The 70,222-nt window shown below is 49.7% G+C and overlaps 2 protein-coding genes across 3 annotated transcripts in view; both read right to left on the bottom strand.

The window, feature by feature from the left end:
* Positions 1-9,388, bottom strand: part of LOC116988865 (solute carrier family 13 member 5-like) — a 23,595-nt gene extending 14,207 nt beyond the window's left edge. The window contains exons 1-6 of one of the 2 annotated variants that reach the window (XM_033045856.1): positions 9,265-9,388; positions 5,923-6,051; positions 4,588-4,724; positions 2,883-3,097; positions 1,263-1,470; positions 17-139 (exon numbers count right to left, since the gene is read on the bottom strand). In XM_033045856.1, the coding sequence (XP_032901747.1) occupies positions 17-139; positions 1,263-1,470; positions 2,883-3,097; positions 4,588-4,724; positions 5,923-6,051; positions 9,265-9,366 (914 nt within the window). In that variant the 5' untranslated portion in view covers positions 9,367-9,388. The remainder of the gene's footprint in view (positions 1-16; positions 140-1,262; positions 1,471-2,882; positions 3,098-4,587; positions 4,725-5,922; positions 6,052-9,264) is intronic. The other variant, XM_033045857.1, reaches the window with a different exon arrangement.
* A 10,469-nt stretch (positions 9,389-19,857) lies between these two features.
* Positions 19,858-69,531, bottom strand: LOC116988866 (solute carrier family 13 member 5-like). Its single transcript, XM_033045858.1, has 12 exons — positions 69,419-69,531; positions 64,209-64,337; positions 60,348-60,484; positions 52,580-52,794; positions 51,686-51,893; positions 47,892-48,014; positions 47,223-47,426; positions 40,804-40,919; positions 39,950-40,080; positions 26,536-26,697; positions 23,006-23,143; positions 19,858-20,165 (listed from the first exon to the last, which is right to left on the bottom strand). The coding sequence occupies exons 1-12, from the start codon at positions 69,524-69,526 to the stop codon at positions 20,037-20,039; spliced, it is 1,800 nt and encodes a 599-aa protein (XP_032901749.1). The 5' UTR covers positions 69,527-69,531; the 3' UTR covers positions 19,858-20,036.
* Positions 69,532-70,222: the final 691 nt, after the last annotated feature.

The raw sequence follows: 70,222 nt of genomic DNA, 5'->3' as shown, positions 1-70,222 counted from the left end.
CCGTGGTGTCACTCACTTCACTCCCAGGAACAGCAGGTGCAGCCAGAGCCAGCAGCAGGTCAGCATGATCAGCATGTTCGGGAAGGAAAAGCCAAACCAGGAGGCAAAGTTGATCACATCTCCATTGTCGGGGAAGATCCTTCAAAACCACAAGCATCCAGTCAGGAGGGAATCATCGAGTTCCATCACCCCCTCTGTGGCAGAGATGGGAGACAGGAGAGAGAAGGGGGGGAGGGAGAGAGAGGGGGGATGGAGAAAGGTGGGGGAGAGGGGGGAGGGAGGAGGGGGGAGGGAGGGAGAGAGCGAGACGGGCTGACAGAGAAGGGGAGAGGAAGGAGAGAGGTGAGGGAGAGAGGAGTGGGGAGGGGAGAGGGGAGGGAGAGGGGAGGGAGGGAAAGAGATGAGAGGGAGGGGGAGGAGAGGGACGGAGAGAGAGATGGGAGAAAGGCAGGGTGGAGAGAGAGGAGGGGAGAGAGAGGAGTGCTCTCCCTCTGCTACTGATTAGACAAGATGACGCGGTCATTGTGGGAGTGGACTGGCGACAGGAGAGTTTGAGATATGACCGAGGCAACCTGAAAATGGTGTCACTGGTAGGAAAGATGGTGAGGAAGGCCTTTTCGCACGCTGACCTTCATCAGTCAGGACATTGAGTATAGAAGCTGGGACATTACGTTACAGCTGTACAAGATATTGGTGAGGCCGCACTTGGAACATTGCGTTCAGTTTTGGCCACCCTGTTGTAGGAAAGATGTCATTAAACTGGAAAGAGTGCAGAGAAGATTCACAAGGATGCGACAAGGACCCAGGGGCCTGAGTTATAGGGGGAGGTTGGGCAGACTGGGACTTAATTCCTTAAAACGCATGAGGCTAAGGGGTGAACGTATAGAGGTGTATAGGTTAATAGATAGTGTGAATGCACAGAGTCTTTTACCCAGCATTGGGGAATTATAAACCAGAGGACACAGGTTTACGGTGGGGGAAAGAGTAAATGGGAACCTGAGGGGAAACCTTTTAACACTGAGGGAGATGTGTATGTGGAACGATCTGCCAGAGGAGATAGTTGTGGCAGGTACTATGACATTATTAAAAAAGCATTTGGACAGGTTCATGGATAACAAAGGTTTAGAGGGATAAGGGCCAAACACAGGCAGCTGGGACTAGCAGCGATGGGGTAAGTTGGTCAGCAGGGACGAGTTGGGCCAAAGGGCCTGTGACTGAGGGCGGCTCGGGGTGACGGGGGGGGGGGGGGGGGGATCACTCACTGGCTGAACTGCCCCTTCAGCACCAGGTTGGGGCCGGTGCCGGTGAGAGTAGCCGTGCCCCCGATACTGGCAGAGTAGCAGACGGCCAGAGAGAGCATCTTCCGTAGCCGCTGCTGCTCTCTCTGCTCATCGCTGTGCGGGACCGCGGACACCTCCATCTCCCGCTCCACGTTAGCGTCCTGAGTCTGCATCACCGGAGAGATCAGAGCTACAGCAAGGAGGTACAAGACACCAGATCAGGTAGCAACACACAACATAGAACAGGAACAGGCCCTTCAGCCCACAGTGTCCATGCGAAACATGATGCCACGTTAGACTAATCTCATCGGTCTGCACATCATCCATATCCCTGCATTGTATCTGCCTCCACCACCACCCCCAGCAGAACATTCCAGGCACCCACAACTCTCAGTGGAAAACTTGCCCCGCGCATTTTCTTTAAAGTTTGCCCTCTCACCTGAAAGCTATGCCCTCCATGCTGACATAACAAGCAGTTGTATTGTCCTCAGCTGTGTTTGCTCACATGTTCAGATGGCGACTCCAAGTCCCCATCTCCAGCCTTTGTCACTTACTCTACATACATATCTGCAATCAAACCCTCTCACCTCCCCCTCTTGTTCTCCCACCATCCCTTATTTCGGTCCCCCCATGTCGGCCCCCATAGTCTCCCCCCCCCCCCCCCGCCCCACGCTCATCGACCGCTGATCACGGGTCGATCGCGAGGTTCTCGCTGCCGCCCGCCGAGGCCCCACCACCGCCGAGGCTCCTGTTGCAGCAGAAGCTCACGCTGCCGCCGTGGCCCCATCGCCTTCTACGTCGAAGCTCCCGCTGCCACCGCCGAGGCTCCCATCGCCACCGCCGCTGAGGTTCCTTTGGCCCAGGCAGGCCTCGCCGCCCGGCTTCACCGCGTTCCCCTGTGGGGCGAGTCGGGCCGAACGAGGCGCGTTCCGGTCTGCGGTGCGGTTGTTTGGGCCGGCGGGGCTCAGTCGTCTAAGTAACAAAGGCTGAACAGGCAGCATCTCTGGAGAGAAGGAATGGATGACGTTTCAGGTCGAGAACCTTCCTCAGAATAGAAGTCTGAAGAAGGGTCTCGACCCAAAACGTCACCCATTCCTACTCTTCAGAGATGCTGTCTGTCCCGCTGAGTTACTTCGGCTTTTTGTGTCTATCTTCGGTTTAAACAAGCACCTGCAGTTCCTTCCTACGCAGCTCATAACCCACCCTCAGCTGAGGAGGGGCTGGGTAGTGGTCCAGGCATGGTGGGACAGGGGAGCCCAGCATCTGCGGACCCACTGACCAAGCCCATCATGTGGTCAGAAGATCCAGGATCATCTGCTCTGGGCGGGGAGGACCCAAGCCTCTGAACCGAGAGTGGATGGCGGTGTCTGGCAGGAGAACCTGTGGTCCACATACCCCACAGAGAGTTCCTCACTCCTCACATACCCCACACCAAGGCCCTAATTCCCCACATACCCTTCGACCTCACATGGCGATCCACATTCCCCATATACCCCACAGGAAGCCCCCCCCCCCCCCTTGTTTCCCACACATCACAGAGAGGTCCTCACTTCTCACATATCACACTGAGTTCCTCATTCCCCACAGGGAGGTGCCACCCACCTGGTTGAATCCCTTCAACTGTGGCATCCTTCTCCTCCAGTTCCTGGCCTCTGGCGGTCTGTCCGTGTCCCGGCTCTGGAGCTCCCGGCTGTGGCGCGGTGGTGCTGAGCTGGTCCAGCACGGCCTGGGCGATGGGCACCATCATGGCGGTGGTGGCCGTGTTACTGATCCACATGGAGAGGAACGCCGTCACGCCCATGAAGCCCATCATCAACCTGGGCAGGACACAGATGACAAGGTGGGTTCATGAAGGCAACCCTCCCGCAGACACGTTCACCCCTTCTCACTACATCAATCCACCCTTCCGGGAATCAACGCAGGAGTCTGCTGGAAACACTCAGCGGGTCAGACAGCATCTGTGGAGAGAGACACGTTTAATGTTTCAGCTTCAAGAACCTGCATCACAACAGGCAAGGAAATGGTCTGGTTCAGAGGCATCATGGAAATAGGGCCTTCGGTCCACCGAATCCATGCTAACCATCGATGTGAAGGATAATGTTAGTGTGCGGGGATCGCTGGTCGATGTGGACTCAGTGAGCAAAAGGGTCAGTTTCCTCGCTGTGTCTCTAGTCTAAGCTAACGGGGGGAAAACTAAACCTATTCACACTAATTCGATGTTATCCCACTTCCTCATCCACTCCCTACACACGAGGAGCAATTTTACAGAGGCCAATTAATCTACAAACCTGCACGTCTTTGGGATGTGGGAGAAAACCGAAACACCCGGTGGAAACCCACGCAGTCACAGGGAGAGTGTGCAAAGGTGAAAGGAGTTCGGTGTACAGGAGATGAACAGAGAGTGGAGGGAGCCTGGAACGTGCTGCCAGGGGAGGAGAAGGAGGCAGTACGATTGTGGCTTTCAGATAGGCACACGGATACGCAGGGGATGGAGGGAAATGGACCATGTGCCCATGCTGTGCTGTTCTACGATCTATGTATATTCGCCCCACACCCCCATCATCTCCGCCCTGATTCTACCACACATCTCCACTAAGGACAATTTGCAGAGGCCAATTAACCTACCGACCTCAACAAAAGGTTTCTGATCTGAAACATTAACTCTGGTTCTTGCTCCACAGACACGGCCTGGCCTGCTGAGTCAGCATTCAATTTTAGATTTCCACTTTCACCAGCTCCACAGCGGTAACCATGAAGACTGGTGGACATTTCCTGGCCCATCACAGGTTCTGACCTCCTGACCATCGAAGGAATCTGCAGGAGGCAGTGCCTCAAATAGGCAACCAATATCTTCAAAGACCCACATCACCCTGGCCATGCTCTCATCTCGCTGCTACCATCGGGGAGAAGGTACAGGAGTCTGAGAACCGTGACCACCAGGTTCAAGAGCAGCTTCTTCTCAGCAAATATTAGGTTATTGTCCAACAGTGACCACAACCTACCTCAGCACTGACCTAACATGGACTTTGTTTTAGTTGCACTATATACTTTTACTTTGCACCATTATAGTCTGATTTCCTAGTAGAGCTGATCATTTATTGTATTGTTGTTTATTGTATATTTACTGATGTTATTATCTGAAAGAGGCCCTAAAGCTGCAGCAGGTGAGAATTTTGTAGTTTCGTTCCTGGTGAATATGACAATTAAAATTAAATTCTCTTGAGCATTGTATGTGCTGGGACATTTACTACACGTGCGATGCGGGGAACACTGACGCCCCCTTACAACCAAGCGGTCAGAGTCTTACAGAGCGGGCCGGACGCCAACAAAGAGGAGGGCCCGCAGTGCGATGCGCTTGTGGAGGTTGCAGGTCTCCACGGCCACTGCCACCATTAACCCGCCGAGGAAGAGCATGTTGGTGTCTTTCATGTACTGCTTGCACACCTGTAACGAGAGACACAGGCGGAATGAGCTTGGTTCTACCCGCACCCGCGGACAGGACAGCTCTACACTGCCACGGTGGCTCTGTGGACAGAGATGTCCATTGGCATCGAGAGTGGTGTGTGCAGTTACCTGTCTCACAGATAGCAGTGGGTGTGTGCAGAGTCACCTGTTACAGGGCCGTTCACAGACCACCCCACCAATGTCTGTATAACAGGTGTTAGCAGGTATAACATTGTCATGGCAGCGGGCAGTCGAGGGTTCTGCCCGATCAGACTGCCTGCCCCTCTTTCAGGCCTACGTCCATGTCCGCATGTCCCTGGAGAGGGAGCACGCAGTGTCCAAGGGAACCCTGCAGTCCTTCCGTGAACACTGGTTGCCGTGGGGAATTGAGGTCTGACAATGTTGTAATCTGAAAGCTGGTGTTTTCAAACTGCACGAATAGTGGTTTTGATCAATGTAAACATTATTGTAAACACTGTAAATATGTTATAAAAACTCATTGTTACGGAAAAGGAAAGTACTGTCTGTTATTTAGTCAGTGGTGGTCTGTGGGTGTTGCTGCCTGTTGTACAGACAGCCGGGGACTATTAGTGCCGAGAGCAGGCATTCCCACTGTTGCTGGTGATCTCCACACACAGAGTGGTAGACTGATGTTGGTCACCATGTCAGGAAGACTCCTCTGCTGGGTTGTGAACCAGTAATCACTGTATGAACAGGTTGAGCCAGGCTCCAATCACGAAAGCCCAGCTCACCTTCTCTCTGACCTGATTCAGACAAGGTCCACCCCAGCGCTCTACTGGACGGTACAGTGACGTGTAGAGTGTCGCTTCGGTAGAGTTGCAGCCTCACAGCGCCAGAGACCTGGGTTTGAACCTGACTATGGATGATGTCTTTATGGAGTTTGTACGTTCTCCACGTGACGGCGTGGGTTTCCTCCGGGTGCTCCGGTTTCCTCCCACACTCCAAAGATGTATTGGTTTGTTGGTTCAATGGCTTCTGTAAATTGTCCCTGGTGTATAGGATAGAACTAATGTACAGGGCATCGCTGGTCGGCATGGACTCGGTGGGCCGAGGGGCTGTTTCCACGCTGTATCTCTTAGCAAAACTAAACTAATACACTCTGAGATGAGGAAATGTACTGATCACATGACAGTTCTATTTGTGGGTTCTGGTCAAGTGAGATGAGAAACAACCTTACTTCTTTAGACGTCATGATTCCGAACATAGGGAAGAGGAGAACGGGAAGGATGGCAGTGATGGCTAGAGGGATGACCTCGGTGCACCAGTACACGGCCATCAGGAGCACGATGAATCCACAGTAGGCTTCCTGTAGGAAAGGAGAGGAAGGCAGTGGGAAAAGCACAGCCTGGATGGGAATTTCTGCTCCCTCCTCCCTTTTTCCGAGTTCCACCAGAAGGTGACGGCGACAGCAGACACATCCTTGCAGGGAAGTGTTGATAAGGCAAATGAAACCAAATGACTAAAGGTTCGAAAGGTCAATGGAAGCCAAGCAAGTTCCCATGAAAGCCGGGGACGGAGTTTGGGCTTTGTTCGATGTGTCATTTCCCATAGTGAAAGGCCTGAATGCAGTGAACGTGGAGAGGAGAGCCTAGGACCAGAGGCCACAGCCTCCGAATAAAAGGACTTAGCTTTAGAAAGGATATGAGAAGGAATTTAATTAGTCAAAGGGTGGTGAATCTGCGGGATTCATTGCCAGAGATGGCTGTGGAGGTCAATGGATATTTTTAAGGTAGAAATTTGCTAGGTTCTTGATTTGTACGTGTGGCAGGGGTTATGGGGAAGAAGGCAGGGGAATAGGGTTGAGAGGGAATGATAGATCAGCCATGATTGAATGGCGGAATAGATTAGTGGGCCGAATGGCCTAATTCCACTCTTAGTACATGTGCGCATGATCGCCAGGCTGGACTGACAGTGAAATTACCCGAACGCGCCCCTGATATCTTGCAGGAGCATCAACATCCTTCAGGTCAATCCCTCCTGCCCTCTCCATCTCATGGACACTTGCCGAGCGGGAATAGAAACGGGCGACAACCAGCCGGGGAATGCGAAGGAGAAGGCCATCGGGTGGGTTAAATATTATTTATGAGATCCCAATGTTGCTGGTAAGGCCAGCGTTTATTGCACATCCCTAGTTAGCCCCTTGAGGAGATGCTGGAGAGCTGCCATCTTGAACCGCTGGAGTCCTTCCAGTGAAGGGGTGCTCGTCTGCTGTTGGGGAGGATACTCTAGGATTTAGACCCAATGATGATGAACGAACGGTGATGGCGAACTAGTGGGAATGGAGGGGAACCTGGAAATGGTGAGTTGATTTGAGTTGGGTTTAGTTGAGTTGAGTTTATTGTCGCATGTACCGAGGTACAGTGAAAACATTTGTTGCGTGTTAAACAGTCATCGAAAAGAGAGTACATGATTACAATCGAGCCATCCACAGAGTATAGAGGCATGATGAAGGGAAGAGGTTGAATAACGTTTAGTGCAAGATAAAGCCAGTAAAGTCACATAGTCAGATGATATGAAGATAAGTGGAGGTGCAGGTAGTGTAGAGAAAGCAGGCACTCTGCAGAAGGACTTCACTAGGTTGGGAGAGTGGGCAAATAAGTGGCAAATGGAATAGAGCATAGCAAAGTGTGGAGTCATACATTTTGGTAGTAGGAATAAAGGCGTAGACTATTTTAAAATGGGGAAATAATTCAGAAATCGGAAAGGCAAAGGGACTTGGGAGTGCTGGTACAGGATTCCCAAAAGGTTAATTTGTAAGTCAAATCGGTAGTAAGGAAGGCAAATGCAATGCTAGCATTTATTTTAAAAGGACGAGAAGATAAAAACAGGGATGTCATGCTGAGGCTCTAGAAGGCGCTGGTAAGGCCGCATTTGGAATATGGTGAGCAATTTTGCGCCCCATATCTGAGGAAGGATGTGCTGGCGTTGAAGAGGGTCCAGAGGAGGTTTACGACAATGACCCCATGAATGAGTGGGTTAACATATGATGAGCGTTTGACGGCACTGGGCCTGTATTCGCTGGAGTTTAGAAGGATGAGGGGCCCCCTCGTTGAAACTTACCGAATGGTGAAGGGCATGGATAGAGTGGATGTGGAGAGGATGTTTCCAATAGTGGGAGATTCTAGGACCAGAGGTCATAGCCGCAGAATTAAAGGACATACCTTTCGAAAGGAGACGAGGAGGAATGTCTTTAGACCCGTTTCATTGCCACAGCCAGCTGTGGAGACCAAGTCAATGGATATTTTCAAGGTGGAGATGACAGATACTTGATTAGAATGGGGGTCTGGTGTTATGGGGCGAAGGCAGGAGAATGGGATTGAGAGGGAAAGATAGGTCAGCCACGATTGCATGGTGGAATAAACTTGATTGGCCGAATGGCCTAATTCTGCTCCTATGACATATGAACTGATGAGCTTTACGAGTATCTGGGGCAACTAAATGCACTGTTGTTTTTTCCTTCAGGCAACTGGAGAATATTCTATCAAACTCCTGACTTGTGCCTTTAGTTGAAGACACATGAGATTGCAGATGCTGGAATCTTCAGCCAAATACCCAGCGCTGATGGAGCCCAGTGGGTCAGGCAGCGTCTGGGGAGGGAAATGGACAGACAACGTTTCAGAACGGGACCCGTCATCAGACTGAAGAAAGATAACTTGTCATTGCCCTTCACCGATGCTGCCTGAGTTCTTCCAGCACTTTGTGTTTCGTGAGAAAATAAGAGGGAATGGTTTAAATCAGGCCAAAGCCCGTTTTACTGTGATTCAGAAAAAGTGAAATAAGTTGTGGGATAATTTGCCTGGCCAGGGGAAATATGTCCCAGATTGAGACAGACCAACATTTATATTCCTAGGAGTCAATATCACCAACCACTTCTCCAGGACCACACATATTGAAGCGACGAACAAGAAAGCAGACCCCCCCCCCCCCCCCCCCCCCCCAGTCCATCCCCCGTCCCCGGTCCCAAACAGCGAGGAGGGGCGACACCACTGGAGTCCAGGGGCAATATCTGCATCACTGGTGCCCTTCACCAGGCGAGTGACCCCCAGACCACCCCCCCCCCTCTGCAAATGTGAGACAAGATTCGGTAAAGTTTCGCAAAACTATTCGCGCGGAACCTTTCAAGCAATGGAGCCGCGGAAGGGGGTAATTGCGGGCCAGGACAGGGGTCACTGGGGGAGTCAGGACAAGGATCGCTGGGGGGGTCAGGACAAGGATCACGGAGGGGGGTCAGGACAGGGGTCATTGGGGGGGTCAGGACAGGGGTCACTGGGGGGGTCAGGACAGGGGTCACTGGGGGGTCAGGACAGGGGTCACTGAGGGGGTCAGGACAATGGTCACTGAGGGGGTCAGGACAAGGGTCACTGGGGGGTCAGGACAGGGGTTACAGGGGGGTCAGGACAGGGGTCACTGGGGGGGTCAGGACAGGTGACACTGGGGGGGTCAGGACAAGGGTCACTAGGAGGTCAGGACAAGGGTCACTAGGAGGTCAGGACAGGGGTCACTGGGGTCGAGTGCTTACCTGGCACCTCAGGACGAGGGGCAGCGGCAGCAGCATCATGACGGGCAGAGTGAGAGCGAGAGGGTCGCGGAACTCCCGCAGCGACCTCAGGCACGCCAGCATCTCCCCACAACGGGTCAGCCCCGGCTCCCCCCCTCCTCCCGGGAACAGCCCCCCCCCCCGGATCACCTCCCCCCCGGCTCACTCCCCCCCCCCCCCCCCCCCCCCGGCTCACTACCCCGGGAACAGTCTCTCTCTCCGTCTCCACCCCTCTCCCGCCGGCTTAACCCTCCTCTCCCCGGGAACAGTCGCCCGACCCGTCTCACCACCCCCTCTCTCCCCCTATCCCCGGCTCACCCCCTCCCCCCCCCCCCGGGAACAAGCCTCTCCCCCCGGCTCACACCCCCTCCCCTCCCCCCGGTAACAGTCGCTCCCCCCGGCTCACCCCTCTCGCCCCAGCCCACCCCCACCTCCCGCGGCTCAGCCCCTCTCCTCGCCGACAGAGCAGCCCACTCCGTGCCGAGACACCGCTGAAATGAACCGGCCGTGGGCGGGATATCCCTCGACAGCCCGAACCCCGCCTCTCCAACCCGACTCCCAGCCATCTGCCCCTCATCTTACTCCCTCCTCCCCTCCCGCCTCTTCTCCCTCCCTCCCTCTCCTCATCTGCCTCCTCTCCCTCTCCTATTCCCCATTCCCCACCCCTTCTCCTTCTCCACCCTCCTCTTTAATCCCCGTTTCCCTCTCCTCTCCTCCCCTGAAAGGCCACGTTAAATGACATTTAAACCCATTATACAGGCACAGCTGGGAATATACTACTAAACTAATGCAAGGCAGTTGTATTCCAACTTTGTAAACCCTTGGACTGGCCCCAGCTGGAGAAATATGTGTGGTTTCCGTCTGTGCAAGCCAAGAAGGCGGAGGTTGTGCTGTAGAGGGTGCAGGGAAGTTTCGCGGACACGTTGCTTGGAACACAGGAGATCAGTAATGAGGGGAGACAGGAGAGACTGGGTCTGAACTCCCTGGGGCAGAGGTTAAGATGGGTTATGAGTGAGTTGTCTAAAATGAAGAGGGGGTGGACAGGGTGAACTGTAGGAAACGTTTCTGCATATCAGATCCCCATATGAAACTAGTATGTGTAGGAAGGAACTGCAGTTGCTGGTTTAAACCGAAGAGAGACACAGAAAGCTGTCTGGAGAGAAGGAAGAGGTGACGTTTCGGGTCAAGATTGAGTGTCAGGGGAAAGGGAAACGAGAGATATAGACGGTGATATAGTGAGAAATAGAACACATTTATCTCTAGAGTGGCGAGTCAGCGGTGCCTCAGTAATAATATCCTCCACCTGACTGTGTCAACGAGTTGTGGATAACCTGTCAATTATCTGCAGCTTTATAAAACGTTGGTTCGTCCACATTGGAGTATTGTGTGCCGAACTGGCCACTCATTACTGGAAGTATGTGGAGAATTTAAAGAAGGTGCTGCAGATGTTTACCAGAATGCTGCCTGCATTAGAGGATATTAACTGTCAGGAGTGCTTGGAGAAACGGGAGTGTGGAGAGGGGGGGGGGGGGGGGGTAAAGGGGAGATGATAGTGACCCCCCTTTACCCAGAGAGTGATGGGTATCTGGGACATATTTGGATGCAGAGTATTGAGAGCGTTGAAGTATGTGGGTGAATACTTGAGTCGCCCAGGCTTGGAAATGTATGTCAGGTGCTGGAGGATGAGATTAATACAGATGGGTGTCAGCATGGGCTGAATGGCCTATTTCCACACAGTATGATTCTGTGACTCAACATCCACCAGACACGCCAACTCTGTGCTTGTTTCCAACTCCTAATGGCATTGGCCGGTACAAAGTCCCTCTGGGTTTGATGGGTCAATTGAGGGAGATGGTTTCCCTGCTGAGGATCTCTCGAACCAGGGCCAACAGAATAAGGCATCAACCACAGAACCGAGATGAGGAGAAATCTCTTTATCCAAAGGGTTTTGAATCTTTCAAAATTCTCCACCCAAGAGGCTGAGTGGCTGCATGTACTCCACGCAGGGGTGTTCAAATGGAGATGGGTTCCGAGGCAAAAGATCAGCTGTGATGTTATTGAAAGGCAGGGGAGGTGGGAGTAGACAACCCGTGCTCGTTCATTCTCTTGAAGCTCCCTGTCCTGGTGTGTAGAAGCTGCAACAGGGAGAGACTCCCAACCGTGGTGTGATCCATGCCTTGTACCCGGCTGTCTCTGTCCCATGTACCAGTCTCCCCTCTGTAAACAATGTCACCCACAGGCAGCACCTGGGGCGGGATACACCCTGCAATAAAGTCTGGTGGATCCACGATCGACCTCTGCAGCCGGCTCAAGACCCACAGACAGGACAATCACACTGGACTTCGAGTGATTGCTGGTGATGGTATGTGTGTGCGGACGCGTGTCTCTGAGAGTGTGTATATAATTAAACACAAATCCACTCCCTGGTTCAGGGGAGTTGAGTCTGCGGTGGCTCAGCCTCAGTAATGACAGGCTGTAATAACCTCCGCCCGACTCTGTCAGCGCGCCTGTGGGTTACCTGTGGATTGCTGTTCCTCACACTGACACCTGGTGCTTCAAGCCTGTTACCTGCACGGGCTGCACCTACTCCACTGCTGTCTGTGTGTGTGACTTCTTATAAATTGCCTCACCACAAGCGGGTGTTGGAGGCAAAGCCAGCAATTAGCATCCATCCCCACTTGCCCCTGAGGCGGGGGATGGAGAGTAACCTTCCTGTAATATGTGCGAAGCAGATCACAGAGTGACGTGGGAGAGGCAGTTTCAGGACTTAGACCCAGTGACGATGAAGGGCCAGTGATATACAAATGCTCCCCGACTTACTTAAAGGGTTCCGTCACGCGGAGGTCAGATGTGACTAAGTTGGAAATGGAAGTGCTATTGCGCAAGCGTAAATTTAATCAAGAGTCACGAGAGTCACGTTACAATGAAGTGTATTGGTAGATCAGGAATTCATCTCAAGTATATGAGGTCTGCTAACGACAGGGAATAAGCTGCTCCCACATCGGGTGGTGCGTGCTTTAAAGCTTTCGCATCCAGGGCCGGACTTAGGAGGTGCGGAGCCCAATTGGGAATAATGTTGGTGAGCCCCAGGTTCCCAGCCAAGGTCTGTCAGCCCTGTTATTTAGTATATTTTATGAAATTGTACACTAAGGTGCTCAGGATTATACACTGTCTTAATCTCTCCTGCTCTCGTCTGACTGTCTGACTGTCAGTACCTCCGCTGGCTTCCTGGCTTCCAACCTTTAACGTAGCTGTTAATTACCATTAAACTGATTATGTGATTGGACACATTGCCCTTGGAGACAGCGGCTGATTGGATGGGAGGAGACCGATTTGTTGATTGGACTGGAATTTTAAGGGTAGCTGGTCGGTGATTGGTCACAATGCCCCTCGGGGACGGTGTCTGATTGGCCGCCGAGTGACCAGCGCATGATGTGATTTGACACAATGCCATTGGAGACAGCGGCTGATTGGACGGGAGGAGACCGATTGGTTGATTGGACAGGAATTTTAAGGGAAGCTGGTCGGCGATTGGACGCAACCCCCTTAGAGACTGCGGTTGATTGGCCACCAAATAATCGGGCACAAAAAATTGACAAATAGGAAAACGAAAAAAATCGGAATTACGATTATTTATTTATTAAAATTTTATTTTTTTTTAAATTTTTTATTAGAAGTTAATACAATACAAAACAATACAGTGGCACCTAATTTTAGGTGCCAACTATGTCATACCGTAATCCATTCTATGTACAACCTCTAGTTTTATGTTATGAGTAGGCAAGACAAGAAAAAGAAAACAATAGAAAGGGGAAAGAGTGGAAAAATAGATGGTAGAGAGTAGAAAAATGTGAAGTGTGGATATAAAAAATAAAAATAAAAAAAGAAAATAAAAAAGAAAAGGTGGAAAGTAGAAATAGAAGAAAAGGCCCCTTAAAAGAGAATTTTTCAAATCTATATTCGGAGATGTAGATCTATCCACGTCTTGAACTGAAATCAGCAATCCTTATGGTACGGTGATTTAAATCGAATATAAGGTACATAGGGTGGGTATCGATTAATTCTAGACAACAGATTAAAAAAAATAATCTAACCCCGCTAATTCACTCGGGGTGTATTATGATATGTTCTACAGTATGAAGTGTACAGCAAAACTTGCACTTCCAGAGTGGTCTATCGTGTTGTTTCTTCAACGGACCACATATTTATTTTAAGAGCAAAACATAAAGCACTGGAGAACTCAGCAGGTCAGACTGGATCTATGGAGGGAATGGCTAGGCGACACAAGGGTCTCGACACAAACCGTCACATATTACTTCTCTCCAGAGATGCTGCCTGACCTGCTGAGTTACCCCAGCATTTTATGTCTATGTATGGAGGGAATGGCTAGGCGACGTTTAGGGTCATGTCCCTTCTTCAGGTATTTTTTAAGGTGTTGGGAAAGATTGAAGATTTCACGTATTTAAATATGTTGTTACGAATATAACTAGTAGTGTGGGAGAAAATTCCATGAGCCATAATTGCCACATACATACCCAAAAATAGAAATGTGGAAAGTTACAGTGTGTAAAAAAATAGATATTACGAGCTTTACGGTCTCCTTGTACCAAACAAACGCCAAATTCAACATTCTATATTTTGAAAATGGGCAAAGCAAAAAGTAGCATGTTCTCTAGAGAGGCTTATCCTAAAATAATTGATCGGAAGGGTGTGATTTTCAGTAAGGACATCTGTATCATTCAGTCAGTGAGCTCGCGGCCCGGAGCCCTTCTCTATTACCCCTCTACATAAAAACAAAGTGTCAATGCCTCTTCAAGGTCTACTAATCCACCCGTAGCTTCAGTTGTATGTACAGCTGAAGGGATTTAGTGCTGGGCAACGCTATGAATTTATATGAATTTTAAAAATCCGATACGTTCAAAAGCTACGACAACGTGATAAATAACACTAAATAAAACTGAAGCAAATAAAGGCAAACAGAAGGACTAACCTTGAAGGAGAGAGAGAAAACAACACACATAAACTTTAAAAAAAAAATCATATAACATCCCTAAATGAAGGGTACATATTACTAAATAACGTGGAGGACAAAAATGCTGGAGAAACTCAGCGAGTGAGATGCTGCCTCACCCGCTGAGTTTCTCCAGCATTTTTGTCTACATTCGATTGTTCCAGCATTTGCAGTTCCTACTTAAAATAACGTGGGTGAATGACTGTACATGCGCAGAAGAAGCCCATGCTCGCGGTCCGGAGCCCTTAATGACAGACGGTAAGTTTCAAGAAATTCTGCCGTGAATTTTATTCAAAGGAATGCTGTGTCATTAATACTTGGTCAAAACACAATTATATTGGATGCAGATCGATGTATTGGTGACACATTGTATAATTACGTGTTTAAGAAGGAACTGCAGATGCTGGAAAATCGAAGGTACACAAAAATGCTGGAGAAACTCAGCGGGTGCAGCAGCATCTATGGAGCGAAGGATTAACTACTGGCTGTTAACAAGTGCTAACAGTGGCAGTTAACAAATCGTTTTCGTCTCAGTTGAACCAAGTGATAAACGACTCCAATCTTTCTGCAGTACCCTTTAAACCCGAGCTGGAAACTGAAAGGTAGGGGAACGCCATCCCCTGCGTACCGGCCCCCCCCATTTCCATCACTGGTGTGGATGACAGTATTGAGAGTTAATCGCGGGGATGTGTTGTTGTGAGGAATTTCACCTGTTGGGTTCGCTGCTGAGGGGATAGAGTGTGTTACCCTCCAGCCCAGCGCGCGACCCAATTGGGAGCAATTGGTCCAATTGGTTTAAGGTCGGCCTTTTCGCATTTTCTGCCTGATGGAAGAGGGAAGAATAGTAAATGACCAGGGTGTCAATGCCTTGATTTAGTTGGCTGCTTTCCTGAGGCAATGTAAACAGAATCGATGGTGGAGGAGGCTGGTTTGTGTAATGGATTCGGCCACCTCTACAACTCTACACATTTCGTGCATGCTTGGGCAGTGCATTGGGCAGTGATGCATTCTGATAGAATGCTTCTGTTGGGCATCTGTAGAAATAGAATTTTGCTTTTTAATTTCAGTAACACATCATGGAAACAAGCCCATTGGTCCACTGAGCCCACGCCGAACATCGATCACCTATTCACACTGGTTCTATGTTATCTCACATCCTTATCCACTCCCTACGCACTACGGGCAATTTCCAGAGGCCAATTGACCAAAAACCCGAATGTCTTTGGGACGTGGGAGTTAAGCAGAGCACCAGGAGGAAACCCATGCGGTCACAGGGAGAACGGGCAAATTCCACACAGACAACACCCGACAGCAGAATTGAACCAGGGTCTCTAGCGCTGTGAGACAGCAGCTCTACCAACTGCACAATTTTGTGGCCTAAATTGGTGAAGGTCATTGGAGACATGTTGAATTACCTTAGCTTTCTGATGAAGCAGATGCTTTTTTGGTTGCAGTGTTAATGAAGTTGGATTTGCATTAGTGGGTGGACCCTGCAACTTTCTCTCTCAGCCTTTGTTTTTCATTGGTCTTTGGGAAACCAGCAGATGACATGCTGATCTGGGCTTTGGGGCTGATGAATGTAAGACAACCCCACCCAACGTAGCCCAACACCAAAAAACCCAACGCAACCAACACAACCCAACCCCAATCCACTCCCAACCCCAAATCAAACATAGACGTCCCGCCAACCCACCCCAACCATAACCAATCCTAACAACCTAAACCCAACCCCAAATCATCCCCACTACAAACTCATCCCAACCTAAAACTAACCACAACCCCACCTCAACCCTCGAATCCAAACTCATCCCAACCCAACCACACCATTGTCATCCCAAGCAACCCTCAACCCCAGTCCAATCCAACACAACCTAACCCCACTGAAACCCAACTCCACTCACACCAACCTTAGCCCAGCCCCAACCCTAACCCCAACACAACCCAACCCGACCTTAACCACAACCCAACCCCAACCACAACCCAACCGCAACCCAACCAACCCTATCACAATCCAAGCCCCAACTAATCCAACACGAAAGCCTAACCCAACCAAACCCCACTGAAACTCAACCCTACCCACACCAACCGAAAACCAGCCCCAAACCTATCCCAATCCGAGCCCCACCCAATCCAACACCGCCCCAACCCAACTACAACCCCAAAACATCCCCAACCCAAACCAGCACCAACCCCAACACATCCCACCCCACACACAACACAGCCCCAACACAAACCCAAACCAACTGCAAACACATCCCCAAACACAGCCCCAACACAACCACAACCCAACCAACACAGCCCCAACACAACCCCAATCCAGCACCAACACAACCACAACCCAGGGACAACCCCAACACAACCCAACCGCACCCTAACCACAACCCCAATCCAGCCCCAACACAACCCTAACCACAACCCAGCCTCAACTACAAACCAACGCCAACAAACCATCACTCAACCCTAACCCAACTCCACCACCATCCAACCAACGCAACCCAAAAATGACCCAACTCAACCAACCCAACCCATTTAAACACCTTGATTAGTACATGTGTCAGGTGTTATGGGGATAACGCAGGAGAATGGGGTTAGGAGGGAGAGATAGATCAGCCATGAATGGCCAAGTTCAACTCATATCACTTATGATCTTATGAACATCCATCCCAATTAAACCTAACCTCATAACCCAATCCATTCCACTCAACCCAGGGCAACTCAATTCATTCCAACTTAAGATAGATATAAAAAGCTGGGGTAACTCAGTGGGTCAGACAGGAATTCCATCTCTCCAGAGATGCTGTCTGTCCCACTGAGTTACTTCAGCTTTTAGTGTCTATCTTGGTTTAAACCAGAATCTGCAGTTCCTTCCTACACACTCAGTACAACTTAATCCAACATAAACCAACTCCCATAGTGGAGACACAAGGATCTGCACAAGATGGAATCTTGAGCAAAACACAAAGTGCTGGAGGAACTCTGCAGGCCAGGCAGCATCTGTGGATGGAAGTAGATAATGTTTCAGGTGGGGACTCTTCTTCACATTGATGAACGGTCCCAATTCTCCAATTGGAAACAGACCCTTCAGCCCACAAGTCCACACTAACCATCATTCACAGCTCTATGTTATCCCATTTTGTGCATCCATTCCTGATAACAAGGAGCAATTTTTGGAGAACAACCCGCACGTCTTTGGGATGTGGGAGGAAATCCATGCAGTCACAGGGAGGAAGAGAAAACTCCACGCAGTCAGTACCCGGGGTCAGGATCGAACCTGTGTACCTGGCGCTGTGAGGGAACAAGTCTACCAGCCGTGCCACAGTGCCATCTTGTGGAGACAGAGTTCCTCCAATGGTTTGTGAGTTGCCCCATTCCCTCCACTGGGTGCAGCAGCTGCAGTGTGCACGGTCTACAGCAGGCACTGCAGTTACTCACACGTAAACCGCTCTGACAGGCTTCCCCAAGGGCCAGCGCCTTGGCCTGGTGGAGGAGCATTAGTGTGTCTCATGGCATGGTCTACAGCAGGCACTGCAGTTGTACAGGGCCCTGGTGAGACCACAGCTGGAGTATAGTGTGCAGTTTTGGCCTCCAAATTTGAGGAAGGACATTCTTGTCATTGAGAGAGTGCAGCGTAGGTTCACAAGGTTAATTCCCAGGATAGCGGGACTGTCATATGTTGAAAGAATGGAGCGACTGAGCTTTACACTGGAATTTAGACGGATGAGAGGCGATGTCATGGAAACATAGAAGATTATTAAGGGATTGGACACGCTAGAGGCAGGAAACATGTTCACGATGTGGGGTGAGCCCAGAACCAGCGGCACCAGTTTAAGAATAAAGGTTAGGCCATTTAGAATGGAGATGATGAAATAAATTTTCACCCAGAGTTGTAAATCTGTGGAATTCTCTTCCTCAGAAGGCAGTGGAGGCCGATTCTCTGGATGCTTTCAAGAGAGTTAGATAGAGCTCTTAAAGAAAGCGGAGTAAAGGGATATGAGGTACGGCGTACTGATTGTGGATGATCAGCCATGATCACAGTGAACGGCAGTGCTGGCTCGAAGGTCCAAATGGCCTACTCCTGCATCTATTGTCTATTGTCCGTGATCCTGTTTCCATGTGGTATCCTTCAATTAATTATAGCAGACCTGGACACTTGGTAAACAACCCCTGGCTTGTTTTCAGACCTGCTGCAGACAACGTCTGTCTGAGGATTGGTCCTGTGGGTGTGACAAGCGGTCGACCTGGGGGAGCTCAGTCTCTACCCTTCAGCACAGTGACGGACGAGGAGGGGAGAGTTCGCCAACAACGCCCCAGAGATTGGCTGCACCTCCCCCTCAGGAGGGGCTGAGCACAGGGTAAACGAGCAGGAATGGGCTGTGGGGGACTGACTGTACACATAAAGAACCACTGGCAGAGCGACAGCACGGGTCCAGGCCGGTCAGCCCACGCTGACCATCGATCACTCTGGGGGCGGCTGGGGGTAGAGTTGCTGCCTTACACCACAGGACACCCAGGTCCAATCCTGGCCACGCGTGCTGCCAATACATTCTCCCTGTGATTGTGTGGGTTTTCTCCGAATTTTTCGGTTTCCTCCCACACTCCAAAGAGGTACAGGTTTGGAGGTTAATTGGCCTGGTACAAATGTAAATTGTCCCTGGTGTGTGTAGGATAATGTTAGTGTGCAGGAATCGCTAGTCGGTGCGGACTCGGTGGGCATGTTTCCGCGCTGTGTCTCTAAAACTAAAACCATTCACCAATCCTAATTCATACCGTTTAAAAAAATTCTCCCCACATTCCAATCATCTCATTAATAATAATAATAATAAATTTTATTTATGGGCGCCTTTCAAGAGTCTCAAGGACACCTTGTAACTGTGTCGACTCTTTGCCTACTTTGTGCATGGTTTGCAAAACAAAGAATTTCACTGACCTGTCACATGATGGTAACATTTCAATCAATCATTCAATCTCTTGCCAAATTCCACCCGTCACCCACACTAAGGGCTATCCACAGCCGACAGCTAACCCACCGACCATCGATCATCCCATTCACACTACTCCTGTGTTAACCCACTTTCCCATCCACTCCCTACACACGAGGGACAATTTAAAGAGGACAATTAAGCTACAAACCTTTGCCTCCACTCCCTATACGATTTACAGAGAGCCAATTAACCTATAAACCCGCAAGTCTTTGGGATGTGGAAAGAAGTTGGAGCACCCGGGGGAAATACAGAGGGTCACAGGGAGACCATGCACACTCCACACAGACAGTTTATGAGGTCAGAATCGAACCAGAGTCACTGGTGCTGTGAGACAGACTACATAGGTTTCGTCCGGGTGCTCAGGTTTCTTCCCACATTCCAAAGACGTGCAGGTATGTATGTTAATTGGCCCTCTATAAATTGTGTGAGTACATGGAGGCACAAGTGGTTTAACTAAATGGATGATCGATGGTCAGCATGGGCTGGGTAGGCTGAAGAGCATGCCTCTATGCTGCATCATTCGATGAATCATGGATGTGTGAAATGCAGCGAGAGGATTGCAGGCTGACAGACATGCCCGTGTGCACTAACTTTGTTTTATTCATGTAAATTCAAGCACTGACAGTGAGTCGAGACACTCCACACCAACCACCATCCACACGCTCCACGTAGCCTTGTCCCCGGGTCTCCCGCCATTAACCAGACCGTCGGCAGCACCTGGCGGATAGTGACGTCCACGGCAGCCGTCTCCCTGCTACCGGTCACGAGAAGTCAGTGACGTTGGCCCAGGCGGGGAAGGTGTCGAGATGGAACATGAGACGGCCCCAGGTGTTGATGGCCACGGTGACCGACACCACACTGACCACGTTGAGAACAAACCCCGCCTTGACCTGAACAAAGGTAAATACTCGTTAACATCTGCCCTCCCTAGGGCTAAAGATAACCTGGTTGGGTTGCTCCTAGGCCTGGCCAAGCTGACCATCAGCGAGTCATGGCTTCAGGCAGAAGAGAGCTCTGCCTGAGCCCGGCTGCGTGCCCTTTTTCCAGATTTATGTCCGCGCCCGGGTAGTATTAGAAAGGGAACGTGCGCTGTCCACGGGTACCCTGGGGGATTTCCTGGACCGCAGGGAGGTGGAATATATCCTTTACATGGATTGTAATACATTTGTTTAGGAATGTGACATTTAAGAATATTTGTTTTAGATAATTGGGTAATTTTATATTATGGTGGTGGGTTTATTTGGTATTGTTTTGTATTGTCTATATAATTAAAACTCTGATCTCGACCACTTCCTGTTTGCACTGCATATTGATTTTAGAAAAAACGCTACCACTTACAGCTGTGATTTTTGGCCATCTTACTCAGAGTCCACCTCCGCTGCGCAGGACAAGAGGATTTTTGCCATCAATGAAAAATAAAATACTTATTAATGTTTAAAAAATGGTGAGATTCTCCCTCCTGTCAATGCCATGAAGGCCATGCCCCTTCTGGTGGGAGAGGGGAGGGACTATAAAACCCGGAAGTGTGGACGTGCCTCAGTTCGCTGCAAGATGGGGGAGGGAGAGGTCACAGCTCTCTGTCTGAGCTGTGAATAATACTGAAGTAAGTAAGTAAGTTTATTAGCCAAGTATTCACATACAAGGAATTTGTCTTGGTGCTCCACCCACAAGTCCACACACGTCTGCTAAACTGTGAGTGGTTTTACTGACCTGTCAGTACCCATAATGTGGTTTGAAAATGTAGTTTGAAAATGCAATTGTGTTTTTTGGTTCGAAAATGCAAAAGCGGTCTTTTGGTTCGAAAATGCAAAAGCTGTTTTTGGTTTGAAAATGCAAAAGCTGTTTTTGGTTTGAAAATGCAAAAGCTGTTTTTGGTTTGAAAATGCAAAAGTGTTTTTTGCCTTATTGAAAAGCAGGTGTTGCCTTATTGAACAGCAGGTGTTGCCTTTTTGAAAAGCGGGTGTTGCCTTTTTGAAAAGCGGTCTTGAATCTGGTGGCTTTGCACCTGCTTGAAGTGGCATGAAACTGCACTTGAGTTTGGTGGCCTTGCACCCTGCCTGAAGTGGCATTTCAAGGAATAGCCGTGAGTCAACTGCCAGCCCGCCAGCCATGAGTGAATGAGCTGCCAGCAAACATTTAAAGTTTTAAAAACAGTCCGAAAACTCACCCATTTTGGAAAAAAACCCCGAGTAACGTCACAATGCGCTTGTAAGGCAGGACGGGACACTCCGAGAGGGCATTTCAGTGATCGTGTGGCGGTGGTTGCCGGTGCCCGATGCCCGGTGGGGAGGGAGGTGCTGGAGCGCCGAGCCCGGGGCTGAAAATAAAGCCGTGACCGGGGCCGAAAATAAAGCCGCCACTGGAACCAAGGACGAGCCTGGGTCTGTGGTCAGGGACGAGCCCGGAGATGAAGTCGCACTATAACCCAGGTGGCGGCTGAGCTGACGGCTGGAGTCCACAGCCAGGGCCGGGCTGAGTACAAGAACCAGGCCGACTTCCTTGCCCTGGCGCTGCTCTACGACTTGGGTAGGTCCTGGGGCAGGGAATGGGAGGATGATGAGGGAAATGAGGAGGGAGATAGGGTGGGGAGTGGGGTGGTAGAGGGAGATGGGGATAGAGTGTGGAGGAGGGAGATGGGGAGCGGTGGAGGAGGGAGATGGAGATGCCCCTCGCTATCTACCCTCACTCTCCCTCTCTACCCCACTCCCTCTCTACGCCCCTCCCTCTCCTTCTCAACCCTCCCTCCCCCCCACTCTATCCCCTCCTGTTCCCTCTTACCCCCTCCCTCCCTCTAACCCCATTCCTCTTTGCCTCTCCCCCTCCCTCTCCCTCTACCCCCCTTCCATCTCTACCCCCCTTCCATCTCTACCCCCCCCTTCCATCTCTACCCCCCTTCCCTCCCTACCCCCCTCCCTCTCTACCCCCCTCCCTCTCTACCCCCCTCCCTCTCTACCACCCCTCCCTCTCTAGGGATTGAAGAGGGAGGGTGAAAAGGAGGTGGAGGGAGTGTTGGGGGATGAGGTGAAATGAACCTCATTTATTCTATTGGTTATTGGGATCTGGACCAGCGTTTATTGCCCATCCTATGCTGCCCCTTGAAATGGTGGGGGAAACACCCAAAGGGAACCCACATGGTCTCAGGCAGAACATGCAAACTCCACGCGGACAGTTCATGAACAAACACAGGGCTCTGATGCTGTGAAGTTCTATGTTGGACTATAACATAGTTAGAATTAGGCCATTTGTCCCATCGAGTCTGCTCCACCATTCGATCATGGCTGATCTATTTCTCCCTCTCAACCCCATTTTCCCACCTTCTCCCTGTGATGTTTGAGGTTCTAACTCATCATGTTCTAAGGAGTGCAAGGAGAAGTATCCTGCCAACCCACTACCCCTTCCCCTCCCACCACCCCACACTCTCTCACCGCTCCTCCCACTCCCAACACCCCACCCTTCCAACAGCCCCTTCTCCTCCCACCACATTTCCACTGACCGCCCTCCTGCTACCACCATTCCTTCCCCACCCACTGCCCTTGCCCTCGCACCACCTCTCCCCTCCATTGCCCCCCATTTCTCACTGCCCCACCGCCCCTCCCCCCCACTCCGACTGTCTCTCCCACTCCTCCCCTCCAACTGCCCCTCCCCATCCCCCTCCCACCACCCTTCCCCCTCCCACCTCCCCCCGCACCACCCACCACCCCTCCCCCCCTCCCCCGCCCTCCACGCTCACCATGTCGGTCACCCGGAGGTGGCCGTAGGAGAAGACAATGGCGTTGGGCGGAGTGGCCACTGGCAACATGAAGGCGAAGGAGGTGCTGAGGGTACTTGGGATCATGACGTAGAGAGGGTTCAACTTGATCATGACGGCCTGTCAGGGGGAGCACAGCTTAGAACATAGAACAGTACAGCACAGGAATAGGCCCTTCGGCGAACATGATGTAAAGTTAAACTAATCTCTGCCTTGCCTCCCTATCCCTCCATTCCCAGCATACCATGTGCCTATCCAAGTCTGAAGAAGAGTTTCGACTCGAGACGTCACCATTCTTTCACTCAAGAGATGCTGCCTGTCCCGCTGAGATATTCCAGCATTTTGTGTCTTAGTTCTTAAACCCCTCAATCGTATCTGCCTCCACTACCTCCCCTGGCAGCGCGTTCCAGGCACACACCACCCTCAGGGTAAAAAACCTGCCCACGCATCTCATTTAAACTTTACCCCTCTCACCTTAATGTTGTTGCCTTTAGTCCTTGACATTTCCATACTGGGATAAAGGTTCTGATTGCCTATCCTATCTACACCTCATAATTATCAGGTCCCCCCTCCAATGTTCCAGGTGACAAGCAGGATAATTTTTTCACTGAGAGTAGTGGGGAAATGTAATGAGTTGCCAGAGGAGATAGATCGAAGAACATAATTTAAAAGACAATTGGACAGGTATATGGATAGGAAAGGTTTAGAAGGATACTAGACTAAGTGGGACCCGTTGGGTCCCAGCATCACACGGGAGGCTGGTCACCAACGCAATATTCCACCTCTCCACCAATTCCAATATTGCACGCCAGTGGGGGAGCTGTCTGTTGCGCTAGTATGGTGTTGCGGGCCAAAGGTACTGGTTTCCAGAGGGCTAGTATAGACATTGTGGACCGAATGGATTCTTGGGCTGGCATCCAACTGTGGCAACGATTTCAAAAGCCAAGCCAAGGCAAACAATTGGGTTGCAGCCACCTGACAACCAAAATTCATTTTGTGAACACAAACTTTTTCAAAAGGCGAGGCAGACAATTGGGCTGCAGCCACCTGACAACCAAAATTCATTTTGTGAACACATACTTTTTAAAAAGGCGAGGCAAACAATTGGGCTGCAGCCACCTGACAACCAAAATTCAATTTGTGATCAGAAAATTGTTAAAAAAAAAGGCGAGGCAAACAATTGGGCTGTAGCCACCTGACAACCAAAATTCATTTTGTGAACACAAACTTTCTAAAAAGTCGAGGGAAACAATTGGGCTGCAGCCACCCGACAACCAAAATTCAGTTTGTGAACACAAACTTTTTAAAAAGGCGAGGCAGACAATTGGGCTGCAACCACCTGACAACCAAAATTCATTTTGTGAACACAAACTTGTTAAGAAGGCGAGGCAAACAATTGAGCTGCAGCTGATGAAGCCGAATTTTAGTTAAAAATATAAGAAGATATTAAATTGGCTTCTGGGCTAGCTTACAGCTTATATTTAGTCTCAAATTAGGCTTGCCTCAGGTTGCGGTGTGTGAGATAATAAATACTATAACATTGTCTCCCAAGTGACAAGCAGAGAAGGAGCTAGAGTCATCTCTTTGAAATAAGATGTCGTAAACCAAGTGTCCTGTTTATGAGGGAGGAGGTGACGAGAGAGAAGCTAGATTGATCTCTTTGAAGCAAGATGTCGTAAACCAAGTGTCCTGTTTATGAGGGAGGTGACAAGAGAGGAAAAGCTAGACTGATCTAAGGGATTGTGACAAAATGCCTTTGATGTGATGCCTTTTCCTGTACCTCTGACCATGACTAATGTCTGTGGAATGTGCTAAGGTGACAAAGAAACACTATATAATGCGATGTAATTCTGTTGTTCAGAGAGGTGGATGAAGACGGTGAAGTGTCTGTAATTGCTCACTTGACTGGAGTTCTCCCTCCCTTCCATCGGCCGATAGTAAGTAAAGTTTTGAACTGGTCTACCAAACAGTTTGTGTGGTGTCTGTTTATTAAGAAGCGAACCTGTTTAGTAGTTATAAAAGTAACTTTTTCATAGCCACCTGACAACCAAAATTCATTTTGTGAACACAAACTTGTTAAAAAGGCGAGGCAAACAACTGGGCTGCAGCCACTCTACAGCCACATCGAGGGGACTCACCGTGGAGTAGACGTGCGTTCAGTGTTATTCGCAGCTCAGAGAGCCGTGACCCTCTCACTTCCTGGGTCTGGCAGAGACTGAGTGAGGGACTACACTTCCGGGTTTTATAGTCCCTCCCCCATGCCGCCAGCGGCAGCAGTAGAGAGAATGGCAATTTTTTTAAAAACATTAATATCTCTCTGATTTTTCATCGATGTGAAAAATCCTCCGGTCCCGGAAGGCGAAAGGGGGTTCTAAGTGAGGTGGTCAAAAATGACGGCCGTAGGTGGCAGCGTTCTCTCGGAAATCGCAGCACAGTGGACCTAAAGCAGTCAATATCAGACTTTTAGTAATATAGATAAGCCAAATATGGGTAAATGGGACGAGCCGTGGTATTTACTTCGCAGGTCGGGCAGCATCTGTCAAGGGAGAAGTGGTAAGTGATTCGTGTCTCTCACCCCCGGATCCTGTATCTTGTAGATAATGGAAGGGCTTTGAGAATGTTGCCTACATTCTCAAAGCCCTTCCATTATCTATAAGATACAGGATCCGGGGGTGAGAGACACAAATCACTTACCACTTCTCCCTTCACAGATGCTGCCCGACCTGCCAAGTATATACCACGGGGTTAGGTTAGGTTAGGTTAAGCACAGAATTCCCAACCTCTAGCACAGAGGTGCAGCAGATAGAGCTGCTACCTCACAGTACCAGAGAGCTGGGTTTGATCCTGACCTTGGGTGCTGTCTGTGTGGAGTGTGCATGTTTTCCCTATGACGGCGAGGGTTTCATCCGGGTGCTCCGGTTTCCTCCCACATTCCAAAGACATGCAGGTTTATAGGTTTAATGTCCTCTGTAAATTGTCCCAGGTGTGTAGAGAGTGGATGTGAAAGTTGGATAGAACTAGTGTAAAATGGTGATCAATGGTCGGCGTGTTCTCCAGAGATGCTGCCCGATCCACTAAGTTCCTCCAGCACTTTGTGTCTATCTTTGGTCTAAACCAGCATCTGCAGTTCTTTGCTTCTGCAAACTGTAGAAACTCAGCGGGTCAGGCAGCATCTGTGGAGGGAATGCACAGAAGATGTTTTGGGTCGGGACCATTCTTCAGATGAAGAAGTCTGAGTCTGAATTTGAAGAAGGGTCCCAAACTGTAACATCTTCTTGTCGTTCACTCCACAGATGGTGCTTGACCCTCTGAGTTCCTCCAGCACTTTGTGTTTTGCTGTAGACTCCAGCACCTGCGGTTCCTCGTGTCTGCTCACTGTAATCATACAAGTGATAATAAACTTCACCTGAGCACCCTGCCCAAGGTGAGCGTGAGGAACTGATCGCCACATTCCCGTCGCACCTCTCATGTCGGGAACGACTGCCTGTGGTGGAGGGGGAGATGAAACGTACCATGGAGGCCAGGATGGGCAGGAAGAGGGTGGCAGTGGCCACGTTACTGGAGCACTCAGTAAAGCTGGCAATGAGCATGCAGAGCAGGGCAACGATGATCCACGGCGGCAGGTTCTTCAACGGCAGCAGCTGTCTACCCAGCCACAAGGACAAGCCCGATGCCTGGGGAGGAAGTGGCAGGGATTCAGTCAGTTGGCAGTTCATAAGTTGTAGGGGAATTATAGGCCATTCGTAGTTAGATACATAGAAAGATAGAAAATAGGTGCAGGAGGAGGCCATTCGAGCCAGCACTGCCATTCATTGTGATCATGGCTGATCGTCCCCTATCAATAACCCGTGCCTGCCTTCTCCTCATATCCCTTGACTCCACTAGCCCCTAGAGCTCTATCTAATTCTCTCTTAAATCCATCCAGTGACTTGGCCTCCACTGCCCTCTGTGGCAGGGAATTCCATAAATTCACAACTCTCTGGGTGAAAACGTTTTTTTCTCACCTCAGTCTTAAATGACCTCCCCTTTAATTCTAAGACTGTGGCCCCTGCTTCTGGACTCGCCCCACATTGGGAACATTTTTCCTGCATCCAGCTTGTCCAGTCCTTTTATAATTTTATATGTTTCTATAAGATCCCCACTCATCCTTCTAAACTCCAGTGAATACAAGCCTAGTCTTTTCAATCTTTCCTCATATGACAGTCCCGCCATCCCAGGGATCAATCTCGTGAACCTACGCTGCACTGCCTCAATCACAAGGATGTCCTTCCTCAAATTAGGAGACCAAACCTGTACACAATACTCCAGATGTGATCTCACCAGAGCCCTTTCCAACTGCAGAAGAACCTCTTTACTCCTATACTGAAATCCTCTTGTTACAGGGGAAGTATAGGCTAACTCTACTCTGCCATTCAATCGTGGCTGATCTATCTTTCCCTCACAACCCCAATGAATGATACTTTATTGTCACATGTTTATACAGTTCATACTTAGTTTATAGTTTAGTTTAAAGATACAGTACAGAACAGGCTTTTCAGCCACCGAGTCTGCACTGACCAGCAGGGGCGGAAATTGCTATCAAAACATGGGGGGGCGGTCACAATTTTTTGAACCCCGCATGCGCGCGCGCTCACACACACACATGCACGGGCGCAAGGCTTTGGCTGTGGGCCCTGTGGACAATAACAGCGGGAGCTGACCTGGTTGGTGACTGTAGATGGTTTATGCATACAACCTATAATGTAGCTACCTCATCACCACTAACCACGCCCCATCATATTAGTATAACTGTGATATCCTCCCTTTGTTTCCTCCCACTTGGTCCCGGTACGCCTGAAGGCTGGATGCAGTCAGTGCTGGGACGTGTGTGCCATGTGCTTTAATAAACACTTAGTAAAGGTTACAGTGTGTCAGGTATCACTCCTTTACACGGTGTCAGCTAGTTAAACGCGCGCCTCCCGTTTACCGGTTTTCTTTTTATTTGTCCCCTGAGTGCCCAGTGTTGGGTTTCCCCTGATATGGCATCCTCATGCCGTAAGCCATCTCCCCTTGTCTTTGACGCTGACATTGCGGAGCGATGGGCTACTTTTGTGATGGGTTACACTCACTTCGTTAACATTGTGCACCGGAATGACCCAGCCGCGGTCAAAGCCTCACTCCTGCTTAACCTGGCCGGTCCCGACGCCATGAAGAGAGCTCAGGCTTTCGTCTACGATCCAGCGGTCCTGGATGACAACGACCAGCTCATCAAGCCAGCTGAATCTGCCGATGTGATTTGCGCAAGTTTGCAGAGATTTGCGACCTGCCCTCCAACCGCATATTGGAGCGGGCTAGGTTTTTCTCACGGAAGCAGCAGCCGGATGAACCTGTCGAGTGTTTCATCGCTGACCTGCGCCACCTTGCTCAGCGGTGCCGTTTTGAGACCATGCGCGACCAGCTCACCAGGGACATTCTCGTCACTGGCATGCTCGACCAGAAACTACGTGCCGATTTGCTGCAACGGCCTGACCTAACCCTGACTCAAGCAATGCATGCGTGCCGCATCGCCGAAGTGGTTAACCCTCCGCATGGGCAGAGGGGATCTGACAGCCGAGCCATAAATCTGACTGGCGTTGCAGGACAACGCCGTATGCAGGACAACTTTCGCCCTCCACCGCGGCCCGTTCGTACATCTCGGGTCCCGCGCTCTCAGACGTGTCCCAACTGTAATTATGTCCACCCCACGGAGTCACAGTGCCCAGCTCTTGGAAAATCTTGCAATTATTGTAAGAAAATGAACCACTTTGCAGCTGCCTGCAGGTCCCGTGGGAATGTGCCCTCAGCTCCCAGACAATTCCTAAACAACCTTCAGCAAGTTGATAGTGAGATGGATTCTCAGTCCCCTGTCGACACTGCCCCCGACTCTGAGCTCAGCTATTCCATGGGAGATGCAAGTGTTTACACTCTCCTCCACAGCCGATCTCGCCTCCCCGATCCATCTGTGCTCATTACCGTGAACAATAAGTCCTTCTCTGCGAAGCTGGATACTGGAGCAAAAGTGAACGTAATGTCAACATCACTGTTTCACAAGATAAGAGATAATGAGCTGTTGACTGCAGATCGCTCTGTTTTGCGTGCCTATGGGGGAGAGGAGCTAACACCTGTGGGGAGGGCGACCTTCCATTGTGTGCTACAGAAATCATCCCGTGACCTGTCGTTCTTTATTCTGGATTGCGACTGTGTAACTCTACTGAGCAACCAGGCCTGCCAGGATCTTGGTCTGGTGTCCTTCGACCATACGGTCCACGATGTGCAAGCAGTGATGGATCTACTATCCGAGTACCCGGACCTGTTCGACGACAAGTTGGGAAAGCTGCCGCTTGTGTATAAAATCGCAACAGACCCCTCCGTGGTGCCTGTGATCCGCCCACCTCACAGAGTGTCGTTCGCCATGAAGGGTAAGGTGGAGGCTATGCTGAAGAATATGGTTGTCATGGGAGTGTTGGAGGCTGTCAGCGATCCCACCGAATGGGTCTCCACCTTGGTCACCACAATGAAGAAAGGGAAGAATGAAATACGGGTATGCATCAACCCTAAGGACTTGAATCTGGCGATTAAGCGGCCCCACTACCCTATGAGGACTGTTGAAGATGTTGCCGCCCAGGTCGGACAAGCCACGGTGTTTTCCGTCCTCGATGCCAGGAGTTCATTTTGGCAAATACCCCTGGACAAACGCTCCTCGGACTTGACCACATTTGGTACACCCTTCGGCAGGTTTAAAATTATGTGGATGCCGTTCGGCATCAACTCCACCAGTGAGGTATTCCAGCGTTCTATGGAACAATTGTTTGCAGGTCTGCCCTGTGCGATTATTATGGACGACATTCTGGTCTATGGAAGGGATGTGGCTGAACTTGACTGCCACCTCTGACAGATTCTGGACCGCGCACGACAGATCAATCTAAAGCTGAACCAGTCAAAATGCAGGTTCCGGGTGCCTGAGGTCCCATATGTTGGCCACATTTTCACGGCCCACGGGTTAAAGCCCGACCCGCAAAAGACCAGCGCCATCTCCGATCTGCCTGCCCTGACTGATGTTACCAGTCTACAGCGCTTCCTGGGTATGGTCAACTATCTGGGCAAGTTTATCCCTGACCTCAGCGAGCTGAGCGCACCCCTGAGACAACTTACTAAAAAGGACATTGCTTGGTCCTGGTTTCCACACCACCAGCAGGCTTTCGACCTACTAAAGAAGAAGCTGATCAGCACACCTACTCTGAAGTTCTTTGATTTACTACGTCCGGTTGTGGTAACGTGCGACGCTTCTCGTTTTGGACTGGGTGCTGCTTGCCTGCAGCCCCATGATGATGGTTCGTTGCAGCCTATCTCCTATGCCTCTAGGACAATGACGGACACAGAGCAGCGCTATGCGCAGATAGAGAAGGAGCTGCTGGCAGTTGTGTTTGCCTGTTCTAAGTTTAAGGACTTCCTCTTTGGCACCAGGTTCACTGTAGAGACGGATCACCAACCCCTGATGATGATCCTTAACAAGCCTATACACAGCGCTCCAGCCAGGCTACAGCGGATGATGCTACAGCTACAGCGGTTTGACTTTAAAATCGTCTATAAGAGGGGCACCGAGATGCATGTGGCTGACGCGCTGTCCCGGGCCCCCCGGACCTCCTGCGACCAGCATCCCTTCGAGCAGGCAGACCTACAGGTACTGAACGTGAACTTCGTCCCTTCCAAGCTGCTCCAGTGCCTGGTTGAGCACACCGCTAACGACCCTGACCTGCAACAGCTTGCTGCTGTTATCAAGCGTGGGTGGCCTATCAAACGGGCTTCATTGCCTGCTGGCCTTCACCCTTTTTTTCTGGTTCGCGATGAGCTGGTGCTCCGGGACGGCATTATCATCAAGGGACACAAGGTGGTCGTCCCTGCCTCGCTGTACGGCTTGTACTTCAACGCTGCCCATATGGGGAATCCCGGGGCAGATGCCACCATCTCGCATGCCCAGGAACAATATTATTGGCCGGGCATGGCAAAGTACATCAAGGCCAGGGTGGCCTCCTGTCCAGATTGCAACTCTCTTGCCCCGCATCAGCAGCGACAGCCGCTTCTACAACAGCCTGCCCCTGACATGCCCTGGTCTTCGCTGGCTGCTGATATTTTCGAGTGGCGTGGAAGTGTTGGTCGACTCCTACTCAAATTGGTTTGAGGTGGACCTTCTCCCTGCCATCACCTCGGAGATGTTGATCAGTAAGCTCCGACGTCATTTCGCCACGTTTGGTTCCCCGGTTCAGTTGCAGACCGACAACGGCCGCCAGGTCACCAGTGCCGAATTTCAAGCTTTCGCTGCGAAGTGGAACTTCAATCATTTCACCAGCAGCCCGGAGTACCCGCAGAGCAATGGACTGGCTGAACGTGCGGTCCGCAGTGCAAAGCACCTGCTTGAACAATCCCGTCTCTCCAACGGTGATTTCTATCAGGGTCTGTTGAACCTTCGGAATATCTCCAGGGACAGTACAATGCCATCCCCTGCCCAACGCCTCATGTCCCGCGTTATTCGCCCTCCGATGCCGATCACCCAGCAGTCCCTGATGCCTAAAGTCCTGCAGCCTGCTGCTGTCCAGCAACGGATTGCTCAGAAGCACGAAATCCAGCGCCACTCGCACGACAAGTCCTGCCGCCCCCTATCCCCACTGCTGCCTGGCCAGGTCGTCCGTTTGCAGACGTCTACCGGCTTCTCCCGACTCGCTACCGTGGTCGGGGTCGACAATTCGCCACGGTCCTACCTGGTGGATTTTGAGGGGACTATCTACCGGCGCAGCCGCCAGCACCTGTTGGCGGTCAACGAGCCCAAACCACCTCCTGCGGTTCCGTATGCCCCTCCATCGCGTGTCGAGCCTTCCTCCACTAACTTACCCTCTGCTCCCTGCATGCCCCGGTCGGTCCGCTTGCCTCGGTCTCCTCCCCCTGCTCTTCCAGGGTTCGCCTCTCCGGCCCGGTCGTCCCCTGTCAGGTCTTCACTCTCTCCGACTTCTGCTCATTCCACCCCTTCTGCTTCACCTGGTTCACCTGTGCCTCTCGGTTCCCCTTTCAAGCTTGGGTCTCCACCCGCCTTCTCTCTCCCTCCTGTTCCTGTCCCTCCTATTCTTTCGGGTGGGGAGGGTGAGGGTGCTGTGCGCACTCGCTCGGGTCGGATTGTCAAACCTCCGACTCGATACGGAGACTTCGTATAGCTTTGCAGGTACTGTATAACCAACCTGCCATTGCCGTAACTTGTTTAATTTGTAAGGGGAAGGATGTAGATGGTTTATGCATGCAACCTATAATGTAGCTACCTCATCACCACTAACCACGCCCCATCATATTAGTTTAACTGTGATATCCTCCCTTTGTTTCCTCTCACTTGGTCCCGGTACGCCTGAAGGCTGGATGCAGTCAGTGCTGGGACGTGTGTGCCATGTGCTTTAATAAACACTTAGTAAAGGTTACAGTGTGTCAGGTATCACTCCTTTAAAGTGACCTACTCCGAACTGCAGCAACAGCAGCTTCGTCCGCCCCAAATCGTGGGGCTATAATCGGCCTGTTCGCGAGGCCTTTCATCGCCCAGCGCAGCTTAAAATCGGCTGCGGGATCTTCCATCGCCTGGCGGGGATGGAAGTTCCCGCTTAAACATCGGGAACCTCGATCGCCTTGACATAGCAATTTGACCGTGGGACGATGGAAGATCCCGCGGCTGATTTTAAGCTGCGCCGGGCGATGAACGGCCCCGCGAACGGGCCTATTCAAGCTCCGCTCTACGATCTTTGCTCCACCAGGACATCTCCCTCCTCCAATCATTGCGCTCTATCCTCAGTCCCACCCCCCTACCTCCGCCTCTGACCGACACCTCCCTCCACCAATCATCGCGCTGAATCATCATGTGTCCCCCCCACTGCCTGCTGACTAACGTCTCTCTCGTCCAATCGGCGCCCTCAATCATCAGTCCCACCCCCACTATCTCGCGAAAAGAGGAAAATGTTAATAGATTTTTTTTCACCGAATTTCAAAATCCGTATTACAAAACATGGGGGACATTGTCCCCGACCTCTCAAATCATGAGGGGACGTGCCCCCCTGACCCCCCCCCCGGGATTTCCGCCCCTGCCGACCAGCAATCCCCGCACATTAACACTACCCTACACAACATAGAAACATAGAAACATAGAAATTAGATGCAGGAGTAGGCCATTTGGCCCTTCGAGCCTGCACCGCCATTCAATATGATCATGGCTGATCATCCAACTCAGTATCCCGTACCTGCCTTCTCTCCATACCCTCTGATCCCCCTAGCCACAAGGGCCACATCTAACTCCCTCTTAAATATAGCCAATGAACTGGCCTCGACTACCCTCTGTGGCAGAGAGTTCCAGAGATTCACCACTCTCTGTGTGAAAAAAGTTCTTCTCGTCTCGGTTTTAAAGGATTTCCCCCTTATCCTTAAGCTGTGACCCCTTGTCCTGGACTTCCCCAACATCGGGAGCAATCTTCCTGCATCTAGCCTGTCCAACCCCTTAAGAATTTTATAAGTTTCTATAAGATCCCCTCTCAATCTCCTAAATTCTAGAGAGTATAAACCAAGTCTATCCAGTCTTTCTTCATAAGACAGTCCTGACATCCCAGGAATCAGTCTGGTGAACCTTCTCTGCACTCCCTCTATGGCAATAATGTCCTTCCTCAGATTTGGAGACCAAAACTGTACGCAATACTCCAGGTGTGGTCTCACCAAGACCCTGTACAACTGCAGTAGAACCTCCCTGCTCCTATACTCAAATCCTTTTGCTATGAAAGCTAACATACCATTCGCTTTCTTCACTGCCTGCTGCACCTGCATGCCTACTTTCAATGACTGGTGTACCATGACACCCAGGTCTCGCTGCATCTCCCCTTTTCCTAGTCGGCCACCATTTAGATAATAGTCTGCTTTCCTGTTTTTGCCACCAAAATGGATAACCTCACATTTATCCACATTATACTGCACCTGCCAAACATTTGCCCACTCACCCAGCCTATCCAAGTCACCTTGCAGTCTCCTAGCATCCTCCTCACAGCTAACACTGCCCCCCAGCTTAGTGTCATCCGCAAACTTGGAGATATTGCCTTCAATTCCCTCACCCAGATCATTAATATATATTGTAAATAGCTGGGGTCCCAGCACTGAGCCTTGCGGTACCCCACTAGTCACTGCCTGCCATTGTGAAAAGGACCCGTTTACACCTACTCTTTGCTTCCTGTTTGCCAGCCAGTTCTCTATCCACATCAATACTGAACCCCCAATGCCGTGCGCGTTAAGTTTGTATACTAATCTCTTATGTGGGACTTTGTCAAAAGCCTTCTGGAAGTCCAGATACACCACATCCACTGGTTCTCCCCTATCCACGCTACTAGTTACATCCTTGAAAAATTCTATAAGATTCGTCAGACATGATTTACCTTTTGTAAATCCATGCTGACTTTGTCCAATGATTTCACCACTTTCCAAATGTGCTGCTATCCCATCTTTAATAACTGACTCTAGTAGTTTCCCCACTACCGATGTTAGACTAACTGGTCTGTAATTCCCCGTTTTCTCTCTCCCTCCCTTCTTAAAAAGTGGGGTTACGTTTGCTACTCGCCAATCCTCAGGAACTACTCCAGAATCTAAAGAGTTTTGAAAGATTATTACTAATGTATCCACTATTTCTGGAGCTACTTCCTTAAGTACTCTGGGATGCAGCCTATCTGGCCCTGGGGATTTATCGGCTTTAATCCATTCAATTTAACCAACACCACTTCCCGGCTAACCTGGATTTCACTCAATTCCTCCAACTCCTTTGACCCGCGGTCCCCTGCTATTTCCGGCAGATTCTTTATGTCTTCCTTAGTGAAGACGGAACCAAAGTAGTTATTCAATTGGTCCGCCATATCCTTGTTCCCCATGATCAACTCACCTGTTTCTGACTGCAAGGGACCTACATTTGTTTTAACTAATCTTTTTCTTTTCACATATCTATAAAAACTTTTGCAGTCAGTTTTTATGTACCCTGCCAGTTTTCTTTCATAATCTATTTTTCCTTTCCTAATTAAGGCCTTTGTCCTCCTCTGCTGGTCTCTGAATTTCTCCCAGTCCTCTGGTATGCTGCTTTTTCTGGCTAATTTGTACGCATCATCCTTCGCTTTGATACTATCCCTGATTTCCCTTGTTATCCACGGATGCACTACCTTCCCTGATTTATTCTTTTGCCAAACTGGGATGAACAATTTTTGTAGTTCATCCATGCAGTCTTTAAATGTCTTCCATTGCATATCCACCGTCAACCCTTTTAGAATTAATTGCCAGCCAATCTTGGCCAATTCACGTCTCATACCCTCAAAGTTACCTTTCTTTAAGTTCAGAACCATTGTTTCTGAATTAACAATGTCACTCTCCATCCTAATGAAGAACTCAACCATATTATGGTCACTCTTGCCCAAGGGGGCACGTACAACAAGACTGCTAATTAACCCTTCCTCATTACTCAATACCCAGTCTAAAATAGCCTGCTCTCTCGTTGGTTCCTCTACATGTTGATTTAGATAACTATCCCGCATACATTCCAAGAAATCCTCTTCCTCAGCACCCCTGCCAATTTGATTCACCCAATCTATATGTAGATTGAAGTCACCCATTATAACGGTTTTGCCTTTGTCGCACGCATTTCTAATTTCCTGTTTGATACCATCTCCAACTTCACTACTACTGTTAAGTGGCCTGTACACAACACCCACCAGCGTTTTCTGCCCCTTAGTGTTTCGCAGCTCTACCCATACCGATTCCACATCCTCCAAACTAATGTCCTTCCTTTCCATTGCGTTAATTTCCTCTCTAATCAGCAACGCTACCCCACCTCCTTTTCCTTTCTCTCTATCCCTCCTGAATATTGAATATCCCTGGATGTTCAGCTCCCAGCCTTGGTCACCCTGGAGCCATGTCTCCGTGATCCCAACTATATCATAGTCATTAATAGCCATCTGCACATTCAACTCATCCACCTTATTACGAATGCTCCTTGCATTGAGACACAAAGCCTTCAGGCTTGTTTTTACAACACTCTTACCCCTTATACAATTATGTTGAAAACTGGCCCTTTTTGATTTTTGCCCTGGTTTTGTCTGCCTGCCACTTTTACTTTTCACCTTGCTACCTATTGCTTCTACCCTCATTTTACACCACTCTGTCTCTACGCTCACACATTTAAGAAACCCTTTCCCTTTAACTCCATCCTCCACTATCCCATTCGACACCCCACCCCCCTTATTCAGTTTAAAACCACCCGTGTAGCAGTGGCAAACCTGCCTGCCAGAATGCTGGTCCCACACCTGTTAAGATGCAATCCGTCCCTTTTGTACAGTTCCCCCCGTACCCCAAAACAGATCCCAGTGATCTAAGAATCTAAATCCCTGCCCCGTGCACCAGTTCCTCAGCCACACGTTCAGGTCCCGTATCTCCCTGTTCCTGCTCTCGCCAGCACGAGGAACTGGAAGCAAACCGGAGATAACAACCCTGGAGGTCCTGCTTTTCAGCATTTTTCCGATCTCTCTAAAGTCACGCTGCAGAATATTCATCCCCTTCTTTCCGACATCGTTTGTGCCGACATGCACTACCACTTCCGGATGTTCACCTTCGCCCTTGAGGATTTTCTGCACTCTGTCCGTGACATCCTGGATCCTGGCACCAGGAAGGCAGCACACCATCCTCGCATCCCGTCTGTTGCCGCAGAAACCCCTGTCCGTACCTCTCACAATGGAGTCTCCCACTACAATGGCGTTGCCTGCCTTAGGCCTTTTTGGTTTTGGCTCAACAGCCCTATTCGCATCACAAGCCAGTCCACCGCCCAGTGTAAACACCTCTTCTGTCCCGACAGCTTCTAAGTGGGTGAACCTGTTCACAAGAGGTACAACACCCGGGGACGTTGGCATTCCATGCTTCCCTCCCATTCTCACTGTCTCCCACCTTCTCTCTTCCAGTACCTTAGGTGTAACAATTGTACTGTAGGACTTGTCGAGGAACGACTCCGTTTCTCGGACGAACCGGAGGTCATCCACTTGCTTCTCCAGTTCCCCAACACGGCCCTTCAGGAGCTCTACCTGGATGCACTTCTCACATTTGTAGCAGCCTGAGGCACCAGCGGTGTCCTTGACCTCCCACATACTGCAAGCATCGCACTGAATCAGCTTGCCTGACATCTCCTTCTTTCGTCTCTACCTCTCAAGCGTATTGCGTGGTCTCCTCTCCTCAGCAGCCTCCTCGCCAAAGACTCACACTTCCCTCACAAGGCCGCTCCTCACTGCCGCTCCCCAAGAGCCATCTTGCTTAAATTGACTGATAAATTGCCTGATTTACAAACCAAATTCCTCAGTTTTCAACTGTTTTCCCGGCACTGACTCACTTCTCTCCTCCCACTTGGGCTAGAGCCAATCAGTCGTATCTCTTGCTAAACTCCTGCTGCTGTTGCTCCCAAACCTACAGCAGTTCTGAGTAAAGTCTGCCTGTCCTTGGCCTCTACTTTAACTGTTTTCACTTCTCTCCTCCCACTTGGGCTAGAGCCAATCAGTCGTATCTCTTGCTAAACTCCTGCTGCTGTTGCTCCCAAAACTACAGCAGTTCTGAGTAAAGTCTGCCTGTCCTTGGCCTCTACTTTAACTGTTTTCACTTCTCTCCTCCCACTTGGGCTAGAGCCAATCAGTCGTATCACTTGCTAAACTCCTGCTGCTGTTGCTCCCAAAGCTACAGCAGTTCTGAGTACAGGATGGAAACCACTGTGTTGGATGTTTATGTGAACTCTTATGCAGTTGTGTGTCTTGTTGCTTTTTTTTTAGTATGGCTGTATGGTAATAGGAATATCACTGTACCTTAATTGGTACACTTGACAATAAAAGACCTTTGAAACCAACGATCTCGGATAAAACCCTTGCGGTAATGGGGAGAACGTACAAACTCTACAGACAGCACCGGTAGTCAGGATTGAACCAGGGTCTCTGGTGCTGCAAGCGTTGTAAGGCAGCAACTCTACCGATGCGCCACCGTGCCGCCCTGTTAATACTTAATCAATCCCCCCTCTTTCATAATTTCACGTCCATAACAGTTCATAGGTCATAGGAGCAGAATTAATCCATTCGGCCCATCGAGTCTACTCCACCATTCAATCATGGCTGATCTATCTTTCACTCTCAACCCCATTCTCCTGCCTTCTCCCCATAACCTCTGACATCCTTACGAATCAAGAATCTGTCAATCTTCACCGTAAAAATATCCATTGACTTGTCCTCCACAGCCGTGTATGGCAATGAATTCCACAGATTCACCACCCTCTGACTGCAGAAATTCCTCAGGAAGACACATAATGCTGGAGTAACTCATCGGGACACGCAGCATCTCTGGAGAAGGGTCTCGATCCTAAACGTCACCCATTCTTTTTTTAACTTCAGATAGCCCCTGCTTTCTCTCTCCATCCCTTCCCTATTCCAGTTCTCCTACAAGTCTGTCTCCGCCCCCTCCTCTGACATCAGTCCGAAGAAGGGTCTTGACCCGAAACGTCGCCCATTCCTTCTCTCCAGAGATGCTGCCTCACCCGCTGAGTTACCCAGCATTTTGTGTCCACCCATTCCTTCTCTCTAAAGTTGCTGCCTGTCCTGCTGACTTACTCCAGCATTTTGCATCTATCTATGGAATTTCTGTCGTCAGAGGGTGGTGAATTTAAACTAGCATCTGCAGTTCTTTCCCACACAGGAATACCTCATCTCCTTTCTAATGATAGGTCCTTTTATTCTGACAGTTTCTGCTCACACTGTTGCAGCCCAGCACCCTCCTGTGTCTGTGAGCCAGAGCTCCCATCCCCAGCCACGTCCACCCCTCCCAACCTGGCCTCTACACCCCTGATTTTCGCCCCATCCTGTCTCCAACCCTGACCTTTGACCCAGCCCATCTGCCCTTGAACTTTGCCCCGCCCATTTCAAGGGCATTGGTGAGAGAGGCAAAGTTTAAAGGAGATGTGCAGGGCAATTTTTTTACACAATGGTGGGTGCCTGGATCACACTGCCAGGGATGGGAATGGAAGTAGAAATGATTGTGCAGAGAAATAAACAAAGTGCAGAATTATAGTGCAGCAGGGAAAGTGTAGATTTAAAAAATGCAAGGGCTGCAACAACGTAGATTGGAAGATCAGGAACATATCCTTAGCGTATGAGACGCCTGTAAAGTAGTCTGATAACATTGGGGAAGAAGCTGTTCCTAAAACTGGTGGTACGTGCTTTCAAGTTTTTATATCTTCTGCCCAACGGGAGATGGGTGAAGAGGGAATGACCTCTGAATTCCTGAAGCTTGTGAAACCGATGGTGAGAGGGCGCGAGTGTGTGATCGCTGGGACCGGCATCATGTCCGGGAACATTACCATCTGGTTTGGGAATTGCTCTGCCAAGGACAAGAAGGCTCTGCAGTGAGTAGTGCGTTCGGCCGAACGCACTATGGGAACTTCACTTGCCCCCCTGCAGGAACTATACATCAGGAGGTGCAACTCCAGAGCCAACAATATCATGAGAGACCCCTTCCACCCCTGCAACGGACTGTTCCAGCTGCTACGGCCAGGCAAACACCTCCGTTGCCATGCGGTGAGAACAGAGAGGTTGAGAAGGAGTTTAATCCCAGAGGCCATTCGGACTGTAAATGCCTATCTCACCAGGGACTAACTCTACTGAACGTTTTTCCTTCCATTATTTATTATGTAAAGGTATATGTGTGTTATGATTGGGTTTATAGTTTGTTTGGTTGTTTGTCTTTTTGCACAAAAGTCCGCGAGCATTGCCACTTTCATTTCACTGCACATCTCGTATGTGTATGTGACAAATAAACTTGACTTGACTTGACTTGTCTAGTTGTCAGTGTTACCTCACATCCTTTGGCCAGGGCAAAGCCTCCTCCCAGCAGCAGCACCACATTCCAGGGCAGCTTCCGCTGGACCTCTTTCCATTCCAACAGTCGGCCAGAGCGGTGAACCTTCCGCTCCCTGGAGTCAACACCTGTGGAGGAAGGAAGCACAGCATGGCCAATGTATTAGTGGCAGGGCAGAGGTGGTGGGATTGGGATTGTGAGCAAGGGTTCTTGTCTGAGTGATGTTACCCTCACGGTACAGAAGTGTCCACCCAATGCCGTAAAATGTCCTCTTCCCAGATGTTCCCAATTTCCTTACGCATAACACAAGTCTCTGGCACTGTGAGGCAGTGGCTCTACCAGCTGCACCACTGTACTGCCTCAATATGTGGATAGGAAGGATTGAGAGAGTTATGGAACAAATGTAGGTAAATGGACCCAGTCCAGGATGCCAATTTGGTCAGCATGGACAATGTGGGCTGAAGGGCCTGTTTCCGTTCTGTACAGCTCGATGACTCTGTGATGGAGGTCAGTGGGCGGAGTGAGGCCACTCTACCTGAAGCCACAACTCACTATGGGACAACCGGGAATAGTGGACCTCTGGACGGTGTCCTGAGAACACTGGGCCCCTGGATGGACAATAGGCCCTTGAACACTGGGAAGAGAGACCTCTGGGCACTGGGCCCCTGGATGGCCTCGACACTAAGCCTTCAGACAATGGGATCACTGGGCAGAGAAACATCTGGGCACTGGGCCTTTAGACACTGGGGCCACTGGACAGAGAAACTGAGCATTGCACCTCCCCACACTGGGGCCACAGCACAAACGGATGGATTGTGCTCCCGATCACTGGTCCTCTGGCAGACACCTACCTGGCTCAGCCTCCACTGTCCTCTTCCAGGCCCAGCCCTTGAGCCGTGGCCTGTGAGACGGCATTATAAACATGAGGAACGTGATGAACATCACCACTGTGGCGTCAGTGACATACCTGAAATAAACAGAGGTCGGTTAGTGTGCAGCTGACAGGACATGTCCAGGCCACCAGAGGCAGGGTGGGCACCACAGGAGTGGTGGGCACAGAGATGCTGCCTGACCCACTAAGTTACACCAGCTTGTTGTGTCTAAACTTTGGTATAAACTAGCATCTGTAGTTCATTTTTATGACACACGTTTAATCCGAGCAAGTGTCCGATGTTGCACTTTGGGTGTCGAATGTAAGGGGAAAGTGTCCAGTTAACGGCAAGATCTTTAACAGCACCGTTGGTGGATTGATCTCGAGGTTCAAGTCTACAGAAACCTATAAGTAGCAACACAGGAGATGGTGATAAAGAAGGTGTACGGTATGCTTGCCTTCATTGGTCGGGCCATTGAGTGAAGAAGTCAGGTTGCAGCTGTATAGGACTTTAATGAGGCTGCATGTGGAGTATTGTGTGCAGTTCTGGTCGCCCCATTACAGGAAGGATGTGGAGGCTTTGAAGAGGGTGCTGACAAGGTTTACCAGAATGCTGCCTGTATTAGAGGGTACCAGCTCTAAGCAGAGTTGGACAAACTTCGTTAAACAAAATTGTTTTCTCCGAGGTGCTAGAGATTGAGGGGAGTCTGACAGAGGTTTATAATATTATGAGATGCAAAGACTGGGTAGTTGTTAGAACCTTTTCCCCAGGCTGGAAATGTAAGAGACTAGAGGGCATGGCTTTAACATTAGAGGGTCAAAGCTTAAAAAAGATTGCAGGGCACATATATTCACTTGGAGGGTGGTGGGTGCTTGGAGCACACTGCCAGGGGTGGTGGTGGAGGCAGATATCATACTACCGTTAAGGCTTTAGACTTTAGTGATACAGTCTGGAAACAGGCCCTTCAGCCCATCGAGTCTATGCTGATGGAAGACGGAGAGAGGGGGAAGGAAGTAGTGAGGCAGGGAGGGAGAGGGAGACAGAAGGAAAGAGGGAAGGTGAGGGAAGGGGGTGGGAGAGGGAAGGGTGGGAAAGGGTAGGGAGGGGAGCGGGAGGATAGGGAGCGAGGTTGGGAGGGACCCTGTCCTTGCTCTGCAAACGCTGCCTGACCTGCTGAGTGTCCTCAGTATCTCCCGCTCTGCCCAGGGTGTGGTTGCCCGGTGTGATGGAGACTGGGAGCTAACCAAGGGTTATGAGGCGGGACAGGGAGAGCCTGGGAATGGAGCGGTGCTGAGCACGGGCACGGTCCCACCACTTTCACTTTGTAACTTCAGTCATTTCTTTTGGGATCCAGGAGCGGGGGATAAGGCTGGACTTTACCCCCCCCCCCCCCCCTCCCACCACACCCCTTATCTGCCTCGTCACCCACCCCCCTCACCTGATCACCTCATCTCCTGATCCCCCAACCCTTGTGTATGTGTGTGTGGATATATGTGAGTGTGTGTGTATATGTGTATGTGTGTGTATATGTTTGTATGGGCGTGTGTGTCTGAGCAGGTGTGTGAGCGTGTGTGGGCGTGTGCGTATTTGTATGGGCGTGTGTGTGTGTCAGCATGTGTGTGTGTGCCTGTTGGCGTGTGTGTGGGCGTGTGTGTGTAGGCGTGTGTGTGTGTGTGGGCGTGTGTGTGTGTGGCCGTGTTTGTGTCTGTCCATGTGTGTTTGGGTGTGTGTGTGAGCATGTATGGACTTTCAGAAGGCTTTCGACAAGGTCCCACATAAGAGATTAGTTTGCAAACTTAAATCACATGGTATTGGGGGTTCAGTATTGATGTGGATAGAGAACTGGCTGGCAGACAGGAAGCAAAGAGTAGGAGTAAATGGGTCCTTTTCACAATGGCAGGCAGTGACTAGTGGGGTACCGCAAGGCTCGGTGCAGGGACCCCAGCTATTTACAATATATATTAATGATTTGGACGAGGGAATTAAATGCAACATCTCCAAGTTTGCAGATGACACGAAGCTGGGGGGCAGTGTTAGCTGTGAGGAGGATGCTAAGAGACTGCAAGGATAGGTTGGGTGAGTGGGCAAATGCATGGCTGATGCAGTATAATGTGGATAAATGTGAGGTTATCCACTTTGGTGGTAAAAACAGGAAAGTAGACTATTATCTGAATGGTGGCCGATAAGGAAAAGGGGAGGCAACGAGACCTGGGTGTCATGGTACACCAGTCATTGAAAGTAGGCATGCAGGTGCAACAGGCAGTGAAGAAAGCGAATGGTATGTTAGCATTCATAGCAAAAAGATTTGAGTATAGGAGCAGGGAGGTTCTACTGCAGTTGTACAGGGTCTTGGTGAGACCACACCTGGAGTATTGCATACAGGTTTGGTCTCCTAATCTGAGGAAAGACATTCTTGCCATAGAGGGAGTGCAGAGAAGGTTCACTAGACTGATTCCTGGGATGTCAGGACTTTCATATGAAGAAAGACTGGATAGAGTCGGCTTGTACTCACTAGAATTTAGAAGATTGAGGGGGGATCTTATAGAAACTTACAAAATTCTTAAGGGGTCGGACAGGCTAGATTCAGGAAGATTGTTCCCAATGTTGGGGAAGTCCAGAACAAGGGGTCACAGTTTAAGGATAAGGGGGAAGTCTTTTAGGACCGAGATGAGAAAAACATTTTTCACACAGAGTGGTGAGTCTCTGGAATTCTCTGCCACAGAAGGTAGTTGAGGCCAGTTCATTGGCTATACTTAAGAGGGAGTTAGATGTGGCCCTTGTGGCTAAGGGAATCAGGGGGTATGGAGAGAAGGCAGGTACGGGATACTGAGTTGGATGATCAGCCATGATCATATTGAATGGCGGTGCAGGCTCGAAGGGCCGAATGACCTACTCCTGCACCCATTTTCTATGTTTATATGTTTCTATGTGCGTGTGGGCTTGCGTGTGTGTGCGCGCATGTGAGTGTGTGTGTGTGTGCGCGCGTGTGAATGTGTGTGCGTGTGAGCGTGTATGTGTGTGTGCATGCGTGCGGATGTGTGTGTGTGGGCATGTATGAGTGTGTGTATCCGTATGTGCGTGGATGCGCACGAGTGTTTGTGTGTATGTGTGTGTGTGTGTGTGTGCAAGTGTGTGGGCGTGTGTGTGTGGGCGTGTGTGTGTTTGTGTGTGTGTGTGGGCGTGTGTGTGGGCATGTGTGTGAGCGTGTGTGTGGGCGTGTGTGTGAGCATGTGCGTGTGTGTGTGTGCGTGTGTGTGGGCGTGTGCGTGTGTGTGAGCTTGTGTGTGTGTGTGTGTGGGGGCATGTGCTTGTGGGTTTATGTGTGTGTGTGAGTGAGCGTGTGTGTGCGCGGGTGTGAGTGTGGGCGTGTGTGTGATCGTGTGTGTGTGTGTGTGGGTGTGTGTGTGTGTGTGTGTGTGTGTGTGGGCGTGTGTTGCGTGTATGCGTGTGAGTATGGGCATGTATGTGTGTGCAATTGCGTGGGCGTGTGTGTGTGTGTGTGGGCATGTGTGTGTGTGTGGGCGTGTGTGTGGGCGTGTGTGCGTGTTTGTGTGTGTGTGTGTGCGTGTGTATGTGGGCATGTGTGTGTGTGTGTGTGGGCATGTGTGGGCATGTGTGTGGGTGTATGTGTGGGCATGTGTGTGTGTGTGTGTGGGCATGTGTGTGTGCATGTGTGGGCATGTGGGTGTGTGTGTGGGCATGTGTGTGTGTGTGTGGGTGTGTGTGTGTGTGTTCAGCACTAATTGGTTCCCAGACCCCCCACTAACACTAGATGAGCTCCCAGTCTATTGAATCGCTGCCTTGTTCATTGTTCCGGCCCTGGCTCCGCTGCCAAGCTGGGGGAGGGCACTGAGTCTGAGACTCAGAATCTCCCCACTCCAGCTCTGGGCTATGAGACTGTCTGGGTGGTAGAGTGGGCAAGGCCAGCTTACAATGCTGGCACCCGGCCACTGCCCGGCACTACGACCTGGCAGCTTGTTGTGGGAGGCAGAGACAGGCAGTCACAGGACTGCAACTGTGTGGGAGCGGGTGTGGACCCTGCATCCCCACCCCTAACCCCCTCTGCCACTGCACCGCCCCGTTCCACACCAGCCAAAGGACCCCCACCCCAACCACTCCCGCTGGAGACAGTGGGGGTCTGCCCCAGAGCAACACAGGGCATCATTACCAACACTACTATTATTTTAATGTAATCTGTCATTGTGGGGTGTGTGTCTGTGTACCTGTATATATGTTTATAGATGTATATATGAGTGAGTGAGTGAGTGAGTGAGTGAGTGTAAGTGTGTGTGTACATGCAAGACTCTGATTGAGGGGGGGGGGGGCAGACCAGGGGGGGCAGAGTGTGTGTGTTTCTCGGGAAGGGGGCAGTGTGTGTGTCTTGGTGGGGAGGGGGATAGGAAGGTCAACTGTAGGGAACAGGTCTTGCCACAATTGCTCCTTATTTACATTCATGGTCTGGTGAAAGGAACAGTATGTAACATTTCCAAATGGGCTGATACAAATGTTGGTGGAAGGGCCTGTGGTGATGAGGATACTGCTGTGGGATATACCCTGTACATAGATTAAGTTAGCAAGAGTGGCAAATGGAAGGAGGTGTGAGGTAAATGGAATCAAGAGCCAGATGATGATTATGATTATTATCTAAACTAAGAGTGACGGTGAGTGAAGTTCGGCAGGAATGGCTTGTTCAGCACATGAAGCACAAACAGCAGCGATCAGGTCCAGCTCGTTATGAAAATAAACAGCTCTTGGCCTCTGTTGCACAGGGTTGGAGGTTAAGAATGGGGAGACAAGGAACAGCGGATGCTGGAAACTGGAGCCAAACACAAAGTGCTGGAGGAACTCAACAGGCCAGACAGCATCTGTGTAGGGGAATGGCCAGACGATGTTTCGCATTGAGGCTCCTCTTCAAACAGAAGAAGAGTCCTGACCAAAACAGCGACCATTCTTTCCACGGATGCTGCCAGACCTACTGAGATGCTCCAGCATTTTGTTTTCTGTTGGGGGAGGTTTAGTTCCAGTTGTGCAGGGTGTTGGTGAGATACAACACAGCTGGAAAATACAGCTGTTGAGATACAACGCAGCTGGAATACCGTGCAGCTTTGGTAGGACTGGGGACAGTCCAAGGGAGATTGGCCGGGCTAAATCCTGGGCTGAGAGGATCGTCCTATCAAGAGAGGCTGGACAGGTTGGGCCTATAGTTCAGTTTCGTTTAGAAACAGGGCCTTTGGCCATTAAAAAGATTAAGAAGAATTTCTTTAGTCAGAATATGGTGAATCTGTGGAATTCTTTGCCACAGAAGTCCATGGAGGCCTCAATGGATAATTTTATAATTTAATTTAGTCGAATTTAAAAACACGCCCTTCGGCCTTTAGGGAGGAGTTCAAATTTCTTTAGTCAGAGGGTGGTGAATCTGTGGAATTCTTTGCCATTGAATAGGCTGTGGAGGCCAATTCAATGGATATATTTTAAGGCAGAGAAATGTACAAACCTGAGATAGACACAAAAAGCTGGAGTAACTCAGCGGGTCAGACAACATCTCTAGAGAAAAGGAATAGGTGACATTTCGGGTCGAGTCCCTTCTTCAGACCTTGACCCAAAATGTCTATCTTTGTTTAAAACCAGCATCTGTAGTTCTTTCCTGTAAATTTAACCTACAAACCTGTACATCTTTGGAGTGTGGGCAGAAACCGGAGCTCCCGGAGAAAACCCATGCAGTCACGGTGAGAACGTACAAACTCCCTACGTCTCTGGTCTCTGGCAGTGTAAGACAACAACTCTACCGTTGTGCCACTGTGCCCTTGGAGGTTAGAAATATTAGGGGTAACCTGATTTAAACATGCAAGATCATCAGAGGGGCATGACAGAGTAAATGTTGGGATGTTTTCATTGCTGGTTGACATTGTTGTCTTTTGAGGGCCATTGAGGGTCATATTCTATGTCGCTCTTCCAGGGAGATGCTAACTGCATTTCGTTGTCTCTGTACTGTACACTGACAATGACAATTAAAGTTGAATCTGAATCTGAATCTGAATCTGGTTTGTAAACTGCACAGACAGCAGTTTTGATGAATGCAAATCAATGTTAATTGTGATTGTGGAATCAAAACACCTTGTTGTAGGTAAAGTAGAAAATGGGAGCCATGCGTCTACGGATCAGCTCAGACCTATGGTCAGCACTGACATGGTGGGCCGAAGGGTCTAGAACTGTTGTTGAACTGCAGAAACAAGGAACTGCAGATGCCGGTGTCAGGGGTATGGGACAAACAAATTGTGGAATTCATTGTCACAGAAGGCTATCGAGGCTAAGTCAATGGATATTTTTAAGGCAGAGATAGATATTACTCCAGCACTGTGTGTCCTTTAGCTGCTGTTGTGTCCGATGTTGGGACTTACTTCTTGCCTTTCTTGTTGAAGAGGGAGCCCCAGCCGCGCACAAAGCCGGGGTCCCTGGTGAACCAGAGGGTTATCAGCAGGACGAAGAGGATGAGGACAAGCTTCTCAGCGAAGGACATGAGTCCCAGGTTGTGGTATTCCTCCTGGATAATGCCGTAGGCCGCCTGCTCCACCGGCGAGTTCTTCCTACGACAACTCTGGAACCTTCGAAAAATGCGGGTGAAACAAACAAAAAACACTGAGAGGCTTTTACAGGCTCTGCTCCCCATCATTCCCGGCAGGGACGAGGTGACCCTGAGGGTAGTTCTGGTCCCCTGGGTCCACGCTGACTGGTTTAACCCACAGAACAGGCTTCATTCACTGCTAGGCCCCTGCTCCACACCCGCAGTGCAGGCTTCACTTGCCGCCAGGTCCCTGCTCCACACCCGCAGAGGAGGCTTCACTTGCCGCTAGGTCCCTCCTTCACACAAGCAGACATCACCTACCGCTAGGCCCCTGCTCCACACCCGCAGATCAGGCTTCACCTGTCACTAGGCCCCTCCTCCACTCCCGCCTCGTCGCACCCTGCCCACCTGGTGAATGCTCATCCACACAGGACCTGAACCAAAAGCAATGGGCTGTAGCTCGGTAACAGACTAGCCAGGGTTCCCGCTCCGTGGTGTCACTCACTTCACTCCCAGGAACAGCAGGTGCAGCCAGAGCCAGCAGCAGGTCAGCATGATCAGCATGTTCGGGAAGGAAAAGCCAAACCAGGAGGCAAAGTTGATTATATCTCCACTGTCGGGGAAGATCCTTCAAAACCACAAGCACCCAATCAGGAGGGAATCATCGAGTTCCATCACCCCCTCGGAGAGAGAGATGGGGAGGGAGAGAGAGGAGAGGTAGAGACGAGGGAGAGAGGGAGGGTGAGTGGAGCGAGGGAAGCGAGGGAGTGAGTATGTGGAGGGAGTGAGTGAGAGAGCTGGAGAGGGGTGGTGAGTGAGGGGTAGAGAGAGGGAGGTGGAGAGAGGGATTGGAGGAAGAAAGGGGGAGGGAGTGAGAGAGTGGAGAGGGAAGAGAGAGAGAAAGAGAGTGAGAGAGAGAGAGAGAAAGAGAGAGAGAGGGGGGGAGGGAGAGAGACGGGAGGAAGAGAGGGGGGTGGGAGAGGGGAGAGAGAAAGGGGAAGGAGAGGGGTGGGAAAGAAAGAGGGGGAGGGAGAGAGAAAGGGGAGGGACGAGAGACGGGAGGAAGAGAATGCCAGTTCCGCTACTGTTATGGAGGGACGGACTTTGGCTGGGAGACTGGGACAACTCACTCCTTGTTGCCTGCCACCATCTTGGTTTCTGCCCTCTGGTTCTAGGACTGGAAGCTGGGCCTGAGATTGGATTGACTGCTACCGATTACGCAAGATGACGCGGTCATTGTGGGAGCGGACTGTCAGCATGAGAATAGACTGGAGGCAGGAGAATTTGAGAAAGGACCGAAGCCACTCTTTAGGCACCATATCTGAGGAAAGATGTGCTGGCTTTGGCGAGGGTGCAGAGGAGGTTTACAAGAGTGATCCCAGGAATGAGTGGGTTAATCTATGATGAGCGTTTGTCAACACTGGGCCTTTACTCTCACCACCATTCACTGTGATCATGGCTGATCATCCACATTCACTATCCCGTTCCTGCCTTCTCACCATATCCCCTAACTCCACTATCTTTAAGAGCTCTATCTAACTCTCTGTTGAAAGCATCCAGAGAATTGGCATCTACTGCCTTCTGAGGCTGAGAATTCCACAGATTCACAACTCTGGGTAAAAAAGTTTTTCCTCATCTCTGTTCTGAATGGCCTAACCCTTATTCTTAAACTGTGGTCCCTGGTTCTGGACTCCCCCAACATCGGGAACATGTTTTCTTCCTCTAGCATGTCCAATCCCTTAACAATCTTACATGTTTCAATAAGATTACCTTTCATCCTTCTAAATTCCAGAGTATACAAGCCCAGTCTCGCCATCCTGGGAATTAACCTCGTGAACCTACACTGCACTCCCTCAAAAGCAAGTGTCCTTCCTCGAATTTGGAGACCAAAACTGCACACAATACTCGAGGTGTGGTCTCACTAGGGCAACTGGAGAAGGACCTCTTTGCTCCTATACTCAACTCCTCTCGTTATGAAGGCCAACATGCCATTAGCTTTCTTCACTGCCTGCTGTTCCTGCATGCTTACTTTCAGTGAGTGATAAACAAGGACCCTCAGATCTCTTTGTACTTCCCATTTCCCCAACTTTACACCATTCGGATAATAATCTGCCTTCTTGTTTTTGCCACCAAAGCGGATAACCTCACATTTATCCACAATAAATTGCATCTGCCATGCATCCGCCCACTCACCCAACCTGTCCAAGTCACCATGCATTCTCATAGCATCCTCCTCACAGTTCACACTGCCACCCAGCTTTGTGTCATCTGCAAATTTGCTGATGTTACTTTGAATCCCTTCATCTAAATCATTGATGTATATTGTAAATAGCTGTGGTCGCAGCACCAAGCCTTGCGGTACCCCACTAGTCACTGCCTGCCATTCTGAAAGGGACCCGCTAATCCCTACTCTTTGTTTCCTGTCTGCCAACCAATTTTCTATCCATGTCAGTACCCTACCCCCAATACCATGTGCTCTAAATTTTGCCCACTAATCTCCTATGTGGGACCTTATCAAATGCTTTCTGAAAGTCCAGGTACACTAACATCAACTGGCTTTCCCTTGTCCATTTTCCAAGTTACATCCTCAAAAAATTCCAGAAGATTAGTCAAGCATGATTTTCCCTTTGTAAATCCATGCTGACATGGACTGATCTTGTTACTGCTATCCAAATGTGCCACTATTTCATCTTTTATAATTAATTCCAGCATCTTCCCCACCACCGATGTCAGGCTAACTGGTCTATAATTCCCTGTTTTCTCTTTCCCGCCTTTCTTAAAAAGTGGGAATACATTAGCTACCCTCCAACCACAGGAACTGATCCTGAATCTATAGAACAATGGAAAATGATCACCAATGCATCCACGATTTCTAGAGCCACTTCCTTAAGTACCCTGGGATGCAGACCATCAGACCCTGGGGATTTATCAGCCTTCAGTCCCATCAGTCTACCCAACACTATTTCCTGCCTAATGTGAATTTCCTTCAGTTCCTCCGTCCCCCCAGATCCTCTGGCCACTAGTACATCAGGGAAATTGTTTGTGTCTTCCTCAGTGAAGACAGATCCAAAGTACCTGTTGAACTTGTCTGCCATTTCCTAGTTCCCCATAATAAATTCACCTATTTCAGTCTTCAAGGATCCAACTTTGGTCTTAACTAATTTTTTCCTCTTCACATACCTAAAAAAGGAGCTTTTACTGTCCTCCTTTATATTCTTTTCTAAATTACCTTCGTACCTCATCTTTTCTCCCCGTATTGCCTTTTTAGTTATCTTCTGTTGCTCTTAAAAAGTTACCCAAACCTCTGGCTTTCCGCTCATCTTTGCTATGTTATACTTCTCTTTTATTTTTACACTGTCCTTGACTTCCTTTGTCAGCCACGGTCGCCCCAATGAACTGATCCTGCACCCTTTGTATTATTCCTAGAAATACGTGCCACTTTTGTTCCACTGTCATCCCTGCTAGGGTATCTTTGGCCAGCTCCTCCCACATGGCTCCCTGGTCCCCATTGTTCAAATGTAATACTGACACTTCCAATTTTCCCTTCTCCCTCTCAAATTGTAGATTAAAACTTAGCATATTATAGTCACTACCTGCTAATGGCTCATTTAGCTTGAGTCCCCTTATCAAATCCGGTTCATTACACAACACTAAATCCAGAATTGCCTTCTCCCTGATTGGCTCCAGTACAAGCTGCTCTAAGAATACATCACGGAGGCACTCCACAAACTCCCTTTCTTGGGGTCCAACACCAACCTGATTTTCCCAGTCTACCTGCATGTTGAAATCTCCCATAAAAACCATAACATTACCTTTGCGACATGCCAATTTTAACTCTTGATTCAACTTGCACCCTATATCCAGGCTACTGTTTGGGGGCTTGTAGATAACTCCCATTAGGGTATTTTTACCCTTACATTTTCTCAGTTCTATCCATACAGACTACATCTCCTGAAACCTTTTCACACTGAGGGAGATGGGTATATGGAACGATTTGCCAGAGGTGATAGTTGTGGCAGGTACTATAACATTAAAAAAGCATTTGGACAGGTTCATGGATAGCAAATGTTCAGAGGGCTAAGGGGCAAACACAGGCAGCTGGGACTAGCAGAGATGGGGTAAGTTGGGTTCGAGTTGGGCCGAACGGCTTGTGTCTGGGCTGTGTGAGTGAGGGCAGAGCGGGGTGAGAGGGGGGTGGCATGAACACTGATGGGGTAAGTTCGTGGTCAGGGATCAGTTGGACCGAAGGGCCGGTGTGACTGAGGGAAGCTCGGGATGACAGGGGGGGGAAGCACTCACTGGCTGAACTGCCCCTTCAGCACCAGGTTGGGGCCGGTGCCGGTGAGAGTGGCCGTGCCCCCGATACTGGCGGAGTAGCAGACGCACAGGGAGAGCATCTTCCGTAGCCGCTCCTGCTCTCTCTGCTCATCGCTGTGCGGGACCGCAGACACCTCCATCTCCCGCTCCACGTCAGCGTCCTGAGTCTGCACCACTGGAGAGATCAGAGCTACAGCAAGGAGGTACTAGACACCCGATCAGGCAGCAACACGCAACACAGAATAGGAACAGGCCCTTCAGCCCACAGTGTCCATGCTAATCAAGTTAGACTAATCTCCTCAGCCTGCACATCATCCATATCCCTGCATTGTATCTGCCTCCACCACCACCCTCAGCAGCACATTCCAGGCACGCACAACTCTCCGTGTAAAAGACACCTAGTCTGAATAAAGGTCTCGACCCGAAACATTACCCATTCCTTCTCTCCAGAGATGCTGCCTATTCCGCTGAGTTACTCCAGCTTTTGCGTCTATCTTCGGTTTAAACCAACACCTGCAGTTCCTTCCTTCACAGCTCATAACCCACCCTCAGCTGAGATGGGGATGGGCAGAGGTCCAGGCATGGTGGGACAGGGGAGCCCAGCATCTGCGGACCCCCTGACCAAGCCCATCATGTGGTCAGAAAATCCTGGATCATCTGCTTCGGGCAGCTCACTGGGGAGGTCTAAAGCCTCTGAACTGAGAGTGGATGGCGGTGTCCACATGCCCCACACCAAGGCTCTAATTACCCACCAACCAATGTTTCCCTTCGACCCCACATAGGGGTCCACATTCCCCAATGACCCCACAGGGAGGTGATTGTTCCCCACAAACCCCAGTAGGAGGTTCTCATTCCGCACAGGGAGCTGCCTCCCACCTGATTGATTCTCTTCATCTGTGGCATCCTTCTCCTCCAGTTCCTGCTCTCCGGCAGTCTCTCCGTGTCCCGGCTCTGGATCTCCAGCCTGTGGCGTGGTGGTGTTGAGCTGGTTCAGCACGGCCTGGGCGATGGGCACCATCATGGCGGTGGTGGCCGTGTTACTGATCCACATGGAGAGGAACGCCGTCACGCCCATGAAGCCCATCATCAACCTGGGCAGGACACAGATGACAAGGCCGGTTCATGAAGGCAACCCTCCCGCTGACACGTTCACCCCTTCTCACTACATCAATCCACCCTTCCGGGAATCAACGCAGGAGATGGCTGGAAACACTCAGCGGGTCAGACAGCATCTGTGGAGAGAGACACGTTTAATGTTTCAGCTTCAAGAACCTGCATCACAACAGGCAAGACAAGGGTTTGGTTCAGAGAGCGACAGCATGGAAATATGCCCTTCGGCCCACCGAGTCCATGCCAACCATTGATGTGTAGCATAGCTTTAGTGTGTGGGGATCGCTGGTCGGTGGGGCCTTAGTGGGCCAAAGGCTCACCTTGCTGTATCTCTAAACGAAACAAAAATAAACTAAACCTATTCACACTAGTTCTATGCTATACCACCTTCTCATCCACTCTCTACACACAAGGAGCAATTTTAACGTGGCCGATTTTACTTCGGAGTCATGTGAATGACTATGTGAAGACCCTGCCAGCACGCATGCGCGTGGCGGGACAGTCGTTACAGCCAAAGCTGGCAGCGAGCATTGACTACCTTTCATTCAACCAGCTGCAGGAACAAGTTTTGAATGAAACTGCCAAATATATGGCACCAGAGAACTGTGTCTCACTTAATGTTCCTGCAGTGAACAGTTCTATCTGGGGGTACATCAGTGCAGGCATCCGAATCCAAGAGGTAAAGATGCAGAAAATACTCAAGCTGTTTGCTTCGGGAATAACGGCGTTTGCTCGGCCGGTGGATGGCACCGAGATGTCAGAGGCACAACAGGATGCACAACTTCTCTGCAACACGCAATTTGAGATCAGCTGCCTAAGAAAAAACGCCATCCGACCTGCTTTGAACCCCAAATTTGCAGGGTTGTATAAAACTAGTGGGTGGGCGGCGCGACCGACGTTGCAGCGGCCTCTGCAGTCCGTCTGTCTTTTTTAATTTTATTGTCCTGTTGAGGGTATAGTTTGTGGTGGGTTTTTGACTGTGCATGTGTGGGGGGCGGGGGAAACTTTTAGATCTCTTCCCTGTGTGGGGACCCGACCTTTTCCCTGTCGGGTCTCCGTTGCCGTTGGGGCCTAGCGCCGTGGAGCGGCCTCCAACCGGAACGACAGCTCAAGTCACGGAGCCGGCGGAGCTGCAGACCTACCATCGTGGAGCTGGCCGGCTTCGGAGCATGGAGAGCTGCGGTGGCGCGCTGCTGCGACCCGACTACAGTGGATGGTGACACCGCGAGCTCGCGGGTCCCTGGTGGGAGACTGCTTTGCGGGGGGCACCGGCAACGGCGACTTCTCCCGCCCGAGGTTGAGAGTGACCTGGAGCGGGGCCTTACACCGCCCGGCGCGGCTTAAACAGCCGCGGGACTTGCTAGAGCCCGCTGGGGGCTCCAACATCAAGACCCGGAGCAGGGCCTTACATCGCTCGGCGCGGCTTTAAATGGCCACGGACTTGCTAGCGCCCGCCGGGGGCTTTGACTTTGACTTCGGGAGAGGAATGGAGAGCAGGGGAGAGACAAGACTTTGCCTTCCATCACAGTGAGGAGGAGATTCACTGTGATGGATGTTTGTGTAAATTGTGTTGGTGTGTGACTTGGTTCTTTTCTTGTATGACTGCAGAAACCAAATTTCGTTTGAACTTCATGTGAGGTTCAAATGACAAATAAACGGTATTGTATATTATTGTATTGTATTGTAACTAGCATTACACAACCACCAATACTGCTATTTGGGGGCAACCGGTCTAAGCAGGTTAAAGAGCTCGACGAAGGCGTCAACATCGAGCAAGACCTTACATCTCCGGTGGCAGCACCCCTATGCATCTGCCAGCAGGCCACGATACCAGGAAGCTGGTGAAAGCACGAAGGCCGCACAACCAACACGGAGGTCTTTTTTAGGCCACGGCCCAGAGCGACCTTCGTGGAAGATGCGCCAACCCCGCACTCCAGCGCCTCTACCTCCGAAGAGGCAGAAGCAGAAGAAATGAACACTCCACTGGTAACCATGGAGGTAGGTGGGTCTGGTTCCTTCCAGAACATAGTAAGTTCTATACTAACTGGAGGTAGGTTACACTTGTTTTGGGAGGCATGGAGGTCTATAACCTCTGACCCTTATATACTACGAAATTGAATTTATTCACAAAGACATTTCCCCATTTCAACATGCGCCTAGCTATCACAACAGGAAAAGCTGGAAGGTCATGCAGAGCTGGGGAGGCTATATGCCAAAGGAGTAATTGAGAGATCCCAACATGACTCTCTAGAATTTGTGTCCAATATTTTCACAAAAACTAAAAAAGATGGTGGATGCCGCATCATCATTGATTTGACTAAACTGAATACGTTTGTAAAGTATATTCACTTCAAAATGGAAACCTTTGTTACTGCCAAACAATTGATTTCCGAAGGTTACTTCATGGCTTGCATCGATTTAAAAGATGCATACTATTCGGTACCTATAAAGAAGGATCATCGCCGATATCTGAGGTTTAACTGAATGGGGCAGCAGAGGCAGTAAAAAGTGTTGCCTAACATCAGCCCCCAGACTATTTACTAAAATATTAAAACCAGCCTTGGCGTTTCTCCGAAAACAGAAACATATTGTCATGGCATATCTCGATGATATATTAATTGTGGGGTAAACCCTGGATTTAGCTAAATCAGCTGTATCAGCTACCAAACTCTTGTTTGAAAAACTGGGGTTTATCATCCATCCAGATAAATCTGTTGACGCCATCTACAACTATGGATTATCTGGGGTTCACTAATGACTCTATCCACTATTTCTGTAACTTTGCCAAAGGGCAAGGCAGCAGACTTAATGGAGGCCTGCAACAACCTTGTTGTCATCAGTCAACCATCTATTCGACAAGTAGCAAGGGTGATTGGAAAACTTGTGACTGCCTTTCCAGCCACACAGTTTGGGCCTTTGCATTACCAAAATTTACAAAGAGCAAAGGTGCAAGCACTCAAACATCATGCTGGTCATTTCGACCGACCAATGCAATTACAAGTTAAAGCAATTTTGGAATTACGATGGTGGAGGCAAAACATACGGCATAGCTCCAGCCCCATCATTATCAGCAACACATCAGTTATATTACAAACTGATGCCAGCGCTCACGGTTGGGGTGCTACTAATACCATATCCAGCTGTGGTGGTAGATGGGATGCACATGAATCATCTTTACTGCAAACACTGGGTATAATTTATTTAGAGATGTTGGGTGCGTTCTGTGGGCTAAAGGCATATTGCTCAAAAATGCACCATCTGCATGTTCGCCTACAAATTGATAATACCACAGTGGTGGCATATATTAATCATATGGGTGGAATCTAATTGATATCATGTGACAATCTGGCTAATACAATTTGGCAATCAATAGAAATATTTGGATATCAGCTACTTACCTACCAGGTAAACGCAATACAATGGCAGACACCAGGTCACGAAAATTTAATGACAACACCGAATGGATGTTGGACCACAAAGTATTTGCTGATATTATAACGCAATATGGAACACCAGATATCGATCTATTCACATCTAGGCTAAATCACCAGTTACCAACATATGTCGCTTGGGAACCAGACCCTGGGGCAGCAGCGATGGACGCCTTCTCGCTGGACTGTGGAAAATTGTTTTTCTATGCTTTTCCCCCCTTCTGCCTCATCAGTCGGATCTTACGCAAAATACAACAAGACTCTGCGTCAGGTATTTTGGTGGTACCCGATTGGTCTACTCAGCCATGGTTCCCTGTGGTTCTCGACATGGTCTCTGAACCATGTATGTCCGTCCCCAAACGACCGGATTTGTTGGTCCATCCTGTGACAGGGGAGAGTCACCCATGCTATGACAGGATCAATCTGTTAATTTGCAGAATTTAAAAAGACCGCTTCTGGACCTGGGGCTGACCGAACCATGAATATGATCACGGCGGCATACAGAGAATCCACCAAGAAGCAATATCTCTCATACATCAGAAAATGGGAGATATATTGTACAAGGACTAATATTTCGTACAATATAGCTTCTGTAACTAACGTTCTGGAATTTCTGGCTAGCCTTCATTTTGATGAAGGTCTCAGCTACAGTGCCATTAACTGCGCCAGGAGTGCCCTATCAGCATACTTGTGGCAGGGGTTAGAACAGCACACTGTTGGATCTCACCCTCTGGTTTCCAAGCTAATGAGGGGTATCTTCAACACGAACCCTCTTAGAGCAAGGTATTCCCAGATTTGGGATGTTAGTCTTGTCCTTACGTTGCTCAGGGGTTGGTTACCAGCAACGTCCCTGTCCTTGGAAAAACTGACACAAAAAACAGTCATGCTGATGGCACTAGTCTCGGCACAATGGGTCCAGTCCCTACATAAATTAAGACTGGACACAATGGTTATATCAACCAACAAGATAATTTTTCACATCTTGGAATTAGTGAAACCAAACAGGCCAGGATCATCAGGCCTTAAACTAGAGTTAGATTAAACTAGATTAAACTTTATTAATCCCCTTATTCAGGGGAAATTCTGATGTCCTTGCAGCACACTAATAAAAACACAACATAGCATTCAAAAAGAAGTTCAACACAAAAACATCCCCTCACAGTGATTCCCACTGTGGGGGAAGGCACAAAGTCCAGTCCCCATCCTCTTGTCCACCCAAAGTCGGGCCTATTGAGGCCTCCACAGTCACCGCCACGGCGCCCGATGTTCTCGCCGGGTGATGGTGCTCCGGCGTCGGGAGAACCCCCAGCGGCTTGGGGTGACAGGAACGGCCGCCTTCCCACCGGAGACCGCGGCTTCCAAGCCAACAGACCGCGCCGGACGGAGCTCCGCACACTGGCGAGCTCAGCAAGGGTCGTCGCAGCTGGCCGCTCCACAGAACCGCGGCTCCACGATGTTCCCATCGGCGGTCCCAGCATACTGGAGTTCCAGCGCGGCGACCCAGGAAAGGCATCGCCCGCTCCGCAATAGCGCTCCAGCGCTGCACCGCCGCCAAAGCCGATGTTCTGCGCCGCCGCCAAATCCGATGTTCTGGCCAGGTCCCCTCAGGGAAACGTCGCTCCAGGACCCGCTGGTAGGCCGCAAGGACAGGTCGGAGTCGCTGCTCGGAGGAAGGCAACCCCTCCGACCAGGTAGGGACTCGAAAAGCAGTTTCCCCCTTCCCCCCCACCACCCCCCACACATAAAAAGATTAGGCCCCCTGACTACACACTCAACGTACTAAAAATAATAAAAAAGAAGGGAAAAAAAACGGACAGCTGCAGGACAGGCAGCCGTTCAGGACAGCGCCTCCTCCGGAGTTCCGAGCATACCCAACAGATACCCGCCTATGTATTGTGACACATCTGTTACAATATATAGAGACCACTAAACATCTTAGAGGCAATGAAATGGGGTTGTTGATTAGCCATAAACAGCCTCATAATAGGGTATCGGCGCAAACCATATCTAGGTGGCTCAGACAGGTTTTGGGAGCTGCAGGGGTGGATACTGATACTTTCAAATCTCATTCCACTAGGGCTGCAGCAACATCGGCAGCAAGGGAATTGGAAGTGCCAATGGACCACATCCTGGATACAGTAGGATGGTCTAGAGAGAGGACCTTCGAGCAGTTTTATAATAAGCCGATTACCAAACCTGCGGTATTTGCAAAATCAATTTTAAGTTCTGTATTATGATTTATCCCGAATGGAAGGGATCATTATTATTCTTTGTTAAAATAAATTTACTATTGTTTTGAATTTCTGATTCATGTCTGAATACGATAACATACTTCCTCCTTTGGTCAACTACGGCAGTGTGTGAGGCAGGGACTCGTTCCACGGCATGAAATCACAGATCTTTAAAATCTTCACGTGGTCACTCACGTGACTCCGAAGTAAAATAGTAAGATTAAACGAGAACTTACCAGTTTGAAGTTTGATCTTTATTTTATGAGGAGTTACGTCGAGGGATTACGTGCCCTCCACGCCCACCCTCTATCATAAAGGTCAACTGGTATTCTAGTTTATTTTATCTTACTATGTTTATTTCATCTACTGCTGCTTTGAAGATTGACGCGCATGCGTGCTTCACGTAATTCCTCGACGTAACTCCTCATAAAATAAAGATCAAACTTCAAACTGGTAAGTTCTCATTTAATCTTACTATTAACCTACAAACCTGCATGTCTTTGGGATGTGGGAGAAAACCGAAACACCCGGTGGAAACCCACGCAGTCACAGGGAAAGTGTTCAAAGGTGAAAGGGGTTCAGTGTACAGGAGATGAACGAGGCAAGATTTTTTTCACACACAGAGAGTGGTGGGTGCCTGGAACGTGCTGCCAGGGGTGGAGAAGGAGGCAGGAACGATTGTGGCTTTCATATAGGCACATGAATACGCAGGGAATGGAGGGAAATGGATCATGTGCAGGTAGAGATTAGTTTAAATTGGCATCATGTTTGGCACAGATATTATGAGTGGCTGTTCCCATGCTGTGCTGTTCTACGACCTATGTACTGTATATTCTCCCCACATCCCCATCAACTCCCCCCCGGATTCTACCACACATTTCCATGCCAAGGGCAATTTGCAGTGGCCAATTAACCTACCAACCTCGACAAAAGGTTTCTGACCTGAAACATTGACTCTGGTTCTTTCTCCACAGACATGGCCTGACCTGCTGAGTCAGCATTCAATTTTAGATTTCCACTTTCACCAGCTCCACAGCGGTAACCATGAAGACGGCACCATGGAGACGCGGGCAATCACGGGCCCCGCTGTGGGCTCCAGATCAACAGCTGCATCCAACAGGATCACACAGGAAATCAGCCAACACTGTTTCACCAACCCCTCCACCCTGCAGCTCAGCCCTCTCAGTACATAACTGATGCAGTAGGTCGATCAATACTCTCTGAAACTTCTATAGGTGCTTGGTCGAGAGTACATTGACTGGTTGTGTCACGGTCTAGTTCAGCAACTCAAACACTCAAGAATAAAGGAGATTACAGAGTGGTGGACATTGCCTGGCCCATTACAGGTACTGACCTCCTGACCATCGAAGGAATCTGCAGGAGGCAATGCCTCAAAAAGGCAGCCAATATCTTCAAAGACCCACACCACCCTGGCCATGCTCTCATCTCGCTGCTACCATTAGGGAGAAGGTACAGGAGTCTGAGAACCGTGACCACCAGGTTCAAGAGCAGCTTCTTCTCAGCAAATATTAGGTTATTGTCCAACAGTGACCACAACTTACCTCAGCACCGAACTACCATGGGTTTTGTTTTAATTGCACTATATACTTTTACTTTGCACCATTATAGTCTGATTCCCTAGTAGAGCTGATCATTTATTGTATTGTTGTTTATTGTATATTTACTGACGTTATTACCTGAAAGAGGCCCTAAAGCTGCAGCAGGTGAGAATTTTGTAATTTCGTTCCTGGTGAATATGGCAATTAAAATTAAATTCTCTTGAGCATTGTATGTGCAGGGACATTTACTACACGTGCGATGCTGGGAACACTGATGCCCCCTTACAACTAACCCCCTTACAAAGAGTCTTACAGAGCGGGCCGGACGCCAACGAAGAGGAGGGCCCGCAGTGCGATGCGCTTGTGGAGGTTGCAGGTCTCCACGGCCACCGCCACCATCAACCCGCCGAGGAAGAGCATGTTGGTGTCTTTCATGTACTGCTTGCTCACCTGTAACGAGAGACACAGGCGGAATGAGCTTGGTTCTACCCGCTCCCGAGGACAGGACAGCTCTGCACTGCCATGGTGGCTCTGTGGGCAGAGGTGTCCATTGGCATCGAGAGTGGTGTGTGCAGAGTTACCTGTCTCACAGATAGCAGTGGGTGTGTGCAAAGTTGCCTGTTGCACAGACATTGGTGGGATGGTCTGTGGACTGGGCTGTCTGTTAAACAGACAATGCTGCCTATCACGGACTCGCCAGCTGCCTGACACTTCAGAAGAGTACCATGTTTACACAGGGTGTGCAAGATTGCATCCCCTGTTTGTATCTAGAGTGGCTGCCCCTCAGATTTTGGCTGCACTTTAGCCCCACGCTCCTGATCTTTGGTCACCCGGTACAGAGGGTGGTGGGAGGAGGGGGGTTGCAGAGGTCATCTCCCTGTCAGTTTCTCCTGGCCAAGATGGCGATTCACAACATTCACAAGTCAAGGCAGTGGGCAGTCGAGGGTTCTACCCGATTCAACGGCTTCCACCTCTTCCAGGCCTACATCCATGTCCGCAAGTCCCCGGAGAAAGAGCACGCGGTGTCCACGGGAACCATGGTATCCTTCCGTGAACACTGGTTACCGTGGGGGATTGAGGTCAGTTTCTAATCTGATATCTGGTGTTTTCAAAACTGTATGATCATTGTAAGCATTAATGTAAACACTGTAAACTGTGAATCAATCTATATATTACAAAATTTCTCATCTTATTTGTTTCTATGTGTGAGTGCATGTGCGTGAGTTCCGGAAACTCCGCCAAAACGGTACATGACAGCACTGCAATATTTGGCCCACCTTATTCACCATGATCCTGCAATGTACAGCACAAAGTTTCATTCAGAGTAATGTTATATTTTACTAGTTATTCACATTTTAACCTTTACAATAAACACTTTACAAAACCACTTTTCCACTTGCCCTGCCCGTCAGCCGTGTTCGATTTCACAATGACGTCCCAGTGGGATCCCGAATATCTACATAATTAAAAGTAATAAAGCTACATCATAAAAAAAACCGCTACCACTTGCGGCTGTGATTTTTAGCCACCTTACTCAGAGTCCGCTCATCAGGTGCAAAGGATTTTTCCCATCGATAAAAAATAAAAGAGTTATCAGTGTTCAAAAAATGTTGAGATTCTCTCTCCTGTCAATCACGCCATGAAGGCCACTCCACTTCCGATGGGAGGGGGGAGGGACTATAAATACTGGAAGTGTGGGCGTGGCTCAGTCTCTGCAAGATGGGGAAGAGGTCACGACTCTCTATCTGAGCTGTGAATCATCTGAACACACTGAATGTCTACTGAACTGTGAGTGTGGTTTTATGTTTTTTAATGTGCCTTTTATGTGGTTTTGTGTCGTTTTGTCGTGTTTTGTGGTCTTTTTTCTGGTTTTATGGTGGTTTCACCCTGCTTGAAATGGTATGAAACTGCATTAAAATTTGCAGAAACTGCATTAGAGCGGGGGAGCAGAAAAAACACAATTTTCATTGCGAATTTCTTTTTTTTTTAAAACATCGCAATTTTCGTTGTGGGGGTGGGATAATGAGGAGTTGAGGAGTTGGGGAGCAGGGGATAGAGGCAGAGGATGGGAGTAGGGAGAGAAGAGGGGTTATGGAGAGCGGGAGTGATTGAGGGTAGGGGAAAGGAGAGGGAGGGAGAGATGAGGAAGGGACTGGGGAGGGGAGAAGAGGGGAAAGAAGAGGGAGGGTGAAGAGGAGGGAAGGGAATGCTGGGGAATGGAGGATAGGGGTAGGAAGAGGGATGGAGAGGTAATGGAGGAGGGGAGACAGGAGGGGAGGGAGGGGGTTAGGGGAGGAAACAGAGGAGGGTGGGGAGAGGTCGGATAATGGAGTGGAATAGGGGACTGAAGCTCCGAAGTCAGGCCGCAGCAGCGTGCCACCACAGCTCTCCACGCTCCGAAGCCGGCCAGCTCCACGATGGTAGGTCCGCAGGCTCTGCGACTGGAGCCCCCAGGTCGTTCCGGTTGGAGGCCGCTCCAAGGTGCTAGGCCCCAATGATAACGGAAACTGTATTTGAATTTGGTGGCCTTACAGCCTGCTTGAAGTGGCATGAAACTGCACTTGAATTTGGTGGCCCTGCACCCTGCTTGAAGTGGTATGAAACTGCTCTTGAATTTGGTGGTCTACCGGAGTCCGCAGCTCCCGAAGTCCACGAAGGCTGCGAGAAGGGGGGCGAGGACGCGACTCGGACTTAAGTTGCATCCTCGCCAGGAAGTGACTGGGAAACAGTTTTCCCCTTACCCTACCCCTTCCCCCACATAAAAAAAGCTAAAGAATCCTCAAACCAAACTTTAAAACTGACTAAAAATTAAAAAAAAGATTGAAAAACAGACAGACTGTAGGCAGAAGCTGCCTTCAATGCAGCGCCCCCAGCGCCTCCGTTGAAACTGCACTTGAATTTGGTGGCCTTGCACCCTGCTTGAAGTGGTATGAAACTGCACTTTAATTTGGTGGCCCTGCACCCTGCTTGAAGTGGTATGAAACTGCACTTGAATTTGGTGGCCTTGTACCCTGCTTGAAGTGGTATGAAACTGCACTTGAATTTGGTGGCCTTGCACACTGCTTGGTGGCATGAAACTGCACTTGAATTTGGTGGCCTTTCACCCTGCTTGAAGTGTTATGAAACTGCACTTGAATTAGGTGGCCTTGCAATCTGCTTGAAATTGAATTTCAATAGCCGTGAGTCAACTGCCAGCCCACCAGCCGTAAGTGAATGAGCTGCCAGCACACCAGGCTTGAGTGACTGAGCTGCCTGCCCAAGAATCCATTCGGCCCACAATGTCCATACTAGCCCTCTGGAAACCAATCCCTTCAGCCCTCAACACTCATGCTAACGCTCCAGATAGGGACCCCCCCCCCCCCCCCCACTGGCCACCATGGGGAATTGAGGTCTGATAATGTTGTAATCTGAAAGCTGGTGTTTTCAAACTGCATGAATAGTGGTTTTGATCAATGTAAACATTATTGTAAACACTGTAAACTGTGAATATGTAATAAAAACTAATTGTTACGGAAAAGAAAAGTACTGTCTGTTATTTAGTCATGTGGGTGGTCTGTGGGTGTTGCTGCCTGTTAGTGTCGTGAGCAGGCATTCTCACTGTTGCTGGTGATCTCCACACACAGTGGTAGACTGATGTTGGTCACCATGTCAGGAAGACTCCTCTGCTGGGCTGTGAACCAGTAATCACTGTTTGAACAGGTTGGGCCAGGCTCCAATCACGAAAGCCCTTCTCTCTGACCTGATTCAGACAAGGTCCACCCCAGCGCTCTACTGGACGGTACAGTGATGTGGTACAGCGACGCATCGGTAGAGTTGCTGCCTCACAGTGCCAGAGACCTGGCTTTTATCCTGACTACGGGAGCTGTCTTTATGGAGTTTGTAGGTTCTCCACGTGACCACATGGGTTTTCTCCAGGTGCTCCGGTTTTCTCCCACACTCTGAAGATTTATAGGTTTGTAGGTTCAATGGTTTCTGTAAATTGTCCCTGTGTATAGGATAGAACTAATGTACAGGGGACCGCTGGTTGGCATGGCCTCGGTGGGCCGAAGAGGCTGTTTCCACGCTGTATCTCTAAACGAGATTAAACTAAAACACTCTGAAATGAGGAAATGTGCTGATCACATGACAGTTCTATTTGTGGGTTCTGCTCAAGTGAGATGAGAAACAACCTTACATCCTTGGACGTCATGATTCCGAACAACGGGAAGAGGAGAGCGGGAAGGATGGCAGTGACGGCTAGAGGGATGACCTCGGTGCACCAGTACACGGCCATCAGGAGCACGATGAATCCACAGTAGGCTTCCTGTAGGAAAGGAGAGGAAGGCAGTGGGAAAAGCACAGCCTCGATCGGAATTACTGCTCCCTTCTCCCCTTTTTCCCACATCTTCTGGTAGGTGGGAGAAGGCAACAGAAGACCCATCCTTGCAGGGAAGTGTTGATAAGGCAAATTACATCAATTTACTTGAGTAAGGTAAATGACTAAAGGCTCGACTTGTCAATGGAAGCTAAGCAAGTTCTCATGAAAAGCGGTGGGCGGGTGTCGACTTTAGGGTTTGTTCGATCTGTCATTTCCCATAATGAAACGCCTGGATGGAGTGAATGTGAAGAGGAGAGTCTAGGACCAGAGGCCATAGCCTCCGAATAAAAGGACCTACCTTTAGAAAAAGATAAGAAGGAATTTCTTTTGTCAGAGGGTGGTGAATCTGCGGAATTCATTGCCAGAGACAGCTGTGGAGGCCACGTCATTGGATATTTTAAAAGTGGAGATTTGGTTGGTTCTTGATTAGTATGGCTGTCAGGGGTTATGGGGAAGAAGGCAGGAGAATGTGGTTGAGAGGGAATGATAGATCAGCCATGATTGAATGGCAGAATAGATTGGTGGGCTGATGGCCTAATTCCACTCCTAGTATTTGTGAACATGATCGGACTGACAGTGAAATTTCCCGAACGTGCCCAATATCTTGCAGGAGCAACAGCATCCCTAAGGCCAATCCCTCCTGCCCTCTCCATCTCCTGGACACTTGCCGAGCGGGAATACAAACGGGAGACAACCAGCCGGGGAATGCGAAGAAGAGGGCAGGCAGGTGGGTTTAATATTATTTATGAGATCCCAATGTTGCTGGTAAGGTCAACGTTTATTGAACATCCCTAGTTAGCCCCTTGAGGAGATGCTGGAGAGCTGCCATCTTGAATCGCTGGAGTCCTTCCAGTGAAGAGGTGCTCGTCTGCTGTTGGGGTGGTTACTCTAGGATTTAGACCCAATGATGATGAACGAACGGTGATGGTGAACTAGTGGGAATGGAGGGGAACCTGGAAATGGTGAGTTGAATTGAGTTGGGTTTAGTTGAGTTTATTGTCACATGTACTGAGATACAGTGAAAAGCTTTTGTTGCGTGCTAACCAGTCAGCGAAAAGACAGTACATGATTACAATCGAGCCATCCACAGTGTACAGACAGACGATAAAGGGAAGACGGTGAATAACGTTTAGTGCAAGATAAAGCCAGTAAAGAATTGGCAAATGGAATAGAGCATAGCAAAGTGTGGAATCATACATTTTGGTAGTAGGAATAATGGCATAGACTATTTTAAAATGGAGAAATAATTCAGAAATCTGAAGTGCAAAGGGACTTGGGAGTGCTGGTGCAGGATTCCCAAAATGTTAATTTGAAAGTCTAATCAGTGGTAAGGAAAGCATTTATTTTGAAAGGATGAGAAGATAAAAATAGGGATGTCATGCTGAGGCTCTATAAGGCACTGGTAAGATCACATTTGGAATATTGTGAGCAATTCTGGGCACCATCTCTGAGGAAGAATGTGCTGGCGTTGGAACGGGTCCAGAGGTTTACGACAATGATCCCATGAATTAGGTTAACATATGATGAGCGTTTGATGGCACTGGGCCTGTATTCGCTGGAGTTTAGGATGAAGGGCACCCACGTTGAAACTTATCGAATGGTGAAAGGCATTCAAATAGTCTGTGCCTTTATTCCTACTACCAAAATGCACAACTCCACACTTTGCTATGCTCTATTCCATTTGCCAATTCTTTTCCCACTCTCCCAACCTGTCCATGTCCTTTTGCAAAGTGCCTGCTTTCTCTACACTACCTGCCCCTGCTCTTATCTTCATATCATCTGCAAACTTGGCCATAAACCCATCAATTCCCTCATCCAAATCATAGGTACTGTATATAACGTGAAGAATAGGGGTCCCAGTACTGACCCCTGTGGAACACCGCTAGTCATTGACACCCATCCAAAACGAAGCCCCCTTTATTCCCACTCTTTGCCTTCTGACATCCAGCCAACCTGCTATCGTGCTAGTATCTTCCCTCTGATATCATGAGTTCTCATCTTCTTTAGCAGCCTCACGTGCAGCACCTTATCAAAGGTCTTCTGAAAATCCACACAAATCCAGCTTCCCCCGAACCGACGTCCCTGCCTCTGAGCAGCACTGCGGCATCATGGTGAAAGGCCTGGATTGAGTGGATATGGAGAGGATGTTTCCCTAGAGAGAGATTCTAGAGCCAGAGGTCGTAGCCACAGAATAAAAGGACATACCTTTATAAAGGAGATGAGTAGGAATTTCTTTAGTCAGAGGGTGGTGAACCTGTGGAAATCATTGTCACAGACAGATGTGGAGGCCAAGTCAATGAATATATTTAAGGTGGAGATGACAGATTCTTGATTTGTAAGGGTGCCTGGGATTATGGGGAGAAGACAGGAGAAGGGTTGAAAGGGAAAGATAGGTCAGCCACGATTGAAAGGCGGAGTAAACTTGATGGGCCGAATAGCCTAATTCTGCTCCTATGACATGAATTTATGAGCTGTCCGAGTATCTGGGGCAACTAAATGCACTGTTGTTTTTTCCTTCAGGCAAATCCCTTTCTATCAAATCCCTGACTTGTGCCTTAGTTGACTGCAGATGCTGGAATCTTCAGCCATATACACAGTGCTGGTGGAGCTCAGTAGGTCAGGCAGCATCTGGGGAGAGAAATGGACAGACGTTTCCAGTTCAGACTGAAGGAAGATCCCGACCAAAAAGATAACCTGTCCTTACCCTTCACAGATGTTTCCTGACCTGCTGAGTTCTTCCATCACTTTGTGTTTTATAGTACAACTGGAGGAGAGGGTTTAAATCAGGCCAAAGCCTATTTTACTGCGATTCAGAAAAAGTGGAATAAGCTGTGGGATAATTTACCAGGCCAGGTGAAATATGTCTCAGATAGTTGGATATAGTGAGGCAGGGAATTTCAAAGCCTACGCCCAACATTCAAATTCCTCGGAGTCAATATCACCAACAACATCTCCAGGCCACCAATATTGAAGCAACGGCCAAGAAAGCACACCCACGCCTCTACTTCCTTAAAGGCTTAGGAAGTTCGGCAAGTCCTCAATAACTCCCACCAACTTCTACAGATGTTGCATAGAAAGCGTTTTATCGGGATGCATCACAGCTTGGTTTAGGAACAGCTTCATCCAAGACTGCAAGAAATTACAGTGAATTGTGGACGCAGTTCAGACCATCACACAAACTAACCTCCCTTCCATTGACTCCATTTAAACCTCACGCTGCCTCGGCAAAGCCAGCAGCATAATCAAGGACGAGTCGCATCCTGGCAACTCTCTCTTCTACCCTCTCCCATTGGGCAAAAGGAATAAAAGTGTGAAAGCGCACACCTCCAGATTCAGGGACAGTTACTTCTCAGCTGTTATCATCCTACCACAACTGGAGAGCAGTCCTGATCTACTATCTACCTCATTGGTGACCATCGGCCTATCTTTGATCGGACTTGACTGGCTTTACCTTGCACTAAACATTATTCCCTTATCATGTATATATACACTGTAATCATGTATTGTCTTTCCGTTGACTGGTTAGCATGCAACAAAAGTTTTTCACTGTACATGTGAACTCTAAACTAAACAATAAACTAAACTAATTTCCCTGACTACAGACCAAGTGTTGGAGAATTGGAAGATGCTAATGTGGAGGTAATGCTTGGAAAAGGATCCTTCTTCAGTCTGAATGGTGGGAGAAAGATGGAAAAGTGAGGCGTGACAAAGCCTGGCAAGGGATATAGGTGGACACAAAAAGCTGGAGTAAACTCGTGTTTAAGAAGGAATTGCAGACGCTGGAAAATCGAAGGCACACAAAAATGCTGGAGAAACTCAGCGGGTGCAGCAGCATCTATGGAGCGAAGGAAATAGGCAACGTTTCGGGCCGAAACCCTTCTTCAGACTGATGGGGAGCTGGAGTAACTGAGCGGGCGAGGCAGAAAAGGAATAGGTGACGTTGTGGCGGGCTCGGCCATTTTGATATCGAACCGTCGTTGGTCAGGCTCGAACTCTCGTGTGGACCGGGCGTGACGTGGGCCGACCAAACACGCGATCAGGGGGCGGGGCTGTCGTGTGGTTTGAATACAAAGGATTTGGCGGTTAACTCGTGTGTTGCTCACGAGCGACGGTAATAGTTAAATATTAACTCGATGTGCAAGTGAGTGACGGGGCTGTATCGGTTAATTTAAAAAACGGAGTGTTTACACAACGCTTGGAACTCGACAATATTTCGGGTCGAGACGCTTCTTCAGATTCCCAGCCTTAAGAAGGTTCCTGACCCGAAATGTCACCCATTCCCTTTCTCTAGAGATGTTGCCTGACCCACTCAGCTATTCCAGCTTTTTGTGTCTTTGGTTTAAACCAGCATCTGCAGTTCTTTCCTACACAAGTGATAGATCATGGACACAGGGCGAGGAAGGGTTGATTGGCAGATGAGTGGAGTAAACGACAAAGGCTAGACGTGCAAAGGAGACAAAATTGTGTCAGATAAGGAGAGAGGAGGGAAATGTAAAACCGGAGGGAGAGATAGAGGTGAAAGAAGATGTGGAACGAGCTGCCAGAGGAGGTAGTTGAATCAGGAACGATAGCAATATTTAAAAGACACTTGGACAGTTACATGGATAGGAAATGTTTATAGAGGGATATGGTCCAAACTTGGGCAGTGTTGATGGGGTGTTCTTGTTGGCATGGACAAATTGAGCTGAATTATCATTTCCCACATCCCCCCCCCCCCCCCCACCCACCCAGTCCATCGCCTGCCCCTGGCCCCAGACAGCGAGGAGGGGGCGACACACTGGATCTCCTCCAGCTGTGCGCCCAGGGGCAACATCTGCATCACTCGGTGCCCTTCACTCGTCAAGTGACCCCTCCCCTCCACTCCGCAAATGAGAGAAAAGTTTTGGTAAAGCTTTGCAAAACTACTCGCGCCGAACCTGGGAGTGAACCACGGGAGGGGGGGTTCAGGACAGGGATCACTAGAGACATTGGTGTTTGGACGGCATCGCCGGGGTCGGGTCAGGGGGTCACTGGTGTCGGATGCTTACCTCGGTCTTTATGGCGATGGGCAGTGGCAGCAGCAGAAGGATGGGCAGAACGATAGTGAGAGCGAACGGGTAGGGGAACCCCAGCAGCGCCCTCAGCCACGACTGCATCTCCCCACAACTGGTCAGCCCCTCTGCTTCGTGAACAGCCTCTATCCCCCGTCCGAGCCCCGAGCCCCCCACCAACGGCTCTCCCCACCAACCAACGGCTCCCCCCACCAACGGTTCACCCCCTCCCGCCAAACGGCTCCCCCCACCAACGGCTCACCCGTTTAACTTGGTATCATGTTTGGTGCGGACATGGTGAGTCAAAGAGTCTGTTCCCGTTCTAAATTCTGGTGATCATCATCCAAACACTTCTTACACTGTCAGTGGCTGCTTCCCCAATCTCTCGTGCAGTATCTTTGGTGTGTTCCAGGTACTCACCATTCTCTGGATGAAGAAATTCACACTTAGTTTCCTCTCCTCTCCCCCTCTCCCCCTCTCCCCCCCTCCCCTCCCCCTCCCCTCTCCCCCTCTCCCCCCCTCCCCTCCCCCTCCCCCTCCCCTCTCCACTCCCCTCCCTCTCCCCTCCCCTCCCTTCCCTTCCCTCTCCCCTCCCCTCCCTCTCCCCCTCTCTCCCCCTCCCTCCCCCCCTCTCTCCCCCTCCTATCTCCCCCTCTCTCTCCTCCTTCTCTCTTTTCCCCTCTCTCTCCCTCTTCCCCCTCCTCTCTCCCCCCTATCTCCCCCTCCTCTCTCCCCCCTATCTCCCCCCCTTCCCCCCCCCCTCCTCTCTCCCCCCTCCCCCTCCCCCTCCCCCTCCCCCTC

The sequence above is a fragment of the Amblyraja radiata genome, chromosome 28, assembly GCF_010909765.2.
Source record: "Amblyraja radiata isolate CabotCenter1 chromosome 28, sAmbRad1.1.pri, whole genome shotgun sequence".
Lineage (NCBI taxonomy): Eukaryota > Metazoa > Chordata > Chondrichthyes > Rajiformes > Rajidae > Amblyraja > Amblyraja radiata.
This window is presented reverse-complemented; position numbering and strand designations above follow the sequence as displayed.

What these genes read in the sequence shown, in the direction of transcription:
- LOC116988866 (XM_033045858.1), bottom strand. Translation starts at nt 69,526, where the DNA reads ATGCAGTCGTGGCTGAGGGCGCTGCTGGGGTTCCCCTACCCGTTCGCT. An exon ending in GTTGGCGTCCGGCCCGCTCT is followed by an intron (nt 52,795 to 60,347) that starts GTAAGACTCTTT and finishes TGTCCTGCCCAG; the next exon opens with GTTGATGATGGGCTTCATGG. An exon ending in AGATGAAGAGAATCAATCAG is followed by an intron (nt 51,894 to 52,579) that starts GTGGGAGGCAGC and finishes TCCTTGCTGTAG; the next exon opens with CTCTGATCTCTCCAGTGGTG.